The 72089-nt window shown below is 44.0% G+C and overlaps 1 protein-coding gene and 1 long non-coding RNA gene across 3 annotated transcripts; one reads left to right on the top strand and one right to left on the bottom strand.

The window, feature by feature from the left end:
* Positions 1–18811: 18811 nt before the first annotated feature.
* Positions 18812–20869, top strand: LOC136544783 (uncharacterized). Of its 2 annotated transcripts, none has more exons than XR_010780833.1 (3): positions 18812–19039; positions 19112–20128; positions 20304–20869. It is a non-coding gene; the product is annotated as an uncharacterized lncRNA (long non-coding RNA). The 2 variants fall into 2 exon arrangements; XR_010780832.1 differs by having other exon boundaries at positions 20316–20869.
* A 21833-nt stretch (positions 20870–42702) lies between these two features.
* On the bottom strand, positions 42703–44310 carry LOC136542982 (GDSL esterase/lipase At1g28600-like). The gene is made up of 5 exons (XM_066535578.1): positions 44028–44310; positions 43705–43920; positions 43444–43595; positions 43038–43332; positions 42703–42944 (listed from the first exon to the last, which is right to left on the bottom strand). The coding sequence occupies exons 1-5, from the start codon at positions 44308–44310 to the stop codon at positions 42703–42705; spliced, it is 1188 nt and encodes a 395-aa protein (XP_066391675.1).
* Between the last annotated feature and the right edge of the window lie 27779 nt (positions 44311–72089).

A 72089-nucleotide genomic window follows, 5' to 3' on the forward strand; every position in this document is an offset into this window, starting at 1 on the left:
GTCCATACAGTGAAACAAACGCATACGCCAAGCTGTTAGAAATGGCAGTCCCCTGTTATCGACTAGAACTCTAGGATTGAATGACAAATTAGTTTAACCGAACCATATATAATCTTCTGCTTAGGTACTCGCAGAGGTTGGGGTCGCAGTTGACATGATGGACGATTGTTATTTAGCAGGTGCTCTGCCTATTCATTTAGTAGAAAGCAAACGCTCAGTGCAACTTTGCTAGTAGATGATGAGCGCACCCAGCTGACAAGGTCCTATGCTCATCGTGCTGAGCTCCTGTGCTGGATGTGTTTTCCTTCAAGGCCAGCCAAGCACACTCAAGTGACTGTCGGGTGTGCAGGCAATACATGTTTCTCGCGTCAGCCAGAATCTCCTCATCCTGTGGGCGGCTGCTCCTCATGGCGTGGCGTTGGATCGGTATGCTCAACATCTGATGTGCATACTAGATGCACTTGATTCTTTTTTGCTCTGTTTTCGTGCCCTCTACTCTATGGAAGCAATTGGCACCGCTCGCGTTTCTACATAGCTCACCATGCCTAAAGTCCAAGTTTACATCCCATTCTCCGATGTTTCCCAAACGCCACCATTGTTGTCTACTTGCACGTTTTAATTTGTCTTCATAGAGCAATTGTCTACATGCACGCTAGCTCATGGCAAGGGACCTTTTGCCTCTTATATAATCCAGGAAATAGGACCAAGAGTCATTGGTATTGATTTAATTGCCATTAGTTGATGGGGCACCTACCTACCCTGAAGATAAAAGCAACTGATACTGATAGCAATATTATTCAGTTTTATCTTTCACTGATGCTAGGTTCAGTTAAGCCTTCGCCCAGCAAAGTTAGGTGTGTTGGATCATGTGAACGAACTTGACATGCACCTCCTCATCTCTCCTACCAGGGATTCAATGCAACTCAAGTCAACATATATAGCAGCAACACTACACAACTGAACGGTCTGGTGCATGTTGCTTCGGTAGAGAAATATGCTTTTAACTTGCAACCGCACTGCACAACCATTCCACCATGTTCTGAACATTGCATGTTGTGCACTTGAAGCCCTGAGCAAATAATGATACCTCCCTTGATGCCCCCAATCCTTTTTGTTTTTTAAATAAGCAAGTATGTTATATTATTAGTTTAGAAGTAGAGCCCAATCGCCCAAACAGGAAAGGTTGAGCATCGATAGTTAATTACAAGCTAATTCAAAAAACACATAATTTCTTACCTTCACAATCACTAACTCCCATTTCCATACTTAATATTTATCTTTGCTAGTAGTCACATCACAGGATGCTCCTTGCTATCGAAAACTCGCTTATTCGGTTCATTTAACAATTCCGTTGCCATGAAGATGATGATCGACCAAAGTCACTTAGCTTCTTGTTCATAGTGGTACTCGCATCATTCCTCCCAAGATTGACTACCACAAAGTTATTGTGTCACAAGCCACCCAAGCTTGCCGCAAAAGTATAGGCAACAGGCTGGCCTAAATGGATTCTAAATCATTAATCTAGAAATTAAAAAATTATGAATTTTAAAATGATTAATCTTAAAACATAATTTCTGTACCCTAAATGGTCCTATATGTCATTAATGCTTTCTAAAAATTTTGACCATGTTCTAGTAAATTTATGCAAACACATCCCAAAAAGCATCAGCTACTGCATATGAATAAAATCCATTGTAAAGGGGGGCACGCTGATGACAGGTGTCATACTATAAAAAGAAATCTGTTTTATTCCTTTTGTGAAGGGCGAAGGGCGAAGCTTTATTGTGAATCCGACTATTGATGCAGTCCGGAACATGAGCGAAAGCGGACACAGCTCTGTCACACCCGAATTGCTAGATGTGCAAGTTCATGCACACAAGAATTCTGCGTGCTCTTCCCCTATCTTAACAAAAGCTTAACTTTTCAGGCTCTGTCCCACCATCGGAGCTTCTTGGACGATGATGAGTGCTCCTAGCTATCTGTTCCGTGCCCCATGCATAAAGCTTCATCAGGATAGAGGCACGACCAGTTTCTGAGATCATGTCCCTGTCAAATTGGGGTCGCACTTGAGGCAGCGAACGAAGAGTGCACCAACAAAAAAGCTCCCATGAGCAGAGCTCCTGTGCGTGACACGTTCTCCTTCATGGCTAGCTAAGCACACTTGCCATCTGATTGTCTGGGTCTCGAGGAGTACAAGCGGTGTGCATCGACATCTCGTATGCAAAGCCGCCTATATTTGTACCGGATCCATCAGTGCGACGAGCTAACGCGCTGGTCAATGAGCGGCTCTGCCTGCACCATGTCTCCTAATCACGTGGCGTTAGATCCACTCGCTCTCCATGCAGCACCCACTACTACAGAATCGATTTTTAGGGGCGGCTCGTACCAGTGCGGCTTCGGTATGCACAACATCTGATTTGCATAGCAGATGCATGGGATTCCTTTTCATTCGTGTTGCACTGCTTGTGTTTCTAGATGCCTCACGTCGGTTAAACTCGTAGCTTACATTCCATTCTCTGATGTTTCCCAACCCCAGTGCCGGTACTCCTGTCTACATGTTTTTTTGCCTTGACTAGAGGAGCATTTGCCAACATCAATCGGCCTAGCTACTATATGTAATCTAGCACGCTAGCTCATGTGGAAGGGACCTTATGTCTGTTATATAATTGAGGATAGAATCGGCTGAGTTCGACCTCCTATATAATCTAAAAGGATAGGACCAACACATATGGGTCATTATTGGCATGGAGTTAATTGTTATTGTTGATGGGGCATCTACCTGCCATGAAGACAAAAATAATTGATATTGATACGGATATTATTCAGTATCTTCCACTGATGCTCGATTCAGTTTGTTTCATTCATTGATTCATGTCAGTCGAGTCTTCACACAAAGATTTGGATGGAAATTTTTAAAAGAAATGGAAAGAGGGAGAGCACTTCAGCTCTACCAACATCATGGAAACATGTAGGCCTTGTTTGGTTCGTAGGAATTGGAATGTTATCTAACAATGAAACGAGAAACACTTTCTAGATATTGGTTTGAATTATTGGGATTCAAACAGTCCTGTAGAGATACTCAACGGCCTTTCCAAAGGGATTATTGAATTCCCCCCTTCTCCTATTTCGCATAGCATCAAACCATCACCGTGAAACTATCGCCCCACGCTCTGCACAGATCAGAGGCTGCCGTTCAGGCTTCCATAAAGCCTCAGGACGCCCGTGTTCATATAGGATTCGCCAAGAATCAGTTGCCTTTGATGGCCCGAATAATATTTCCACTAGTGCATCTCATTACCAAACACTTGGTGATTCCATTGTTAAGCACCTCGTTCTGTTGCATTAGATAAACTCATCTAGTGGCAAGAATCTCGACTGATCTGGGCACAACCATCAATATTCTTTGTAGTCTATATTTAGGTGGAAACTGTACGAGAAGAAATGTGATATTCTGCCTTTGCAAGTATCGACATTTATATGCTTGTGGTTGTCATCCCACAAGATCTGTGCATTATATTATGGAGGATGCAGGACAGTGGACATAGTAAAGAAATGATGCTAGCTTGCATAGAAGGACACTTGTTTGGTTGACAAAGACAAATGAATGAAATGCTATGGTGATGTTGCAAGAATTATTGATGTCTAAGTGCATTAGTCAATTGACTAATATACCGTAGCACCCGGTTTTAAGAGCAAAACCAGGTACACACCATATGTGAGCCCAGAAAATCAAATCTCACATATAGCTATAAATAAGAGTAATATCATAAGACAATGCTTATTACATAGCGTATTAGTATAAAGAATACAACCTCAGAGTATAGACAGCGGAAAGACAACTCCGATCTTCAGGTGAAGACTCCACATTCCACATAGACAACTGATTGGTTGATCACAAGCCTAATTCCTCCAAACTCTAGCAACATGGTACCATCCGGGATTTTTATCCAAATAATTGAAAAATAAAGCAAGCGTAAGTACATGTTGTACTCAACAAATATAACATGGGGTTCATGAGGCTCAAAAGGCTGACACTGTTTAACTGCGATTAGCTTTTAATGAGTCATGATTTTAGCAATAGGGTGGCAACAAGTTTATTCACAAGCCCATATAAACACATGATCAGATAAACATGAATAATGAATAGCATAAATAGTTAACCATTAATGAGTATCTTCATCATCAGTATCATCAGTGCTCATCATCTATTACGTAAATGTTCTAAGGCCGCTCATGACCATGAGCACGGCTGATATACTAGTCACTACTACAGGAATCAATTGGAGCTGCCAACTATGCTGCCGTGATATACTATTACATGCACCCCAAAGAAGATATCAAAGATTTCAACCAAGACCAGATCCCTGCCAACTATGCTGCCGTGATACTTACATGGTATGCGACCCAATACGAAGAATTTGAAATAGAATATCCAACTGCACAAGGGGTAACGATCCTTGGAGCTGCCATTGGTTCCGAAGTCCTGTGGAACAAGGACGACATAGAGATCATTCTCTCGACGCTGACTTCTACGCCAATGGCGACACCAGCATCACAACCATCCGTTGCCGGATCTTGTCCCCCTGATGATCCGAATCACGGCGACGGTGATGATGAAGGCAATGGCGGGGATGACAAGGGAAGGAAGTCACCCTGAGGCACAAGCCCTCACCCTCGTTCTCCTCCTCCAACAACAAGTCCACCTCCACCTCCCGACAGTCCATCTAAGGGCACAAGCAAAGGACCGAGAGGCACGGAGGAACCAGGGGCAAAGACACCGCCTGCTTCCATTGCGAGCACAAGCCACTATCCTCCACCGCCGGCGAAGACTAAAGGCGACCAAGGGCATCTCACATACTCACTTGAGTTCAAAAGGTATGGTAGCGGCGAGCATAATTTGCTAATAACTTTTCTTTGCCATAATATGGTACTAACATTTCTATCCCAGGCCGAGATCACCTTTCCATCTATTTCCTGAATCGGATGACTGCCCCAGCCATTATGAGCATGGGAAGTTCATGATAACCAAGGCCCAGCTCGTCGACGAGGAAAGGTGGGAGACAAGGAGGTTTCATCTCTGGTACATGGAAGTGGCAAAAGCTGGCCTACATGGTTTTCTAGTCAAGGTTGTGGCGGAGTACTTCCACTTGCCCGGCAATGATGTAGAACTCCCCGTGGACTTCCATGACATGTACAGACTACTACGGGAACAAGACCTTGACATCGCCCAAGTCACCTTGTTCTCTATGTAAGTGATGAATTGCGAGTTTCACATATCACCTGCCTTTGAATCGGTCAAGACTACTTATATATGCCACAATGGCTTGTCCTTGCAGGTTGATGGCCTATATATCCAAGGAACTAAAACTTGATGTTATCTATCTATCTCCAATGCATATTGCTCAAAGAGTCATCATTGGTTACCACCTAGATGACAATCATCCAACCATGAAAGACTTGACCAAGCGACAGAGAGAGGCGCACAGGAAGAAACTGATGGACAATGAGAAGTTGAACATTTCAAGGTACATACTAGGAGCAATGAAGAAGATCAGGAGAAATGGGTGTATCGTAGCTGCCTACCACTTTGGGTAAGTCGAAGACATGCCTGTAGAGATAAGTGGGTAGCTAGCTAGTATTATTATTTCTCGTCGTAACCTGTATTTTGTTTCAATGGCGCAGCCAAGGCCTCGAGGGTCACTGGGTTGCATTTATCATCTACCCTTAGGATGGCAGGGCCTGCGTATTTGATTCGTTGAGAATGCCAAACTTAAAAGGGTACAAGGCCTTTGAAGATTGCCTCAGAGTGTAAGTGACTGAACTGTCTTCTCATATGCGTTCTAATGCCCTTCCTAATACTAGTACATTTCGTATAGCGCTTATAAGGAGTACGTGAAGGATCCTGAATGCTATGATCGAAGAACAGAGAATTTTAAGGCTAAGCATAAGAACCGCATCAAAATCAGACGCAACTTTCCGGTAAGTATTTAAAAGGTTTAATTGTGCTTTCTGTTCATAAGCGTTCTAATGCCTGTATTCTAATGCTTGTGTATCGATCATGCAGTGTGCCAAACAACTGGTAGGATCACAAACCTGTGGCTTCTACATCTGTGAGTACCTGAGGAAGTGCAAGCAGTACAGCAGCAGTTGGAGGGTGCTCAAGAATGGATTGAACTGGTGGAGAGACATGCAGAGCACCCAACACTCCTTCAAGCAGACAAAGGTGGATATATGTAAGTTTGTCTTAGACAAATGCGTGCTTGAAGGGAGCACGTTCTTCAATGAGAACAGCCAGCTAGCGATTTTACCGGAGTACGAGAGGCTGAGGAAATGGCCCACGATGATGCGTCCGCAGGATTACTCCTTAGGGCATGTATAACGACTTTAATATGTAAATGTAATGAATTAACGATGACAAGAACGACTAAGTGAATGTATATATATGTATATTATCTCATGTGTAATGCCTGCATACTTTTTAAGTTTAATCTGTGAAATCTGGATGTGATTTGAATTTGAATTTGAATTTGAATTTATATGCCTGCTGTATTTTTTTAATTCAGGAAATAATTTACCGAGGTGGGCAAATAATAATGCCCGCCACGGCTAAAGAACATAACCGCGGCGGGCCACGAAAGGTGTCCGCCGTGGTAAAATAATTTACCGCGGCGGGCACGTTACACCGCCCGCCGCGGTTAAGCCACGATTTACCGTGGCCTCTAGGCCGCGGCGGACGGCTTTGCCCGCCACGGAAAATAAAAAATGCCCGCCTCTAGTAAAGTTTGTGTAGTAGTGAGTTTTACACTCTGTATAGGTTGTACACTTTCACTGTGAGTCGTGATTTACCCTTTCGCCCGTGGTAACTAGCCTCTTGACCCACAACCTAGGAAGGTCGGCATAGTTCACTACAAAGCCTTTCAAAGGTTCGTCTAATAAGTTAGGGCCGCTAAGGTTTCTCCGTCAATAAGCATGAACCCCCCTCTAAGGAGTGACTAACAAAATACTAAGAAACCAAAGTGCACCCTCTTGGCAGGCTGAGATCATACCTATCGAAGCCCCTCTTGCGCCATAAAGGTAACCACTAACAAGCTAGAAAATATCCTCATACTGAACTAAAGCCAGAGCCATGTAGCCCTCACAGCTGTACTGTAAGTCCCGGATGATCACTTACAGATATGTCTTTAGGGAGAGGAATCTAGAGCACCTTAAAAATAGCACAATGCTCTAGCCCCCTGCTTCCATATTGCTAAAAAGCATCTTTTAGTGCTTACTGCATATACCATTAGTCAAGTTACATGATCATGGTTTTGGTTGAGCACTAGCAAAGCTACCCAATGCAATAACCCAAAGGTGTCAAGGAATCCAGATATCAATTAGCTAGAAAAATTACTATAGTCGCCAAGGTAGACACATGCACCATGAATTAAATGATTAAAGGTGTATAGGACAACAAGAAAGATCCCATGCTATATTTGCCTTAAACCTAGATCATTCTTCTATTGATTCGTAGCCTCCAAAGAACTGCTTCTTGATCACCACATAAAACTCACCGACTGGACAAGATTATTAAGCACCACACAAGCATCCGAACAAACATGCATAGCATTCAAACATAACTATATTAGAATAATACACCAATCAGTGAAAAAGAATTTGAAATCAAATCTACGTGTTGCTACGATCACATAGACGCGAAAAGCACGCTAATCGAAGCTACGGTTAACAAGATACATATACCGATAGATTTTCTTTTATTTGAGAATAAGGAAAACTACAAACTCTATTTATTTTAATTATAAAATATATATAATATACTCCAAAGAATTATCTAAATTATATTAAGTCAAATTTAGATTTAAATCTAAAAATCTGAGTAGTATAAATCATATTTTCTTTATAAATCTAGTTGCATAGTTATTAATCAAGTTAGGATTTAAACCACAAAATTCTAGAAGTCTTGATATGAAAAACATTAATACTAATGCCTAGTTTATGTCGTTACGAATCTAACGCAACTTGAATGGGTCAAATCGGAGTTAAAACGGAGAAGTTATGGCCTACAGAAGATAGTGACAAAACTGTAAATAGATGAAAACGTATTTTGAATCTACTAGAAAGAAACTACGCTTTCAGAATATGAAAACATATTCTGGAAGTGCGCCATAGACTGTGGGTTAATTTGCAGAAAATAGAGGGGCTCTTTAGCAAAAATTGTAGGGACGGCGGGTTCTATTACGTGAACTGCAGGGGCTCTTTTGAAATTCTACCGGCCGAAGGGGTATCTTCTAATCTAGGCCGTTGATCTGGATTTGGAGGGCTCAGATAGAAGGGGAAATTGGGTCACCGACGCACAGTGCCAAGACGGCGACGCCATGACTGGCCACGGTGGGACCTCACCGGCGTTCAGCGTTTTGCCGATTCCGGCCACCATAGGCCACGGGGAGAGCATGGGGGGAGAGAGAAGGGATCGGCGAACTCACCCAGGGCCTTCTTGCGGTTGATGGCGGGTCTACGACGTCGAGCAGCGCGGTGAGGCGGACGGCGAGCTCCGGTGAAGGTTCAGTGTTGGCTTGTGAGCAACAACGAATGAAAGGAGGCATAGAGCACTAGGGGGGCTTCTTCACCTTGATTCGGAGCTTGTCTGCTAGTTGGAGTCCAAGGGAAAGCAGCGAACCAAGAAAATAGCTACGGCGGGCGGAGATCGGCGATTCGACGAGATCGACCACGGCGACAGTGCGGCTTCATGAGCTCAGGAGCGCTGCTGTGCTAGGGTTGAGGGAGGCGGCGGGGAACTAGGGCTCGGCTATTTATGGGGCGGACGGCGTGGCTCGCACGCCAATAATCCACGGAGGATACTGCGACGGCGGGGGATTTTCACCGGGGCAGAGCCCGGCTCACATACGGGAGGAAGGAGACATCCGACAGGTGGAGTCACTTTGTCGGTGAGAGAGAGCACGGGGCCCGGCTGGTGGTGAGGTGGGGTGCGAGCGCGCTGTCTGGCTAGGCCGGCCTGGGATGGGCCTTTCGAGAGAGAAGGGGAAAGACCAAGCTGGTCCTGCTTCGCCACTCGAGCTACGCAAGAGAAAGAGGAGAGGCGGCCCAAGAGGAGAATGGGAAGGGAGGGCGGCCTGGACTGGCATGCTAGGCCATGTGAGAGGATGGGAAGGAGGCGGCCCGCGCGAGAGAACAATGAGGGGAGCGGGCCTGCAGCCAAAAACAGAGAGAGGGAGAAAGTGGGCTGCAGCCTGGGCGGCCCAAGAGCAAGGAAGGAGCCTCCCTTTTTCTTTTCTATATTTTCAAAGCATATTTTGAATTGGATTTTGAATTCTTTTTTTTTTGAAAAAACAAACCACTCATCACAAAATAAATATGCAGTTGCATGTATGCACAACATGTATGTAGACCTTATATTTGTTTTTAATTTAATATAATTTAATATTTTTCTACATTACATGCACACACGAATGCATAAATAAATCAATTTAGCTATTTTGAAAATATTGATTTTTTTGGGTGTTACAATTTTACCCACTTAAAATGAATCTCATCCTCGAGATTTGGAAGATGGTGATAAAAAAGATATGGGTGCTCTGACTTTATTTGATCTTCATTTTTCCCAAGTTACATCTTCCATTAAGAGTCATTCAAAGATCCTAGTTGGTAATCTACATAAGTGTGGCCGACTCTCAAATTGAGCTCCTCCAATGGTGTTTGTTCCTCTACCCTAACATCTGAAAACTCACAGTCCACTTTACTATCCTCAGTGTTCACACCTTCTAACGATCATTCTCACATTCCTCAGGTGCAGGTTTAATACCCTCATACTCAATTCTTTCTCCTGACAATGTGGTTAGAAGCACCGAACGTTGGGCATACTTTATCACTTCTTTACAAGCAGATAACCATCCCTTTCCAAGGATAATATCAATGTCCATTAACTCCAAAACTATAAGGTTTGCCTCGAAGTTCTTCCCTTTTATGTTAAGACTAACTTTTGGGCATATGCGGTTTGCCTTCTTTTCTCCTCCTAGAGAGTTAACTATTAGGGGTTTTCTCATCGAAAGCATAGTTATCTTATGTTCTTCCACATATTCCCTAGAGATGAATAAATGTGATGCACTAGGGCCAAACAACACCATAGTAGTGTCTGAGCTTACTACAATCAAACCATAAACGGCCCCCTTAGCTCCATGAGTGGTAATCAGATCCACATTGTTTAACATGTCTTGAACGTAGTTTCGCTTTAACTTATTGCCTTGCACCTGCTCCTTATAGACATTCTGTTCTGGCTCCTACTGCTGTTGATTCTGGCTTTGATTACTCTCAGCAAACTTCTCAAGACAACAGTTCTCATAGGGTTCAATCCCACCACAATCACAACCTTCCTTACTAATAGAAGTATTTGTCATTATCGAGGTGATAGTGGGAGATGACAGACATGGCTCTTGAGAGCTAAAATGCTGCACTTCATCATTAGGTTGATGATACAGATCTTGATCATTACTTCCAAGCAGATTCATAGGGTGTGACTGATACTCTAATTGTGTAGCAAAACAGAGATGAGTATTTCTTAACTGGCATTGAAGATCACGCTTTCTCTTCTTCTCTTCCATCTCTCGACTCTTGTTCTCAATTACAATTGCTCTGTCCACCAATGTTTGATAGTCGGCATACACCACGGTCATCAGCTGTAGTTGTAAACCATCATTCAGTCCTTTCAAAAGCATTTTTGCTTCTTAGCATCACTATCCACCTCCTTTGGAGCATAGCGTGACAATTGAGTGAACCGGTTACGATACTCACACACTGACATAGATCACTGCTTCAAGTTGAGGAACTCTTCTTGCTTAAGTTTTACCTCACATAACGGGATATGGTAGGACCTAAAATTCTCCTTGAATTCCTACTAGGTGATAGCAGGAGCATTGTTGGGACGCCCATACTCAAATGACTCCCACCAATCTTGGGCAGTTCCTTGCAGTTGACCGGAAGCATAAAGCACCCTTTCATGGTCGTCACACTGAGCAATGTCCAATTGTCGCTCCATAGCTCTAAGCCAGTCATTAGCTTCTAGTGGTTTTCTTGTATGAGAGAATGTCGGTTGGTGTCCCTTCATAAATTCACCATGCTTGTCAATAGGTGGTGCTTGATGTGGGTTGTTCAACACATTTTGAGCAATAGTCTGTAATAACTGAGTCTGTGTCATCAAAGCTTGCTCTATAGATGGGGAATTGGATGGCGGTGGATTAGAATTGGCAGGATTCCTTCCAGCACCTTGTGAAGCACTTCTCCTGGTAGCAACCATCTATTTTCAACATGTATGAATTAGGACTCAGTCATTCATAGCATTCTTAAATGTAGCTTCAAGAGATGGCAAGATATGATTGATAGTATGAGAGACAAGACAAGACCCCACCACAGAGATAATCGATGCTTCTAAATGAATAACTAGAATGTATGAGAATTCATCTTGCTAATTCTTCCACTTGGCTACCCCCCATAAGAAAATCAATTAGGGGACACAAAAGGGTAGCTTTCTCCTTCTTTCAGATGAGCTAACTAGTATTAAGACGTTCTGACACCCCAATAATACTCTCGTGTATGGGCAAGAACAAGAAATCTGAAATTCTTCGCGAGCAGAAAACAACAGCGCGGTAAAATAGCTATAACTCTTATTCTGTTAATCCAATGAAGTTGTAGCTTATACCGTTGGAAAGCTTATCAAATCCTCCACAACTTCCTTATAGCACACTTTTCCAAATTCTATAGTTAATGTAGTCGAAACCAGTGCACAACAAAAACTGCTCTAGGTTTTAGACAGAGCAGTTGCATCGTCTTGTGATTTTCATAACTCCCAAACCATAATGGCTATAAGGGCGGTGCTTCTGGTCAGAGAAATATATTGAAGTCTACTATTGTCCTGAATTTTGTCATGATTTTTGATCATCTAAAATCAGAGATATAAGCCGAAGAGTGCAGGCTGCTCTGAAAGGCAGGATAGGGAAAACAGAAGAAAATCATAACCCAACTATTTATTCCATTAATCCTTATGCCTTAGGCCTATAAAAAAATGAAATTGTAGAAAACCCCCACAATATCATTGCACTCATTACAAAGATTCAACTCAAGCATTATCATAAAGACAACCAACCAAACACTAAAGGTTCACAAAGCACAAAGACTCGACTTTTGCTAGTAGCGTTTTCATTACAAAGGGACATAAACTCCTATTCCTTAAACACGGTGTGGTTGCATGGGCATCTGGGGTAGCATCTCTTGCATGAGAGTGAGAGGGACACATCATCCACTTCATTAATTTCATCATGGGCTTCCTTCGTGTCGTGTGTCACTAACACTTGCTGGTGGCAGTCCGGTAGTGATCTGACTCTAGCTACTTCCATGGTGTAATTGTTGATTCTTCCATGGGAAAAATTTAGCGTAATGTCCTTCTTGGTGGCAACGATAACACAGGATCTTAGCTGAACCTCTTGTGATGTCATACTCCACAGAATTGTTGTTTAGTGTGTTGTCAGCTTGCTGACTCAGAAGGTTCATCTTGGTTTGACTGGGCCACTTTCTAGCTCACTTAATCTTTTGGGGTTGAAAGTCCTTATAAGTGATTGTCCACCCATCTATGCATACCTCATGTGAAGCAGTCTTAGCTTGAGAAGCCTCTAACTCTTTAAAGTCTTAATTTATCTGACCAAGGATTAGAGCTGGATGTGACAATGTAGTAGAACTCAAATGTTGGTCACTTCCCAACACTGGCTCCCTTCTTATCCACATTGGCCTCACAACTCGGGTTCACCTTGACTTCCTTCTTAGTTGGCTTATTTCAAAGGCAAGGAAAACCATAATGTTCACAACAATGACATTGATACTGACTTCCAAGAGTATTACCACCAGCACCTTCATTGGACTTCATTTTCTTCCAAGCTTCTGCCACTTGTCTCTTCACTGGTCCCTTTTGGTATATTGGTTTGACCCTGTGGCAAGCACTGTTGAGAACTCCCATGTTGAGTCATTCCTTCTAATACTTATTGTTGCATAGCTAAAAGCTTCTCCTTGTCGAATGCAATCAAGGACAACGTAGCCTAGTCCTCCTGACCTTTGATGTCGGTGGTCTCCTCATTACGACCCATCTATTTAGATGAAAAGAGAGGATTAAGAATAGAGACAATGTTTTTATAACCGAACAGAGACCGAAGTGAGCATATCTTTTAGAAAATAACAAGGTTGCAAAGAAAGCAGGAAGTAGGCAAGGTGAAAGCATGCTAAAACGTTCAATTCTAACTAGGCTTGCGTCCTACAGTCAGCATTGCCCTGATACCACTTTATAGCACTCAGTTTTAAGAGCAAAACCAGATACACACCATATGTGAGCCTAGGAAGTCAAATCTCCCATATAGCTACAAATAAGGATAGTATCATAAGACAATGCTTATTACATAGCGTATTAGTATAAAGAATACAACCTGAGAGTATAGACAGCGGAAAGACAACTCCGATCTTCAGGTGAAGACTCCACATTCCACATGGATCAACTGACTGGTTGATCACAAGCCTACTTCCTTCAAACTCTAGCAACCTAGTACCCATCCGGAATTTTTATCCAAATAATTAAAAAATAAAGCAAGTGTAAATACATGTTGTACTCAACAAATATAACATGGGGTTCATTAGGCTCAAAAGGCTGACACTGGTTAACTGCGATTATGTTTCAATGAGTCATGATTTTTGCAATAGGATGCCAACACGTTTATTCACAAGCCCATATAAACACATGATCAGATAAACATGTAACACCCTAAAAATTGCTCTTTTTGAAATAGGGTTAAAAAGATTTAATTTTGGATTTTTGTGCTCATTAAAACATAGGAAATAAAAATTTTCATGAAATTAAAATTTATTATAAGGTTTAGAAACATGATGGCGCATACATGCTGCTACATATTTATTTTTATGATGCTTGGGTTTGATCAAATTTTAAAAGAATTTGAATTTAAATTGAAATTGGGTTTGAAAATGTGTTTAAGAAAATAGAAAAGAAAAAATTATTTATTTGTTTCCTTCCCTAGGGCCGGCCCAGCAACCACGAGTCTGCGCCGTCCTCTCTCCGCTTGGTCTCGCTGGCCGGTGGGCCCCGCATGTCAGCGTTATATTCAACAACTTTGAATCGTACCCGGGTCGAACTCCGTCGCCGAGTCCGCAACTGCGGCTGCCACAACTCCGTGCCGCTCATGCCTCCTATTGCCTTGCCTCCCAAACCATTGGCTCTCTTAAATAGGAGCCACCGACCGGGCCGGTTCTCCCATCCCGTTCCAAGTCGCAGCACCATCGCCTTGCCGAGCCGCGTGCCGCCGCCGCAGCCCCGGTGGTCACCATTGTTTCATCTGCCGCACAATCGGCATCCAGCCTGCTTGTTTTGTCCTGCCGCTAAGCACCATGGCCAGCTTGGCCACCCTGCTTGTCGGGAAATCAACTCCTACATATATGATGTCGTGCTTGCTGTTCTGCGCGCCGGCCATCCACCTCTAAGCACCTGTACCTTGATTTCTAAGGGTTATTGCATTGGGTTGTATGATGCTAGTGCTCAACTACAATCATGATCTTGTAACTTTGACTAATGGAATATGCAATAAACATTAAAAGATGCTTTTTAGCAACATGAAATCAAGGGGCCTAGAGCATTGGATTGTTTTTATGACGCGCTAGATTCCTCTCCGTAAGGACTTATCTGTAAACGAATATCCGGGACTTACAGTACAACTGTGAAGGCTACATGGCTCTGGCTTTAGCTCAGTACGAGAACCTTTTCTAGCTTGTTAGTGGTAACCTGTATTGGCGTAAGAATGGCTTGCCGAATCGGGTATAGGACAACCTCTACTCTTATGTGTATAGCCTTGATGAAATTGTGCCATTCGACAGGGGTTCCTATATCTGTTTGTCGAGTGAATCTAATGGCCCTAACTTGTTAGGCGAACCTTTGAAAGGCTTCATAGTGAACCCTGTCGACCTTCCTTGTAGTGGGTCAAGAGGCTGATCACCTCGGGCGAAAGGGTAAATCGACTCACAGTGAAAGTGTACAACCTCTGCAGAGTGTAAAACTGGTATATCAGCCGTGCTCACGGTCACGAGCGGCTTTGGACCCTTACGAAATAGATGATGAACACTGATGATAACTGATAATGAAGACGCTCACTAATGATTACTATTTGTACTATTCATTATTCATGTTTATCTGATCATGTGTTTATATGGGCTTGTGGATAAACGTGTTGCCACCCTATTGCTAAAATTATGACTCATTAAAAACTAATCACAGTTAACCAGTGTCAGCCTTTTGAATCACATGAACCCTATGTTATATTTGTTGCGTACGGCATGTACTTACGCTTACTTTACTTTTTAAATCTTTCGGGAAAAAAAAATCTCGGATGGGTACCAGATTGCTAGAGTTTGGAGGAATTAGGCTTGTGATCAACCAATCAGTTGTCCCTGTGGAATTGGAGTCTTCCCCTGAAGATCGGAGTTGTCTTTCCACTGTTTATTGTCTAAGGTTATATCTTTTATACTAAGTGTGTTATATATTGAGCATTGTCTTATGATATTACCCTTATTTGTAGCTATATGTGAGATTTGACTTTCTGGGCTTGCACTACACATACAAAATCTGATCCATAGGCAGCAACCAGCAAAACCAGATAAAATCCCAATAGTGAGCAGTGAGAGACAAAAAGCAGCTACAGTACAGGAGCCTTCGAACGTCGCCAACTGATCTTCGCCTTGTTTTCTGCTTCCATGACAGCGTCTCTGTAAATCCAAGTACATAGAGTTTCAAAAAAAATCCAAGTAGATAGAGAATAAGGGGTAAATAAATAATTAATAATAGGTTGGTTTCTATTATTATTAGGGTCTGATCAAATTAGATAAATAAAGCAATTACTAATATACTAAGTACAAACTCATGCCCTGCCCCCAAACTATACCTCGCGGCTTGAGGTATTCGAGCTCTCTCTTCTTCTATAATTTTGGCCATCTCTTCATTTATCTCCATCCCAACATTCTTTAATTTCGCAAGGAATTGATCCACCTCCTTCTCCATCTGCCCAACAATTTCATTGTCATTGGTATGTCCTCCCTGCAAGGATTAATTTAATTTAATTAATTTTGACAAACGAAGTTAATTGAGAAATGTGGCAATGCGCGCACGTGCCTAAGTAAAAACTAGCTAGACATTATATATATTAAGGATAAATTGCCAATATGTAAGAGAGGCATGTTGCATGTTTAGCTTCGTTCTCGCGTGCGGCTTATTTCACCACTTGGGGTTTCAGTTTTGGTCTCAAATTGCAATATGGATGATGAATGAGAACATGCATGGCTTCAACTTGCTAGCAATTTTTGTATCCTATTTTTTCAACACTAAACATGTGCCTCGTCTATCAGTTAAGCAAACTGTTATTATATAGTCTCTCTCTCTCTCTCTCTCTCTCTCTCTCTCTCTCTCTCTCTCTCTCTCTCTCTCTCTCTCTCTCTCCGTTCTTTTTTATTTGTCCTTGTAGAATTACTATACTAGCTTGTGCTAAAAAAAACTTTCAACTAATAATATAAATATTAGCCTATGTAAACAAAAAACGCTTATATAGTAGCAGTATATATATATATATATATATATATATATATATATATATATATATATATATATATATATATATATATATATATATATGGATATAAAGTTAAGAAATACTGAGGTCAACATAAATTTACGTTTCTCTATCTAGGACGATAATAAGAGGGCAACGAGGACGAATAAAAAGAAACGATTTTGGCTAAGGCCTTGTTTAGTTGGCGAATTTTTTTGGGAAATGGTACTGTAGCACTTTCGTTGTTATTTGACAATTAGTGTCCAATCATAGTCTAATTAGGCTTAAATGATTCGTCTCGTGAATTTCGTCTAAACTGTTTAATTAGTTTTATTTTTAATTTATATTTAATGCTTCATGCATGTGTCCAAAGATTCGATATGACGGGGAATCTAAAAATTTTTGCAAAATTTTGGGAACTAAACAAGGGCTAGGGTAGGGTACTCCTTTACGGAGTAAATTAAACTACACCTACATTCAGTAAAATTAACAAAACCTTCAATATACTGATGGAAGGTTCTGGAATCTGGACTATGGTACTTTGCAAGTTGCAACAAAAAAGCTTTGAGGAGAGAAGTTCCTTGCAAGATGCATCTTACGGCGAGTTTCGTACTGCACTGTTTGTGCAGTGTGGTTTGGTGCTTGCCAACGTGATCCATCATCAAGAGCTAGCGATCGAACGGCCTACCTCAGAGTCAGAGGAGTCTGCTACCTCAGAGTCAGAGGTGTCTGCTAGAGGCGGCTCATCGTCATGGGGTTCCGGATCCGGAGCCCTGGGAGGAGCGCTGGACAGATTGCGCAGCGCCATGGCATGCAGGCAGGGGCGGCAAGGATGGATCTGAAGGAGGACGAGATACACTTTGCTGCCTCGATCGGGGTTCGATGATGATCTTTTAAAGCCCAGATTTGAAAGGGATTGCCGCCTCGGAGGATGATTGGATTGGATCCGGCCGCATGCCCTCGACTGCAAACACTGTTTAATACAAACGAAACGTGCTACAGTGTCTGGATTGTAAAAATTTGCAATCTAAACAAGGCCTAGTAGTACAAGAAAGACTTCACAGCAGGCAAACTTTTGATGTTGTTTGTATCGTCTAGTCCAATAACACGTCTTGGAATTGGACACTATGTCACTATATAGTACAGACGTGCCGTATTCTAACTCGCATAAAGTATGGATCAAGAGATTGGGTCATGGACTATATATGGGAGTGCTCGGCCGAACTGGATTATTACTGTTCATGCTGGGAAAAAAACTGTTTATGCTGGAATGTTGTGAGAGAAAAACACTGTTCCGGCTGAAAAAAAAACAGAACAAGCTGGCTGACCAGTCAGCCGAATATATAGCAAACTAATTCGGATTAGTATACGCTTCTATCCATATTCCTAGTAATGAAAAGGCAAAATTTCTAGCGTTTTTTTTTTTCGTCCAACCCATTCATCGTGGCCCAACAGTTGGCCCACTCGTTCGTGCCCGCTGGACTTACTGCCTTAGCCCAAGTTGAGTCGCTGCTGTCCTTAAAAAAAACGATAGAATTTTTCTCCACAATCCGTGCCGCCGCTCGCTCGTCTTCCCGCGCCGCCGCTGCATCGGCGAGCTCGCTCATCTCCCTACGCCGCAGCTTCTTTGTTCCGGCGCACAGCACCCCGGTGTTCTTCCTAGAAGCCGGCATCGCCGCGGTGGCCGTCGTTCATGCCGTCGGGCTCTGTCTCCCCGTGCCGCAGCGGTTGCCGACGTTCATGGCGTCGGGCTCGTCTCTCCGCGCGGCCGTTGCTTCGTTCCAGCGCACAGCGCCACCGCTGCATTGGTCCATCGTGCAAGGCCGCTGTCGCCGCGTTCTTCCGACAAGCCGGCGCGCCGCGGTGTCCGTCGTTAATGGCTTCGCCGACGCTTCACCGGATAGCCAAAAGGAATCAGGATCCAAGGCTACAAAGACACCAGCTCGGTTCGTGGAAAAAACGGAATTCAATCGAAGGAAAGGAAAAAGCGGTATCCAATTCCAATTGAACGAAGACACCGGCTCGGATCTGGGAAAAAAAAATCCATGGTAAGTTAGACATGAACTCCATGTTGAACACATAGTTCTTCAATTTTTCCTATTTATAAAAGGTTCCATTGGGATATGGTATACAGAGCTCTTATCCTAGAGCACTGGAAATTTTGGAGGTTGAAACGGAAGGGGAGAAAACGATGATGGCGACGGAGGTGCTCGAGGCGTCCCGGCGCGACGGGCGTGATTCACACGGAGGCGCCCCCACCCCTCGTACAGGGCACGGAGTGAAGATCGTAGGTACCAATCCGCTGCACCTGCAGTCCTTAGAGGTGACGGGCGCGAATCACACGGGAGACACCTGCAGTCCTTATCTAGGTCGCGGAGGGACAATCCCAGGTACCACTACCACCAATCCGTTGCACCCCATCGTTTTTCCAGTCTGACTATGTTTTATTTTGGATCTGACAGTGTTTCGGTTTGGATTAGAGTGCTGGTGTTTTGGGAGCATCGGGAATTGTTTCCTTTTGCAATTTCTTACAAGATACTCAATTTTTGGATCTCTTTTGGTAGCCCAAGGACAATCCCCAAAGTCAGAGATGTGTCAGGAGGCGTGAATCAAATTGGGCGCACTAATGAAGTCAAGATGAAGAATTTGTGGAGTTAGCAGACCATGATCACAAGCAGAAAAAAGATACTGAACAGGGAGATGATCCTCTGAACGCTGAGTCGAAGTCAGCAAGTGATGTATAGAATGGCCCTCCACCAGGGCTAAGAGATCATCTAGGGGAACCAAACGGTTTTGAGTGTTCATTCTTTTTCTTTTTCTTTTTTTGAGGTTCTATTATCTTTCAGGTTCTCTCTTTCAATTTTCAAATTGTTTCATATCTACAAATAGTGTGCTTTGACTATCACGCGTTGCTACAGAGATGTCATATTATATAGCTGAATTGCTGAACAAGTGCTGAACAGCAAGTATTTCACATTTGGTAACTGCACCGTTGCTGGATCCATCATCCATGGGTCAATATTTGCTGGTGGTTTGGACTGCAAACATCCTGGCCATGATAGCTCAGGTCACCCCTAAGTGTCTGCTCTGTCCGTTAAATAAAACCAACACCACGTTATGTACTGCAATTGTGTGGAGTAGTGTCTGATGACAAATGGTGCTTTTCATAGGAGACTGTTTTTTTTAAAAAATATAGTAGAGACTTGTTGGTTTTCAGTTTCATGTCTAGCCAATACCAACTTCCTTGGGATTAAAATGTTTTGTTGTTGTCTGAGTATTGTCAGGCTTTTGAATGATACTTGTTTCATAATCATACATCCGGGCATATCTAACTTATTGTTCTATCCTTACTAATTACCTTTTATTTTGTAAAATTGTAGCTTGCTGTATATGTCTCTAAAAGAGTTCCTGAAATTTTGTTGGGTGATCCTGGAAGATCTTGACAGAAAATTACAAATTTAGTGGGCAACTCAACTAAGGTAAGCGTGCATGACCTTTCCTTCCAAGCATGTCTGCAAACAACGAGGGCCATTTTATCTTCTCGACTAGGGATAGAACCACATAGTTTTAGCAAAATGTACTGCAGTGTTTAATTAGTACTCTGAAGTTTGTTGCTAGCTTAAGTTTATGATTTATATTTGCTTGCACTGACAGTTCACAGAACAGGGACATATTTTTTAACAAGTTCATATTGCATATCTCTCAAATCTTGCAACAAAAGCCGAAGTTGAGCCAGTGGCAAATGGGATTAATGCATACAAATATGAGAAAACTGCTGTAGCAACCAGTGTTTCTCTCAACACACTTAAGTGGTTTTGAAGCTGCTGATAGCTGAAATAGTTGGGAAAGCTTCAAGCTTTTGCTTATGAGAAAATGAAATGCCCTCTGATAGTCTGATGTCCACACCATTGGATGCCCAAGGCAAGGTGTTTACACTTCTCACGCAGGCGAGTGGTACTGAAATTGGATTGACCACCAGGAAATGTTTAATGGATGGTCAGATAAACTTTGTCAGCCAACCACATGCTGCGAGTACATTCACATTTACTACATTTTTCCAAAGATGTGACAGAAGCGCTATTAGTGAAAGTAAGCCTGTTATGTTGCACCCTCTTCCGTCCAGTTCCAAAGGTTTATCTGTAAAATTGGTTCATAGAAAACCAAAAAGAGCTACTGATCTAAGTATCACTTGCAAAGGCTGGCAGTTGCCTATGATGTTGTTGCTACCGTTGAACTATATCTTGGTGTATTTTCTAGGGAAAATTGGTTCTATAGCATTGAAAGAATCGCGTTTCCGGAAAATACCATTAAAAGATCTCAGACACGTGAAATAACATCGAAACAATCCCCGTTAATGGAAAGTACCATTCTGTAACCATTTCGAGCAAACACCGTGAATCCACCGTTTAGCTCCTCGCCTTCTCCTTTCCATCCCATGTTCTAAGCAGTGAGCACTAGTAAACAAGCCCCTCTCCTTCCTGAGCTCCGGCTTAGGCGTATCAGAGTCTGGGTGCGCAGCCTGGCCCAGCGTGCAGTGTGCCACCCGGTCGAGCGTCCTCCTTGCTGTGCTCTATGCCAGCGAGGCCGCGACTGCCACGCTCGCCGCCCCGCACGAGCTGTCTGCCCTCGAGCTAGTTGCCCCGCGCGAGCCGTACATGGCGCCATGGCGTTCGCACCTGTGCATATGTGTGTGGCATGTTCAGTAGAGCACTAGACCATGATATATATCATCACATGCTAGTTTGATGATGACCGGCCTCCATGCATGCGACTTAAGAAAGAAGAGGGAGAAACAAAACAAAATGATCTCAACCCAACCTGGGTTAACGTAGAGGGAAAGGAGCCATGGTGCTGGTGTCGGAGTGCTCGGTGATGACGACGACGAAGCTTCCCGTGTGTGGCCACCGGCCTATGGGGACGAGTGACGACGATGCGATAGAGAGGCCCCCACGCGCGGACGCTGGTTGGTGCTGGCGCCGAGGTGCGCGGCTACGCCGATGCCAAAGTCTTGCGCCAGTCGGTGCTGGAGGCCTGGAGCTCGATGGCAAATGCCGAGACGCAGCAGCACTTCGACGGCGTCGAGGTGAAGTTTTATTTGGTGTTCCTCAAGTAGCAGGTGGAAGTGGAACGCAACGACGTCGCCGTGGTGTGCCTGCAGGGTGTGCAGCCGCGGCCCGACATCGCCGTGCGCCGCCTACGTCTTGAACTTGATGTCCTACCTCGCTGCGCTGTGTGCCTGTTCGCCTTGGCGCTCGTCCGCCCGCCTGGCTGCCGGTGGTTCCATGCGGGCCGACGGAGCCACCCAGCCGAGGATCCATCTCGCCGTTTTCTGCGCTCGCGCATCCGTGCTCGCAACCGTGACCCGCCGCACTCGCTACCTTACGCGAGCTGCCTGCCCTCGCACAGGCTAGAGCTGTCGGCTACGAGGTGGAGCAAGAGCCACGCCGCATGAACTGTTCATCACCCGTCTGCCCGTGCGCATCATCTGGACCCTAGCGCGCATGGACTCCATCTAAGCCGAAGCTGACGCAGAAGGGAGAGGGGCTTGTCCACTGGTTCTCAGCGGAAGGGAAAAAGGGGAGATGAGCAGATGGGAAGAAGAAGGCGAGGACGGTGAATTCAAGGTGTTACCTCTAAACCGTGACAGAATGCTAGTTATGGGTAACGGAGGACTCTTTCGATGGCATTTCACGTGTTGGAGATCTTTCAATGGTATTTTTCAAAAACACGATTTTTTCGGTGCTATAGAACTAATTTTCCCTATTTTCTATGGTTGGACATTATTTTATTCCCGTTGCAACGCATAGGTATTTTTCCTAGTAATAATAAATAGGAGAGACTAGCGCTCGGACGTCCGGACGCGGCGTTCGTCCGGAATGCCTGCGCCTGCTGCCCGTCCATTTTCATGATGATACCCTTAGGGCGCCTATGGATGTAGCTTCGTGCTCCGCTTCATCTCGTGCTTCGTGCCTACTGCCGGCCCATGGATGCGCTTCATGCTCCGCTTCGCCTCCTGCTCCGCGCTTGCTACCTACCCATTGATGCAACTTCGTGCTCCACGCCTGCTCCACGCCTACAACTTTGTGCTCCGCGCCTGCTGCCGCACCCGTTGCGCCCGAGGGGACCACCTTCGCCTGCGCCCCGTTGCCACGCTACTCATAAAACACTTGCAACATAAAGCATTTGCTGCAACATATGTCTAAAATAGATGAAACATTTACAATATACGCTCGTAGCATATGTGTATTGGCACTGCAACATATGCAATATCTAGATAAAACACTTGCAACATACGTTTGAAATAGTTGAAGCATTTGAAACATATACTTGCAACATACGTGTATAGCCAGTACAACATATGCAACATCCAGATAAAACACTTGCAACATATATTTGAAACAACTAAAACATTTAAAACATATACTTGCAACATACGTGTATAGTCATTGCAACATATACAACACCAGATCTACTTTTGCAACATCCAGATAAAACATATGCATCATACATCTGAAACGCATGAAACATACGGTTGCAACATGTGCTCATCTACTTGTTGCCCCAAATGGACGCTCATTGAAGCGGAGCTTGACGCCGGCACGAAGCTCGATGCCACTGCGTGGAGGTTAGACCTTAGTTGTGCCCAATGTGAGTCCGGGCAGGAGGGGCCAGGTGCGGCAGAGCGTAGCGTGAGGCGTGAGGCGTAAGTGGCGCGCGGTGTGAGGCGCGGGTGACGCGAGGCGAGAGTAGCGCGCGCAAGGCACGAGGCGTGGGTGGGGGCGCGAGGCATGAGGCGTGAGTAGGGCACGCAAGGCGCGGGGACAGGCGGGTCTGTCCTGTCCAACCATACGGACGCTCGGTAGAGAGCATTATCGTTAATAAATTACTAAAAAATATTTATTCAAATATATTCATATTTACTTACTTTACTTGATGGCAAATAGCATTATGCTAACTTTTCATTTAATAGTGGTAGAAGTGTGAAATTTAGAAACATATATAGCTTACTTTATGGTTATTGAGTTATTTTCCATAATAGATTATATTGGTATGTTGACATATATTTGAGGGATACTTTAGTCTATCTTTATAAATGTAGGTGTGAATAATTTAGATAGAAATTCAAGGGGTTATATTGTATTTTTTTCATAATGCTCTACTACAAAAAGATTTTAGGATTACAAAAGAGGGCAAAAAGTGCTTGCATCCCAAAATACACAACAATTTTCAGATATATAAATAGGGCGAAGAGAACCCGAGCCTAAATAGTCCATCTCCCTTCGTCCCCTCCCTCCCTCTTCCACATCCTCTCCACCAACACCCTCTCTCCACTCCTCCGCTGCTGCTCGCCACCCCAACCCTATCCCCCTCCTCCTTCCTTCACCCTGCTTCCTATGGCAATGCCCGCTACAGTCGAGGCATGAGGCATAGCCAAGGGCAAGGGTGGTGGGTCATGAGGCTCAGATCCAATGGAGGCAACGCAGTCCAGTGGTAGCGGTAGTGTAGATTCTGGCAGTGGCATAGTGCCAGCCTTCTACCCAGTAGTGGTAATGCACGGCCCAGAGGGTATCCGGTGGTGGCGCAGGCCTAACCCTCCAATTGTCGGTGGCGCGTGGCCTACGAGCAGATCCAGTGTCACATTTTGGCCCTAGTCCACCAATAGGCGGAGTACATGGCTCTAGCCACCCATCACAACAATGAGGCCAAGACCAGCGCACGACTAGCCCAAGGTGACACATGACGAGGTTCCCAGATCTTCTCCATCAATGGTGAGGTTGTGTAGATCTTCATTTTGGACCGATGAGAACTCCATCACACTTCTTCATCCTTACTCTTCTACCTCTCTACTTCATGGGACCTAGCCGTCATCACATCTTCCCCCCCTCTCTCTCTAGAGGTGGGTAAGGAGTAGGAGGAGGGCAAGCACTATGTGGCCATTGCGGACAAGGAGTGGCTATGGAGAAACACTTGGTGGATAAGACTGTGCAGATCTTTGACACTTGTTGTGGCTCGCATGGAGCGTTGTGCTCAATGGCGATGGCCCGAGAATGATGCGATGGGCTCGCTGACAGGCTTAGATGGGCTGGGATGGACTCGATGTAGTGAGGCATGCCTGTGTGGTGGCTATTTTTTTAATTCTATTTTCATAGGCGAGAGCCCCATCTTTGTTAATGCTTCATTAACACGTACCTCATAGCGGAGTGTAGGGGGCTTGTCCGCCTCTGCAAACCATTTTTACTCACCGCTAAAAAGTGCAGTAATGATGGATAATTGGAATTCAAAAAGCAAATTCTGGGATTTACTTTGTATTGTCTTTCATAACTAAAGAGATAGATAATTGGAATGTAAATTTAAAGTCTACTAGATTAAAGAATAAATATTTTTTTATTTTTGTGAGAATTTTGAGGATTTATTTTTTTAACTAGCGCGTCTTTAACGATTAATGTGATACTAATATTACTTCCTGTGCACGCACACGCAACATTATATTTAATATTTGTGGTGTGTTTGCATTGGGTTGTAGTCTTGCAGATGATTCTAGGCATCATAGGTGGACATTTCGTTTGGATTGCATATCTTGTAATCCGTCACTCAATGGTGGCCATGTCGAGTACTCATATCCTAGTTTTCCGACTGAAAAACAGTTGATGATGTCCCCCATATCATGTTTGGGTCAGTTTGGTTGCAATGCCATTCACTACGTCAAATTTACACATCACTGCCGGCCTCATCACTGCCGGATTTGTGAGAACCGGCAGTGATGTACCTTCACTGCCAGTTATGAGCTTGAAAATGAAAAAATAATTGGAGCTGGGCTAAAACCAGCAGTGAAGGACCACATCACTGCTGGTTTGTGGCTTGAACTGGCAGTGTTTCGGCGGGCACTCATCACTATCGGTTTAAGCCAAGAGCCGACAATAATAGGGCTCTATCACTGTCGGTTCTAGCCAAGAACCGACGGTGATAAGCCTACAACACAAAAAGGCTACAGCCATCCTCTCCTTTCTCCTCTCTTCCATCCCGAGAATAGAGGCGCGCGTTTGCACCCTTCCCTCCATTGTTGCGGCTGCTCTTCACCATGAAGCTAGTGCTTGGATTTTAAAGAATGGCTTGATCTTTTTGCTTTAAGGTTAGTAACAAACATCGACTCCTTTGATTTTGTTGCTTAATTAGCTTTGTTTTGATGACTACATTGCTTGATTCTCATTCTAGTTCTTTCTCCATTCTAGAGAGCACTTTTTCAATTGGACATTTGTGCCAGGCTCAAATTATGGTGAATCCATCATCCAAAAGGTTGGTGTCTATGAACACATTTAAATTCCTAGCTAATTATTCCATGGTGGTCAAGATCATCATTGTTAGTATGTGATGCTATAATTAGTTCTTAGAAGTAGAGTAGAATAGTTGTTCTTCAATATTGTGCAATAATTGTTTTTTACTACGATTTTCAATTTACAGGGCCGGGGCTACCAATTTCAATTTTTCAATAATTAGTGTATAATAATGTTTTCCAAAAATGGTACTTTTGAGCTACAATTGTTGTTCATGAAGCTCGATTTCTTATTAATTCTTTGTAATTACTGTCTCAGTATTTTTTTGTGCAGAGATGGATCGAGAGTGGATACATCTGTCCCAAACGGACAAGCGGTACATGCATGGCGTCAGCCAGTTTATCACCGATGCCAAAGCCCATGCTGGGAATGGGAACCATGTCTTCTGCCATGCAAAGATTGTAAGAATCATAGGAACTTTCGTCAAATTGAGTCTATACGATCGCACTTGATTACCAGGGGGTTCATGCCAAACTATACGATATGGACTATGCATGGCGAGGTTGGTGTGAATGTTCTACGGGAAAACGATAATGATGTGGACATGCCTGACGTAGCCATCCACGATGCTGACGAGGAACCCGGTGTCAACACAGAACCTATGGCCACAGTTAGTAATGTGTTTAGGAATACGCTAGCTGACGACACCGAGGATAACGATGGCATTTCTTAGCTGCTACATAATGTAGAGACCGGATGTCTTAGTGAAAGACAGCTGAGAAAGCTAGAGAAAATAAGACAAGATGGCAAAACACCATTGTATAGGAATTGTCCAATGAGCAAACTGGAAGCCAACATCATGCTGTTAGAGTTCAAATCGATAAACGGATTGAGCGATAAAGGCTTTGATCAGTTGTTAGGTATAATAAGGAAAATGCTCCTAGAAAAAATGAGTTGCCAGAAAAGACATACTTGGCTAAGCAAATGATCTGTCCCATCGGCCTCGAGGTTGAAAAAATCCACGCATGTTCCAATGATTGCATATTGTACCGTGGAGAAAAATACAAAGACTTGGACAAGTGCCCCAATGTGAAGCTCCACGGTACAAGGAAGGGCCATCAGATGAGGGTACCAAGACTAGAGGAGGTCCCATAAATGTCGTTTGGTATTTCCATATAGCTCCCCAGGTGCATAGGCTGTTTGCATGTGCAAAGTTAACCAAGCTGTTGTGCTGGCATGGCGAAGAGCGTAAGAAAGATACAATGATGAGGCACCCCGCCGATGGGCATGACTGGAGGACTATCAATACTATGTTCTATAAGGACATCGGTGGAGAGGTAAAGCACCTTTGGTTTGCTTTGAGCACAGATGGGATGAATCCTTTCGACCAGGTTAGAAGCAATCATAGCACCTAGCCAGTGACGCTCTATATATACAACCTTCCACCTTGGGTCTATATGAAGCGGTCGTACATCCAGATGCCACTACTGATCCAAGGGCCAAGAAAGCCTGGGAATGACATCGACATGTTTCTGGAACCAGTGATCGATGAACTAGTGGAGATGTTTGAAAAGGGTGTGTCGGATGTTTGAGACGAGTACAAAAAGGAACATGTCATGATCAAGGGAGTACTTATCGCTAAAATCACCGACCTGCCAGGTCGAGGTTCGTTGTCAGGAGAGAAGACAAAAGGCTATACTAGATGTGTCGAGTGCTTGGACGACACCGATGCGTAAATCTGCCAAATAACTCAAAGATAGTTTATATGGGACACCGTAGGTTCCTACCTAAGGATCACCCTTACCGCAGGAACAGAAAAGATTTCAACTATACTATTGAGAAACGCTTAGCTCCAAAATATCGAGACGGGCCTGCGATACTTTGAGAACTCAACAAACTGGAGGTTGTCCGTAGGAAGGGGGACAATGCAGTAGGAGCGCCTGATGGGAGCGTTTGGAAGAAAAAATTGGTTTTCTAGAAACTACCTTACTGGCCATTTCTAAGTGTACGCCACTGTCTTGATCCCATGCACATCACTAAAAACATGTGCGCTAACACTCTTAACACCTTGATGGACACTAGGGGGACATCGAAGGATTCACTAGCCACATGCCTAGACATACAACACTTGGGAACCAGGAAGAAGCTGCATCCCGTGGAGCTAGAGAATGGCCAGTTCGAACTTCTGGTTGCGTCATGGACATTGAAGAAGGAAGAAAAGCGTGCACTTATTTCTTTCTTTAATGAACTCAAAGTCTCGACGGGCTACTATGCGAACCCAAAGAGGCTAGTGAACATGAGAGAACTCAAGTTCAACTATGGCCCTATGAAGGCCCATGACTGTCATGTCATTATGACTTAGCTGCTCCCTGTTGCCCTGTGTGGTATCCTCCCCCCAAAGGTCCGTGCCCCAATCATAAAGCTTTGCTCGTTCTTCAACGCGATCTCAAAAAAGGTCATTGATGTGTCCACGCTAGAGCAGCTACAGCGAGACATAGCCAAAACTCTCATTAGGCTTGAAATGCATTTCCCGCCGACTTACTTTGATATCTCATTGCATCTGCTCATTCATCTTGTTGACCAAATTAGAGCCCTTGGCCCAATGTACCTGCATCAGATGTTTCCTTTCGAAAGATTGATGAAAGTTTTCAGAAGGTATGTTAGGAACAGATTCAGGTTGGAAGGGGGCATGGTTGAAGAATGGTCAATAGAGGAGGCCATTGAGTTTTGCACATATTATCTAGAAATCAAAAGGGTCAAAGTTCCAGAATCTCGTCATGATGGAAGACTACGCGGCAAAGGAATGATCAGGGAGAAATCCGTTATAGTAGATGACCCTATTTCTTTCAGACAGGAACAGTTCGCTGTTGTCCAGCAAGCCGAGGGTGTGATGCCATACATTGATGAGCACAGGCAATCGCTGCAAACTCTATATCCGAGCAGGTCACAGGCTTGGCTGGATAAAAAGCATAAGGAGGAATTTGTCAGCTGGTTGCGACGTCGCTTGCTTGGAATAAAGTTGGGTAATCAACTGGATGCCTTAGCCAAGGGACCTTCGAGTACATATCTTAAGTACCAAGGGTATGAGATCAATGGATTCACATTTTACACAAAAAAGCAAGATGGAAAGTACACATACCAAAATTGTGGTGTTCGTTTTGATGCTCACGACAAGAACGTCAACGTGCAGGCGACATACTATGGTTTCATAGAGGAGATATGGGAGCTAGCCTACGGTTTGTTGAAGGCAGCTCTTTTTCGCTGCCAGTGGGTCCGGCTCGAGGAAATCAACACTACAGCGAAGGGTTCACTACCGTTGATCTTACTAAGACCGCATATAGAGACGACCCCTTCGTCCTTGCAAGAGATGTTATGCAAGTCTTCTATGCAAGGGACAACAAGACAAAAGGAAGGCTAAAAGTAGTCCTAGAAGGAAAAAGGAAGATTGTCGGTGTCGATGGAGTGACGGACGAAGAAGACTACAGGGGCTATCAGGAAATGCCTCCATTCGGGGCGAACGTACCTCTACCTATCCTTCAAGAGGGTGATGAACCTACTTACGTACGAATTGATCACAATGAGGCCCTCATTGTTGATGGACCTAAGGATAGTTAGATTATTGTTAACTATGTAATCATTATGCAGACGTTGTATCAGTAATTCGCACTGAATATTTAATTATTAACTATGTAATCAAATATTAAGATGATGTTCACAAACACTATTATTTGATAATTATAGACCATTAATTCATTATCATAGAATTAAATAATCAAGACACAAATTTTTGTGTTATTTTAGAATATAAACTAACTGTATTATTTCTATTAATAAATAAAGAAAGAAAAGCAAAATAAGTGAACTCCCTATTCTAGCTCAGCGGTTAAGGCCGCGCACTCTGTACTCTGAAACCCACGCTCGAATCCTAGGTGGGCCAAACTTTTTTGATTTTGCATTTATTATTTAGTAATGCATTACAATGGGATAAAAGAAAAAATACAACCATCCTAACCGAACTCCCTATCCTAACTCAGCGGTTAAGGTCGCGCACTCTCGACCTCGTGACCCACGCTCGAATCTCAGGCGGGCCAAACTTTTTTATATTTTTTACAAAAGGCTGCGATGGCAGGCTCCAAACCGACAATGTTTTTTTACCTAAAGTTGGCGGCAGGGCCCTTCACTGCCGGTTTTGGTTTTAAAACCAGCAGTGATAGCTTCTATCATAGTCGGTTGCTCAAACCGACACAGAAGGCCCCATTCACTGTCGGTTTTTAAACTAAAACCGACAATGATATATAGATGCTCCTGACATGCCAACAGTGTTCCATTGACCACAACCGTTGGAACACTGCTCCCACCTACCCCGACAACTTTAGTTCAGAAATAAAAATGTACCATGACTGCTAGCCCCTATAAAATGGCCCTTGGCCAGGAGCTAGTCTCTCCATGCATGTTGATTTCAGCCAGGCCTTATCAGCCATGATACAATGTTTTCCTCTCACAACAAACCATAGATATCGTTATGCATCGTAGTCCACCAAAATTGTGCACACATGAGGTACTAGAAGAATGCTACTGAAAATAGAGCAACGCTGAAGATTGGAGATGCCACGAGGTTCACAGAGCCATCCGCTGTGGTGCCGAGCTGAATCCGATGTGCTCTAGACTATATAGCAGAGACATGGATTCATCGATGCCACCTTATCATCTCCAACCGGTATAGCTCGTAAGCCACCTCGGTGCTGTTGTTTGACCCTAGTTGGTGCTAGAAGAATGCTACTGAGGTGGTTAAATTATAATATGTTGATACACATTGATAGTAACATTGACCTGTATGCAAATAGGTCTTTGTTATCGTATATGTAATTTTAGTGTAAGGTCTTTGTTATTGTATATGTAACTTATTTCTAATTTTTTGATGTAATTCATTACTATCTAAATAGATATATCGTTTTTGTTAAAACTTTTCCACTGTAGTATCTAAATAAATATATCATTCACATATATGCACCTTCACTGTCGGTTCTATTTAGAAACCGGCAGTGATAGTCACCTTCACTATCAGTTCTATTTAAAAACCGGCAGTGATGTCCATGCCCCCCTATATAAAACAAACTGCCGGCCACATACATCGATCCCACCCACCCACAAACTCTCTCAATCTTATTTCTCACATTTTACTCTCACTTCTCAAGACATCCAGTCTCTCTCTACATGATTTGGTCATGGCTCCTGCATTTTTCAATGGTATTGATATGTTGTCTTCTCCAATATTCTATCTATATTCATTTGATCTATATTTATATTCATGTTTCTTTGCATTCTACATTTATATATATTCTTATTCCTTGCATTCGATCTATATTTAATTATGTTGCCACATTTTACTTGGAAGAATTTTTTGTGCATATATTTTATGTTCATATTTTTTTTGCATTTTATCGATTAGGTGGTATGAACAATGGACCTCCCCCACCACAAGAACCCTGGCGATGAGCCATTCGCTCTTAATGTGGCCATTCCACGGTTCCCTGTTCCTACTATTGTATGAAATATTTTTCATTCTCTTTTGTTTTTTATGCTAACAAATAACTATAATTAGTTTAATATCATTGTTGCATGCATATATGTCGCAGACTATATCCCTAATAGATTGGCTACGAACAGCACTTAGCTGGTTCTTTATCTCGGACATCGTCGAGAACACGGCATCTAATGCAAGTGGTCGGCTATGGACGTGTGAACTCAGTTTTTTCATCCCTATGAGGGGTTCAAATCATCGGAACCATATCCACGGGACGGGAATACAGAGCCCGGACGTGATAAGTGCCCAATTAAGTACCGTGCGTATTTGTTTAGAAGCACTTCGACGTATTATCCATGATGTGCCTAATTTCTCGCACTTCAAGGCACTTGCTTTGAATGCTGGTGATATCCCCGTCCCGCAAGCAAGCGAATGGTTTGCGAGCTACAACCATGCGGATGTGGTAAAATGGTCACTTATACCTGAGTCGTGGTTATTTGTTGTTTATTATTGTAATAATATTCTCTAATTTTTTTTATTTTTCTCCATATGCAGATTGCGCTACAGGACCTTACCTATGCTGCATGTGGCTTGTGGGCCATTCTAGACCAAGCTACGGAGCAACTAGGGTACGATTGGGACTTCTGCAATAGAAACCTCGGCTAGCTCACTATAGAAGGACACCAGTACTGCATAAGGATTACTAATAGGGATAGTGGTCGTTCAGTAGGTTACATCTATGGCTGACCATTCTTTCGGTATTGTGAGGCACGAGAGAGTGTACTCATTAGGGCATTGGACTTCATCGATACAAGCAGATACATAATCCGTGACATCAATTACCATATATGGCTACAGAGGCATGTTAGTGTGCGTGGCTCGATCGATCCCGGCAGTGATTCCGATAGTAATTAATGTTTATTTAGCTAGGTTTTCAAGGTCGTAGTTTAATTGGGTTCTAATTTTAATATGTACGGCTTTGTGTGTTTAATTATTGTCATGCATGTAATTCGTGTAACATTCCAGTGTCGTATTTGTTTCAAAATTATTCTTAGGCTTGCACGTGCCACATGTGAAGGAAACACCAAGTTTGGGATTTTCCGGAGATAGTTTGCTACTTTCTGAGGTTTAATTGAATTTCTGCGCGACGAGACCGTTTAATTATAGGTTGAACTGAGTCTACCTACGAAAAGATCTAGAATGGTGCCAAACTTTTACACAGGCTCTAATGTGCCCTAGGGATAAGAATTTTGTGGAGGTGGATGAAAAAATCTATTGGGTCCAAGATGAAATTCACCCTCTTTTGTCTCATTTGAAACAGAGAAAAATATAATAAATAAAAAATGAACAGAAAAACCTAAGATCCTGTGTGGGGTCTTAATTTGGCTGTACATGCTTGCCAAAAAAATTTCAAGCCATTTCAACATAGGCGGAGTATACATGCTTCACAGAGGTACATGTGCCATTTCATCGAACCATGACTATACACATAGGTTATCAAGGTTTCTATGGTTCATAGGCATTTCGGTGTCATATTGGTCTCAAAGTTTTTCTTAGGCCTGCACGTGCCACGTGTGAAGGAAACACCAAGTTTGGGATTTTCCGGAGAAGGTTTGCTAATTTCTAAGGTTTAATTGAATTTTCGCGCGACAAGACCGTTTAATTATAGGTTGAACTGAGTCTACCTACGAAAAGATTCGGAATGGTGCCAAACTTTTACACAGGCTCTAATGTGCCCTAGGGATAAGAATTTTATGGAGGTGGATGAAAAAATCTATTGGGTCCAAGATGAAATTCACCATCTTTTGTCTCATTCAGCACACAGAAAAATATAATTAATAAAAAAATGATTAGAAAAACCTAAGATCCTGTGTGGGATCTTAATTTGGGTGTACATGCTTGTCAAAAAAAAATCAAGCCATTTCAACATAGGAATACATATGCTTCTATTCATTCAGTATATAAAAGAATTTTTTAATATATATAATCACTATCTATTTCAAGAAACCGACAGTGATGAGAAGAAACCGATAGTGATGTTTGTTATCACTGTCGGTTTATTTTGAAAACCGGCAGTGATATATAAAAAATTAAAAAAAAATTGTGCCAGCCCTCGGGTTCGAGCTCAGGTCTCGAGCTACAGAGTTCAGACACTTAACCGCTGCGCTAGTATAGGATATGTGCCATGGTTTATTTATTTTATCGTTTTGACCTTTAGACCGCTTAATAAATTATAAAATTAAACCAAAAAAATTGGGTCGCCCGGGATTCGAACACGGGTATCGGAGGCTAAATTGTGGGGTCTTAACCGTTGAGCCAGTAGGAGGTGTTCGAAAGATGTGGAAAAGATAATTTACTTATGTTGTAACCACACATGGAAATCACTGTCGGTTTAAAGAATAGCCCGGCAGTGATGTGACAGATGACAGACATGCTGCAACACGATATTATATAGAAGAGCAACAGTCCTGTTGGCCCCTCAATCTCCGGTACGTAGCATATCATATACTACGGTCTTCGTGACAACGAGGTAAGCAAAACGAGGTCATACAAAATGCAACATCCAATATGTAAGCAAATAAAACAAGAGGTCATATGCAATGCAAAGTATCAACCCAAGGTGATGATGATCAAACAAAGGATTTGACGACACGGTTTTTTTCAGCACCAGTAAATTAGTACATCGACCTAAGGCATTGATTAATCAGTAGTGCTACTAATTACTACCGATGCTGCCGCATGCGTCGTCCCCCTGCCGTCGGTCCTCTTCGCGCTTCTTTCACTTAGCCCTACGCCGGCACCGTTCCGTGTAAATCGCGAGACGCCGCTCGGTCTCCTCCTGGTGGTGGCACTCCTCCTCTTCACGGCGACGCTCCTCCTCCTCCTCACGGCGGTGCTCCTCCTCCTTGGAGATCTCAACAACACGCTTCAGGATGCAGTCGTTGGTCTCCTTCTGTGTGATGGCGTAGAGGTGCCGGTCCTCCTCCTCCTTCCGAGCCATCTCCAACGAGTTGAAGACGACCTCCTCCACTGGAAGAGGTTCCGATTCCTCCTCCGATGCGGTCTCACAGTCTGGATCATCCTCGAGGTTCACCTCGAGGTCTGATTCGGACGACAGCGTCGGTGGAGACGTCGGGGGGTGATGTGAGGACAACGGGTTCGGCCTCGCCCATGTTGTCTTCAAGCGGCGAGGCATTGTGCGTGGCGGCGGGTCGAGGGCTAGGGCGAGGTGTGCGTGGGAAGGGCGGTGCTTCGCTTTCTTGACGCGCGATGGTGTGGCGGTCGACTGTGTGCATGGGGGCCTATCTTCTATAGGCGCGTCAGTGGTGGAACTAATCACGGTGCAATAACTCGCACCCCTCGGAAGACGGAGCGCGCCTACATTGGGAACCGTAGTTGAACCGCCATTGCGCCTGCGTTGGGAAGACAGAGCGCGCCTGTGTTTGGGAACCGACGCGAGTAGTCGATGGACGGGTAAATGCGGTGTCTCTTCATGGGGAACTAAAGGGCTCTTCATGGGAACCACGCTTCATGGACCGGGTAATTAAAACAGCGGCTCTTCATATGGGAACCGCACGACCAACATGGACAGGGAGTTGAAGGGCCTACACGCAAAGCAGGACAGATAATCACTTAAAGGAATAAATTCCTTCAAACTTTTCAAAATCAGGTGATAGCTCAATGGTTTGTCCACTGCTCTAGAACTTGTAGGCTTCGGTTCGATTCAGGGATGCAACACATATATTTTATCTTTTTGACCTTTAGACCGCTTAATAAATTATAAAATTAAACAAAAAAATTGGGCTGCCTGGGACTCGAACACGGGTCTCGGGGGCTAAGTTGAGGGGTCTTAACCGTTGCGCCAGCAGGAGGAGTTTGAAAGAAAACGGAAACTTATCCTACTTAACACCTAAGTTAAACCTAACTGCTACACAACATCACTGTCGGTTTGGGGAATGACCCGACAGTGTGTAGACCATCACTGTCGTTTTGCAAGCAAAACCGGCAGTGATGAGCTATTTCCTGAAATAAATTAATAATTTATAAAATAGAACAAAAAAATTTGGGCCGCCTAGGACTCAAACATAGGTCTCGGGGGCTAAGTTGAGGGGTCTTAACCGTTGCGCCAGTAGGAGGAGTTCGAAAGAAAATGAAAACTTATCCTACTTAACACCTGACTTAACACCTAACTGCTATAACACATCACTACCAGTTTGGGGAGTGACCCGGCAGTGATGTGCCCCACCACTATCGGTTTACAAGCAGAACCGGTAGTGATGAGCTACTGCTATAAAAGTGGCGCGGGTTGAAATTATCCCAATTCATTTCAACCGTGCGCCAACCCCTCCCCCTGCGCCGTCGGAGCACCACCCCGTGCCGGAGCACCGCCCCATGCCGGAGCATCACCCCACGCCAGAGCACCGCCCCACATCGGAGTAGCGCCCACGCCGGAGCACCTCCCCACGCCAGAGCACCGCTCCACGCCGTCCACCACCACAAGCTGGAATACCGCGCCGTCCGTGCCAAGTCGGAGCACCGCACCGTCCGAAGCACCACGTCGTCCGTCCCACCGCCGAGGCCTTCAGGAGCACGCAGACAGCTGCTTCCCCCCCCCCCACGGTGAGTGCGTGGATCACTGCCCGCTACGTGTCTGATGAAATGTCCCACAGCTACTTACTTGAATCAGTTTGATCATGTAGTGTGTGTTGTCATACAGTTTGATCATGCAGCTGTGAATGCTGGAACCTAGGTTTGCCACACAGTGTGTGCTATCTATTTCTTTGTGTTTCTGGATGCATTGCAAGTAAGTTGTACATTGTTACTTAGTAGCACGTTGCTCAGCTCTATTCATCAGTATACTAATAAGAACAAAAGCGTAATTTTATTTTTGGTTACCAGGATAAACATAGCAGGGACTCGTAATACTTGACAGAAATTGCTCTCTGAACGTTAATGGTTGTTTGTTTTCAGAGTACTTGCATTTTCTCTGTGAAACAAACTTACGTTTTCTCTGTGAAACCATCTTGTGCATCATTGGAGCTTGGCCGGATACATATGTGAAACCAAAGGCTGGCCTCACCTCGTAGCTTGCAATTGCAACACGCTCTCATCAGGCAGGTACTCAATGTTTTTAGAACTGTGCCACCGATGCTCAATGTTTTTGGATGTGAGGATGGAGTATATATACTTTAGACCTATAGAACTAATATATGTCCAAACTTGTCATGGAATTCTCCATGCTATCAGCATAAAGATGCATAATTATTAACTTATGCAAGATTACAAGTAATACATAGTTATGTAGCCTTGTGCATTAAACTGAGAATATTTTCCAACAATCCTATCTTATTATGAGTTTTTGCATGTCACTTTCCTGGGATAGTATGTGATGCATATTTGCCCCTACCAACCATGTAAGTTTCAGATCAAAGTATCACTAATTTGGAAAGATGCTTACCTGCACTGATACTTGTGAAAGAACCTCGTGCCGATGGTTGGGGCATTTATAGTGAGGCTGAAGAATCTTAGACATCTCTAGGAGTATATCCAAAAGTCTTAAACTGGCTCTCTAAATCATCATTTGGTTTTTAACAAATAAAAAATATTCTTTATATCTTTCCTACATCTAACAACTATTACTAAGGCACGTGAATAGCTATTTTCCAAACACTCCTATCTATGCAATGGTCGTGTGTTATTCGTAAATATATTAAATTGTATAAGAATACATCATGTTTGAATGACAACCTAATTTACTTAAATGTATAGGCAACCATAGCATGGTATGTAGTGCATGTTGGTCACATGTCTGGGATTTATCGAACTTGGGAAGATTGCTATGCTCAAGTCAATCACTACCCTAGTAATTTGCACAAAAAATACAACACAGAAGCTGAAGCTTTTAGGGCCTACTATAGTCATCTGTCCTACCTTGCAAACCATGGGCAACTGGCCTACTATGGTCCAATGAATGCAAACCATGGCCATCCGTTGGCACTGGAGATCGAAGAGAAGCCACCCATCGGAGATGTGAAGATTAGGAGAATTGCTCCTTGGTCTTGGAAAGATGTCATGCTTTTATTTATGGATATGGTCATCGCTTTTCTTATTTGAAAGTTGATGTAGGCTTAGTTTTGTAGAAGAGTAGGTGGACTTTGTTGTATGTGGTCAATCAAACAATGAATTTGTTCTAGGTGAACATATGCTATTATTTGACTTTGTTGTATGTGGACTTATTATTAGACTTTGCATTAAACATATTATATATATATATATATGAACATATGCTATTAGTAGTTGTCTGCGGCTAAAACTAACCACGATCGTGTCACAGCCATGACTCATCGTCGCCTGTTACCCCGTCGCCGAAGAACTGATCGACAACAAGAAGCGGATGATATCGTTGGGACGGGAGAGCCGCATGATCCGACACACGGTGATGGTGTCAATTAGGTCGGTGAGAACGAGCAGCCATGGACCCCGTCCGGCCTGCTCGATCTGGGTCAAAATGACCAAGATGGACAGGTAACTTTGGTATCATGTCACTATGTAGCCACACACGCTAATCAATTGAGAGGGTCATAGCTTACTTAGTGTCTCTAGCAGGAGCCTCCGCCGGCCGAGGAGCAAGAGGGTTAGGGTAGCAGGAAGGCCAGATCCAAGCAAGGCGTGTCAAAGATTCCTATTGGTAGGAATGCACACTGGCACATTACTGAGTTCGATGAATTCAGGGATCCACTCTCACCACCTATAGCTTTGACCAAATACAAGACTATCCTCAGGTTACTTGTTAGGGACTTCATCCCGATTAAGTACAAGAAGTGGATTGGGAAAGATGATGACCGGTGGAGGGTTCCCGAAAGCGAGAAGGATTACATATGGGATGTCAAGATCCCAGAGTATTTCACTTTCCCAGCCGAGTATGACAGGGAGTTAGTCAAGAAAAAAGCAAAAGAAATCATGGGGACATGCTTCAAGAATTTCAAGGGGACATTGTACAAGAATTTTGTCCTCTAAAATAAAGAGCCAAATTTTGATGGTGGTCAGTTTAGCAAGTAGAAGGACTTCTGGCAGGATTTCAAGGAATATAGGTTATCCGAGGAGTAATTAGAACTGAGCAGGAAGAATAAGGAGAATTCACAGAAAGCGATGAATCCTCATCATCTCGGCTCTCGTGGCTACGCCAAAAAGATGCCAGAATTTGAAGCAGAACTTCAAAAGATGGATCGCCTTGCTGAGGAAGGTGTTCAGGTTGAGACCACCAATTGGGAGCCTAGATCGGTATTATACTATATGGGGAGAAATGTACGGCACATCAAGGACGGGAGCTTTAGCTCCTCAAATCAACCCATGAGCGAACTCATCCAGAGGATCTCCCAGGTAACTGAGGAGGTGAGGCAAGGGACTTGCACTTCTAATAGGGAGAAAGACGTGCTCACCCAAGCACTCGGAACCAAAGAGCACCCTGGTCGCACTAGAGGAACCGGTGTTGTTCCTTAGAAACTAGCATTCCCCCAAGAATCTAACACTTACCAGAGCCGCTCGAGGGGTAGAGCGGAATATGAGGCAGAGTATTTGAGGAGACTAAAAGAGATGGAAGACAGAATGGAAGCACGGATTGAGGCGACCGTTGAAGCGCGAGTCGAGCAAATTTTGCTGTCCAAGGGGTCAGTAGTACCACAAAACCCTACTCCTAGTGCCTTTATCCCACAGTTTAGGGGTCGCAGCAGCTGCGGATCGACCCCGCTCGACGAAGAAGAGGTGAATCTGCCTCATCCGATGGACGACATCACTGAACCCGTCAATGTTAGGTTGTACATCCGTCAGGAATGGACAAAGGACAAGGTGACGCTCAGCCAGGCCTGGCCTGTGGGAGATGGGACAATTAATGGCCGCCCAATTCCACTAGGGTACGCTCGTGTCACCATTGATAGAATACTTGATAAGAAGTTTAACAAGATACCCATTGAGTATCCCGTAGCGGAAGACAGGCCTAAACTTGGTCAAAACAAGGGCTCTCAAGTGGCCTGGCGCAAGCGCTTCATTAAGCTTGACCATCAATTGTCCTCTGATGATGAGGATGACTATGAGTCTTCGCCCACCCCTGATGATCACTCACCATCTCCCAACAGAGATCACTCCCCTCCTCATCCGGAGCCATCACCCCCGAGAAGATAGAGGTCTCCTTCTATTCCTCCTCATCCGACTCCATCTTCATCAGCCCCGAGAAAAGAGACTCCTCCTCCTCCTCCCCCTCCTCCTCCATCTTCATCAGCGCTAGGAAAATAGAATTCTCGTCGTCATCATCCTCCTCCACCTCAGCCCAAAACAAGATCAAGGACATCCTCGCAGTCGCAGAAAAGGTCCTTGGATTCGGTCGCTAATGCTCCCAAAGTGGACCAACAGAAAAGAAAAAGGCCATTCAGTGGCAGCGTTAACACCTTGATGAAAGAAAAATTTACAGCACACATCTTGAAGGAAGATTGTGTTAGTTTCTTCAATCTCTATGCCTCACTGCCTTCGTATATGTTGAAGTCTGAATTTAAAAGGCAAACACAGAATAAATACGCTACAACAAGAGACGAAGAAATACACAATAAAGATTTAAGGAACATACAGAAGTACGTCAAAGACAACCCAGGATTAACCATGGAAGAGGCCGCGAACATCTATTATGATGTACACGGGACGGGAACACCAGCAATGAAGTATGAAAGGGGCAATCTTTTGGTTCCCGATGACGAGTATAAAAATCTGACAACATATATGCGCCAGTTGCATGAATATTACATGGCTCAAGCAACAGAGATAGACGGCTTTGGTTTTGAGGTTATTATCCATTTGCCACATGTTTTCCATTATCCCGAAGAAGAGAAGTTCGATGTCGAGTGGGAGTGCTTGTTCCAGCTATACCAGAAATGCGATCTCGATGTTCAAATGTTGACGCTGTGGACTATGTAAGTACCCTACACGCGCGATATTACAATTAACTACTTTCTCGAGACAAATTGTTAACTTTTGAGCACTTCCCATGATTTTATGTGGGTGTATATCAAAATTTTGCATTGTAAAAACCAAATGGGATTACATAGGCTTCTTGGACCCCTTGCAAGTCAATGAGAGGACATGTCTAGGCCTCTATGGATGTGACGTGTAAGACCTGAAACAGAGATTGATTGTTGTTTTTGACGAATTCACGATGAAGAAGAAAACCCACATACTTCTAGTCTGCAACTGCGAGTATGTGTTTTTGGCTTCTAATTTTATGCTTCTTTTTTCGTTAAGATTATTCGATAATTAGGATTCTGTGATTGCAGCAACCATTTCGTCTTCATTTGTGTCAATCTTGCCAAAAATCTGATCGAGGTGTGGGACTCGAAGAAAAAACCATTTCATCATCTGGATGCACTGGTGGCAGTGCTGAATTAGTAAGCGATCCTAATAACTATTATTTTCTAATCACACATATCGCTTTCTAATGTTTCTCCTTTTAATGTTGCTCAGTGTCCGAAGAAGACATATCGGTGGGACGCCGGTCCCATTCAAGGTTGTCGAAATGGAGGGGAAGTACCTATCACAGCCGGCGGGAAACAATGAATGCGGGTTTTATGTAATATGGGCAATGCTTCGCTACATCGGCGGGAAATCGGAAGAAGCCGATAAGTTGGTGTGTATAATCTCCATTTCATTTATGTTTGTTAATAATTCAACAAAATATTTTACTGTTCCTCTTTGGATATCATCTTTTTTGAACGACAACGTAAGAAATTTAAGCACGGAAGGCTGCTAGACATGGAGATCGTCGCACTACAATTGGAGCTGGCAAAATTCATCTTAGCTGAGGAATTGGAAAAAGATGGAGTATTTTCCATTGCACAATTCGTGAGGTACAAGGACCAGTATGGCCCAGAGCGGCTCGCCAGATTATTGTAGGAAGTCCGAGAAGTATGTGTGAAGTCCAAGAATATTTCTTTTTTATTTTGAGGGATCGAGATGTGAGATGTGGATAAGAACATTTGAATTGTAATCGTAACATTTGTAATGTTTAATATTGATGGACCTGTCGTCTACGTAGCGTATATAAAGCGAAACCCGATTCCACGAAAAAATATAAATTAAAATAAATTATAAAACAATAAAATACGAACAGGCCATCACCGCTGGTTAGCAACAAACCGGCAGTGTTGTCGTAACCATCACTGCCGGTTAGAAGGAAACTGACAGTGTTGGCTTGCTCAACACAGTCGGCTTGAACCATGAACCGACACTGATAGTTACGAGAACACTGCCGGTTTGATTCATGAACCGACACTGATATTTACTACAACACTGCCGGTTTGAACCATGAACTGACAGTGTTGGCTTGCTCAACACTGCCGGCTTGAACCATGAACCGACACTGATAGTTACGAGAACACTGCCGGTTTGATCCATGAACCGACACTGATATTTACTACAACACTGCCGGTTTGAACCATGAACCGACAGTGTTGGCTTGCTCAATACTGCTGGCTTGAACCATGAACCGACACTGATAGTTACGAGAACACTGCCGGTTTGATCCATGAACCGACACTGATATTTATTACAACACTGTCGGTTTGATCCATGAACCGACAGTGTAGGCTTGCTCAACACTGCTGGCTTGAGCCAAGAACCGACACTCTTGAAGCAACCGTCACTGTCGGTTGGCACTACAAAACGACAGTGTTGTTCAACTGGACACTGCCGGGTGGAGCCAGGAACCGACACTATTTCCCGTAGATCAGTGTCGGTTTTTAAGGACCGGCGGTGATGTCAACCCCCATCACTGCCGATATGCCACTGTCGGTTTAAAATCCAGCAGTAAAGTGGGTTTTTAAACCGGCAGTGATGTCTAGATCTGGGGCAGTGATTTCCTTACTAGTTAGAGTAAACCTTACCTTACCATGTTGAGTGAGCAAAATTGTGGCTCACCTGAGTTAACAAAGATTTTCCTTACCAGGAGAGGCTCCAAGATGAACTTTGCTCAAGGATCCAAACAATTACTCTACAAAGGTATATTTTATTTCGACAAGACCTTATTAGCTAACAATCCATTTATTCATGTATGAAACAACGAATAACAGTGAATAATGCCGTCCATCCATATGATTATTTGTTACAAGGCCTATATATTTCGATTGAACATGACCTTAATAAAAAACTATACTCCCCAGTAATTAACAATTCATTTATGCGATTAAAAAAGCTGGTTTATTTGTTGACACCACACCAGCTAGTCGCGGTCGCACCCGATCCTACAGCGCCCAGCCTGCGTCGTGAGTCGCAGCCTCCCGAGCACGGAGCAGGCGATGCGCCTGTTGGCGGCCTCCGTGAAGTGCACCCCGTCCCAGGAGACGTACGCCGACGGGTCGGCGCACGCCTTCGTCCCCGGCGCGCCGCAGTTCGCTGCCATGTCGAAGTTGTAGGCGCCGCCACCGCGGCCGCAGCACACGACCAGCGGCCTGTCCCTGAAACCTGAAACAATGCACGGCGCGCCAGGACACCGGAAGAGGTCAACACAACGCAGGGGTTAGTTCGATCATCCACCACGAACGGGCGCGCACGTACCGTATCTGCCGGGCGACACGATGATGTCGGTGACGGCGCGGTAGAGGTCGGCGTAGACGATGGACGTCGTCGTCGTCCCGGACCCGAAGTGGGCGCGGCGGAGGTCCCCGAGCATGCGGCGCAGCTCGCGGTTGTGCAGCTCGGCGAAGTCGTTCAGAGAGGTGATGCAACCGGACTCCGGGTCGTAGCCTCCGGCGCCGACGCGTCCCTGGTAGAGTGTCAGCAGCTCCGGCTCGCAGCCGAGAGGTATGGCCCCGGGGACCACCACCGTGCATGCTCCGGCGGCGATCACGTCCTGAATGTGTGACCACGCAAGTATATGCAGGCGTGTGACGAACTGACAGACTATTGTGTTGCGTATAGCATCTGGAACTGGAAGGAGAGTAGGAGGGAGACGACGACTCACCGTCACGGCGGAGCGTATGGCACTGATGATCCGCGGGAGGAAGACGGTTTTCAGCTCGCTAAGGGTGCGGTTTCCGAGGAGTCCGATGAGGTAGTCGTTGACCCCGATCTCTCCGACGACGAAGAGGGAGGTCGCCGTGACGTTCCTCTGCTCTGAGGGCATATATAACAAGAGGGTAATAGGCTAAGTTGGCTTCTCGAGCGTTTCATGCATGTCTATACATGGAAACTCTAGCTAGCAGTATGAGACACGGCGAGTTACCGTGAACCGAGCCGAGAAGCTGCAAAGCATTCTTGAACCAGGCGGTCTGGTTCCTGAGAGAGACCGGCACGAAGATCTTGAGGCCTCTGCCCTCGAAGAAGCCGGGGTCGAGCGCCGTCCCTCCACCCACCGCGAAGTTCACTCCGCGCCGGAAGTCCGCCGCCGTCTTCCCGGCGAGGAGGTACGGTGTCGGCTGCGGTACCCCCATCGCCTCAGCTGCATGGTCAGCCGTCAGCATGGACGGACGATGCCATCATCAACCAACAGCCGTCGTTCGTCGGACCGATAGATGAAATGCCAAGCAATAATGCCATGGTGCTCACCGATGAAGTCGATCATGATCCGGCCGTCCGACGCGCGGCCGCTAGGGCGGCCGAAGAAGGTCTCGCCGTACGGCGGCCGGCTGATGATCGCCCGGTCGCCGAGGATGCGTAGCGCGTTCCCCGTGTCGGTGAGCGAGTCGCCGAAGCTGAAGATGCGGGCGTGGCGCGTTTGGTGGCTTCGGTGGCCACCGTCGTCGTCGGTGCTGCTGTCTGCCCCGGCGCCGGCGGATACGAGAAGCGCTAAGAGTATCACGAGGATACGTGACAGCGGCGGCGGCGCCATTGCTGATTTTAGTGTAGTGCGGCTACCCGTGGTGGTGGTGACAGGCGAGCTCTGGATGGGTCGGAGCCGTTAGATGGAGGCATGCATGTGAGTATGTGTGACAAGGCTATTTATAGTGCCGCCGACCATGAGGACGAAGACGGAGCCATTGCCGTTTGACTATGCATGACCTCAGTTGGGACGTGTCAGGATTCATTAGGTTTAATTTACTACTCCGTGTATATATATATGCACTCTCTTGCTTATTGAGCATTCATAAAAGGATGGATATCTCTTCTCTCTATATTTTCTAGCATAAAAAACCTGAGACCGTTTTTGACTTTTTGTCACCGTGCAGTGGGCACAGACAAGTCGTGGCAGATGTCCATGCCAGCTTATGAAAGTGACACCAGGGTCAGGGACTCAGGGGCATGCGCTGGCATGCGACTGGATTTGGGACGCTGACGTACGTGGTGAGCGAAGGTGGCTGGCTAGCAGTACAAGCATATACTTCCACCCGCCACCCCGGCGAGAAGTGGATGCGTGGTCAAGAGCCAAGACTCAAGAGATATGTTCTGCCACTTGACCCAGCACATCATGTGTTACGTTTTTTTTTTTTTGAAGAAAACTGGAGCAGCACAAGCGCTTAATTAAAGGAACAGGTTCACAAAACAAGAAAAAGAAAAGGAAGGGCAAAACAAAAAACTAAAACTGGAGGGGTACGTAAAAACTGCTGCTGAATGCTTTTGCGAATTGTGATACTTTCACTTTTAGCAGTTTCTACAGTGAAAAAATAAAAGGGGTTGTCCACTGCCTATTCAGTTATTTTGTGGGCACCTAAAAGCAACTCAAGCATATTTGAGTTCTCAAAACCAAATTTAAAGACCAGAGAAAAAAAACAAGCTCCAACAAAATCCCTACTAAAACTTAAAAAATGATAAGCCCCTCAAATCTCCTTCCCACCCCTTATTTTTAAAGATCCTGCTTGATAGTTGTGGTCATTCCCCTATAAACGTACGCACACATCCTACCCCTATGAGTACCTCCGAGAGACTGAGCTAGACCGAAAAATCTCGAGATTAATGAAATCACTATATGTGTCTCGCTATCACTGAGCTCATAGACTACTAGTGTTCGCCTAAACGGATTAAACGGTCAGTAAACGGTAAACGGTGGTAAACTATTTTGTTTAGGGGGTAAACGGAAATTAAACGGTTGACTGTTTAAACGGTCAAAAAACGAAAAAAACGGCCTAAACGGAACGGAGATAAACAGCATTAAACGGGCTAAACAGCTATTTAAACGGCCGTTTAGGCGAACACGAGGTAAATCTAGTTCAGTTTTGTATCGATAAATTTGTATACTTAAGTTTATTATATTTATAAATGTGTACACTTGATATATAACATGCATAAATATCTATATTTGGTTCTTTTTACATGCATAAATATATATACATACCAAAATAATTGATTTTTACTCGGATAAATATGTATAAATGCTAGAATACTTGATTTTTTACATGCACATATATAATTATATGTATTTTTTTAAAGTATAAAACCGTTTAGACCGTTTAACTTCGTTTAAATACTGTGTAAACAGCCTAAACGCTAAACGAAGGGCGACCGTGTAAAGACCATTTACCGTTTAGGAAAACATTGTAGACTACCAATGAAAAAATAGTGCTGTTAAATTCTAAAATAAACCTAGGAGAATACGAGCACTCGTGTTAGAACTTCGCTTGAAACCAGATGGACAGGTTTCACCCTAAGAAAATGGACAGGTTTCACCCCAAGAAATCTAACTCAGTCCATGTTGGATGGCAGCACACCACATTGATTGGTGCGGCAATCTAACACGCTTTCATGATGGCTGGGTGATTCGGCAATATCGTCTTGCCACACAAAGGGAGAGCGTGACAAATCGTCCTGTCGCACCGTTCGTGTTAGCGCGACAGGCCTAGATGCAGGTGGCAATAGTGAGTCAATAATATATTCTACCACACAAAATAAATTAGTGATTGGAATCTATCTCTACAAAACTTGACATGCAGATTGTATGTGGTCCAAATGATCCATTTTAACTATATTATCGGCACCAATTGTTGTACAACTAAATCTATTTAATTCATTACCGGAAACAGTGGCTTTGCCGTGTGCCACAGGCACTCGGCAAAGCCCACAAAACACTCGTCAAAGGATTTACTGAGTGTAACATTTGGCAAACAGTACACGTCATCTACAGTACCGGCAAACGTCTCTTTACCGAGTGTTTTCTATCGGCCACTCGGCAAATACTTTGCCGAGAACTAAAACCGACGCTCGATGAAAAAAAAGTAACGCGACGGTGCGGAGACGGTCACCGCGCCTTTGCCGAGTGTCCCGGACCTGACACTCGATAAACCTGCCATCTTTGCCGAGTGTCAAATCCCGGGCACACGGCAAACCTAAATTCTTTGTCGAGTGTCAAATACTGGACACTCGGCAAAGACTGCCCCAGAATGTACAGTTGTTGACTTCTTTTACGAGTGTCCAGTATCTAACACTCGGCACACATGCCTTCTTTACCGAGTGTCAAATCCCGGGCACTCGGCAAACCTATCATCTTTGCCGAGTGTCAAATATTAGACACTCGGGAAAGACTGGCCTAGTACGTACAAATGTTGGCTTCTTTGCCGAGTGTCACAGCGCAGACACTCGGCAAAGAAGCCATTTTAGTCCTAGAATGCATAGATTTTTGCCACGTGTCCTCTTTGGCAAGTGTTTTTACCCTAGCACTCGGCAAAATGCCTGGCAAAGCGACCATATATTCCCTATTTTTATTGTTCGGTCACATATAACGTACTCCACTCAAATAAACATTACAGGCATCACACATAGTTCACAATAAGCATCACAGGCAGTTCATATAGATATATTGACAACACTAAATGCAAATAAACTTCAGAATCACTAGTAGGTTCATTCACAACCACAAATAGTCACAAGTAGTCATAGGTAATCCACAAATGCAAATGCAAATAAAATCACAAGTAGTCACTTAGGCCACGAGTTCCACTGCGACCACGCTGGGTCATGAGGCTCATTCGATGCCGCCGATTGATTCTGCACAAAGGAGAAGAGATTGCATGTGTGAGACAAGATTGAACAACACGTATGGTCTCTCTGCTGCCTAACTAGTATAACCCTTGCAACTATCAGCAATATCTTCTCAGTTGCATTGTGCTCTAATATGATTGCTTAAGTACTAGTTGGTAACAAACATATAGCATTAGTCACTAAATTTCTAGTGTCTAATATGATTCGCAAAGTAGCTAAGTTCACTTCCCTCTTTAGATTCGCTGCATACCCATCAGGGAACATTAACGTTTAGAACAATTCTAGTACTTTCCTCCTTTGGGCCCTCGTCAGAATGAAATCGGCCTTAGGCTTTCTCCATGACTTCCCGCCTCCAGGAGGCGCCTTGTCTGGCTTTGGCCTATTGCATAACCTCGCTTGATCCACTCTAGCCTTAACATTATCCTTTGTCTTATCCGGAATGTTCATGATTATACCAAAAAATTGCCTCGGCGATATTCTTTTCAGTGTACATTACATCAATGTTATGTGGAAGTAGAAGGTCATCAAAATAGGGGAGGTTCCACAAGCACGACCTGTGTGTCCATGCATGTTGCTCACCATATCCTAGAAAACGATCTCCTTAGTCATTGACCTCGAGAGCGTCTAACTGAGCACGAACCGCGGCAACAATCATCATCTAGGGTGTAGGGCCTTCAACTACTACATCTTTCGTAAAGTTATTGATGTCTCATCTGAATGGATGGTCAAGAGGGAGCAATTGTTTATGTTTATCGAACGAAGAATACTTGCCACCCTAAAAGCATCTAGGCCCCTAGTTGGGTTTTGGTGATTAATGACAATACATGATTACTATGACTAACGTGTGTTTTACAGAGGCAATTAAGTTAGGTCATGGTAATGGCAATTGATTGGGCAATCATGGTTGTCATGCCCCTACGATGGAAATCGTTTTGGTTTTCAAAGAATGGATGACAAGGTTAAGGATGGACTAGTTCTGAGTGTCGTTTGGTGTTGAAGAGACACTTAGAGTAGTTTAGGACTTTGTTTTTTCTTTGGCCATACTATAAAGGGGGGTATGGACTAGTAGCTTGACCTAGGTGAGTCTAGTGGGTTATGTGTGGTGCACACTTGTCAAATCTAGCACTAGGTAGCTCCTAAGTAGCCCTAAGATCAAATGGAGAAAACTTCATTCACATATGTTTGTGAGTTGGAAGTGAATGGAGGGTCAAATGTTGACCGGACGCTGGTCCCGGTGTGACCGGACGCTGGAAGTAGAGTTCAGTCAGTTCATTTGATCAAGGTGAACCCATCTGGTTGCAACCAGATGCTGAGTGAAATGTGATCGGACGCTGGGTGCCAGAGTCCGGCCAACTCCAGTAAGATTCCAGAGAGGGAAAATCCTGATCGGACGCGTCCGGTCAGTGCTGACCGGACGCTGGTCAGGTTCCGATCAACATCAATAAGGTCATAGAGGGGAGTTTTCATGACCAAATGCGTTCGGTCAGTGTTGACCAGACGCAGGTCAGAGTCCAGTGACCACTTAATGGCTCCTTGGCGGGGGGAACTGACCGGAGCGTCTGGTCACCCCGTAGAATGGTGTTTCAACTCTGTAACGGTTCGTTTTGAATGAGGGGGTATAAATACTTCCTCTATTCATCCAAGGGAGTACTCTTGCCCATTTCAACAGCTAAGAAACACCCTTGAGAGTGCCAAGGAGAGCAAGAGCCTAGTGAGGTGATTGAGATTTGAGAATCCAACATTAAGGCCTCATTAGCAAAAAGAGAGTAGCAAGTGTGCATCCACCCTTCTCATTAGGCTTGTTGTGGTCAAGTGAGAGTTCTTGCTTGTTACTCTTGGTGATCGCCATCACCTAGACGGCTTGGTGGTGATTGGGAGTTTGGTGATCATCCGGTGGAGCTTGTGGATGACCCAACTCAAGTTGTGAGCAGTTGTGGGTGATTCACCGCGATAGAGTGTCGAAGAATCAATCCATAGAGAGCACTTGATCCTTGCGTGGATCAAGGGGGAGCTACACACTTGCGCGGGTGCTCCAACAAGGACTAGTGGGGAGTGGCAACTCTCCGGTACCTCAGGAAAACATCGTCGCATTCCTCCTTCTCTCTTTACTTTGAGCAATTCAATTCTTGCCTTTACATTCATAGAATTGCCATGCTAGAGTAGGATTGGAACTTAGGTTGCAAAACTTTTGTGCGGAGAACATTAGAAACACATTCTAGGCACAAGGGGTGAAGTGGGCTAAGTGTAGGGTTTAATTATTGCAAAGAATTTTAGAATTAAACCAATTGACCCCCCCTCTTGGCCATCTTGATCCTTTCACACCCTTCGTCAACCAAATGAACATCTGAGACGCCTTACATACTGGGCATGAGAACTTACTATGAACACACCAGCCGTAGAATATCCCATACACCGGAAAGTCATGTAGGGAGTACTAGTACCAAACATGCATTTTGAAGTTTGTCTTTATAGTTCGATCGTATGTCCATACCCCTTCCTCCCAAGCATGGACCAAATTATCAATCAGAGGCTCCATGTACACACTCATATTATTCCTTGGGTGTTCAGGAATTATCAACAACAAAAATATGTTCTATCATTGAAAGACGATGCTAGGGGGGAGATTGAAAGGGATAACGAACATGGGCCAACAAGTGTATGAGGTAGCCGCCATTCCATAAGGATTGAACCTATCTGTTGCTAGCGCAACACGTACATTACAAGCCTCTAGAGCTTTCTCACGATGAATCATATCAAACCTTGTCCATGCTTCACCATCGGATGGATGCACTAGCTTCTTAGGATTGTATCAACATCTGTATTTGTGCTATTTCATCTGTTTCGTGGATTCCTCAGTCATATAAAGCCATTGGATCCTCGGTATGAATGGAAGGTACCATAGGATCTTCAAGGGGATGGCGAGCTGCCTCTTCTGACCATCACCAGAGTCTACCTCTAGGAACCTAGATGATTTACACTTCACATAGTACTTTGCTTCCACATGTTCTTTCCTAAATAAGATGCATCCCTTCGAACAAGCATGTATCTACTCATAAGGCATCTTAAGTGCATGAAGGAGTTTCGCTGCCTCATACATGCTCTTTGGCAGGATGTGACCATCCGGGAGCAGGCTACCAACAACTATCAGCATAACATCGAAGGCTTCTCGAGGCAAGCTAAATTGGGACTTTACGGCCATTAGACGTGCAATGGCATCCAGTTGAGAAACCTTGGCATGCCCGTGAAGGGTTGCTATGCCGCAGACAACATATCATAATACGCCTTTGTGGTTGGCTCTGGCTCCTCCTCCCTACGTCCTTCATCGAAGTGTGCTTCATGATAGTCATTTAACATGTCTCCTACCCGGCATCAGCATCATAATCATCAATGCGTTGTCTCACGACCTCGTCTCTCACATGATCGGATTCACCATGGTAGATCCACCTAGTATAGTCCGTCATAAATTCATTCTTGCAAATATGTTTACCCATGACCACCTTTGTTTGTCGACACGTGTTTGCACAAATGTTGTAGGGACACCAAGTGGCATGCGCTCCTTTAACCCTTACAAATGCTAGTTCCAAGAAAGCATCGGTCTTCTCAATCCATTCATCGGTGAACAAACCCTGACTAGAGCGGCCCATGTACATCCACTCACGGTCATCCATCATCTAACATATCAGCAAGTAATATAAAAATCAATTACATCTACAGGTTCATGTACTGTCTAATAGGTGAAGATAGGTCCTAATCCCACCTGAGGATATGTAGATGGGTTAGTTTCCATGCTCTACTCCTATCCGAGACAGAATTTCAGTAGCACCTCCCCGTTGTTCTCCAAATACATGTCCTGGCATGGAGATTGTGTATCCAGAGAACAACAGGGAGATGCTACCGAAACTCTGTCTCGGATCATAGTAGAGCATGGAAACTAACCCCATCTACACATCCTCGGGCTATCCAAAAAACGTGGATAATTCGAAACAGATACGGTTATAGATATGCAAAGATCTGCATATTTCCAACTGTATCTCTTTCGAACGAGAGATGCCTAGCTAGGTTACGTGATATACAAACATCCTATGTTTCACATCATATGGAAAGAGGGGTGTAGGATGCCTCACCTTGTTGTAGGGCAAAGTGACGAGTCGAGGACGGTGGGGAACGATCTTTGCAATGGCCTCTCCTGCAACAAAGGAACATAATAGTGTCAATTATAAATTTTGGCAGCGCCTCCCTGCATGGTGAGGTAACCACAACTTGCAACAAACCAACGGCACGATGGCCGACAACCACATACACAGCAAACCAACGGCACGATGGCCGACAGCCACATGCACAGCTTATACCTTACAAAACCACGGCAGGGAGAAGGTGGGGGCAGTGGGGGGGGGGGGGGGCGAGGCACGGAGCGGCGGACGGCGGCGGCAGGGAGCGGCAGCCGCGTAACCTGTGAATCTGCACTTTTTCAATATATTTTTTGTTGTGCACTTAGATATGCACTATGTCCAGATATATAGTAAAACCAATGTATATATATATTTAGAAAAGTCAAAACATCTTCTAATTAGAAACAGAGGTAGTAGTAAATTTTTAAATTAATTAGATCTATGTACAATCAAGACACCCTTAATTTTCAGCAAAAAAAGTTACAGTACTTCGACTTTCGATGTCATAATAATAATATATGTTTAATTTCAAGCATGACCCTCGAACAGATATGAAGCAGGGCAGGGCACTCCACTGGCTCATTCTTCAATTTGCATGCAGACCTCATGAAGGGCCTTTTTAAAGACCTCGAGCCGATCCAACACTGGGAATCCAAGGGCCTTAACAAGCAAGTGTCAAAAGCAATGCTACTGCACACACAGATACAGTACCGTGCGAATCAATCGATTTTCAGTGGCAGTTGACTTAAGTCAACCGTTGCTAAAAATAGTTTTCAAAAATTTTAAAAAATTATTTAGAGTCTAATAAAAATAAGAAAAAAATATTTCTAATGAAGACCGAAGGGCTGAGGACCGGCCACAACTCATAGGATTTATTTTTCACTTGTTTTGAATAAGTGCCAACACCCAGGATTCGAACCCACAACCTCTCCCTATCACCGCACCACACAGTCACTTATGTCTAGTTCTACGATGCTATCTATTAGTACTAATATATATGAATCTTGCAATCAATATTTTAACTCATAAACAATATTAAAGGAGAAAACTTTCAACTACAAAGTTTTAGATCTCATTGAGCACTACAACTTTGATATAGAACATTTCTCCATCCAAGGTCATTTAAAAAATTCAAAAATTTGAAATTCAAAATCTGAGACTTAATTTATATATTTGGAACCCTAAATGATCTCAAACAAAAATTTTATCAACTACGGAGTTTATATCTCGTCGAGATCTATAATTTTGATATAAAGTTTGTCTTCATCCGACTTCAATTAAAAAAGATATGAATTTATTTGTGCTGCAGCTATTTTTAAGGATGGTTAGTCAACCATCTCTAAAAATCAATTTTCAGAGGTGGTTGTCTTAAGAGAACTGCCTCTAAAAATCACTCATTTTTAAAGACGGTTGTCATAAGCAACCATCCTTGAAAATAGCATTTTCAGAGGCGGTTCTAGGCGGATTTCTTAATGGAACCGTCTCTAAAAATTGATTTCTAGCAACGGTTATATAGCTACAGTGCCTTCCCACAAAGGTTAGTGACGACGTGCTAAGACAACCGCTTCTGTTAGAAAAGGAAGATGCCTCTAAAAATCATTTCAGGACTAGTGTAGGAAAGAGCTGCAGGTTGGATGGGACAAAAGTATGGCTACACTACATGCACAGATATGTTAATAAGAAAACCACCAGCAATATTAATCACGTTCCTAGGATGGTCATAGCTGCAGCGGTTCTCGCCAGTGCTAAAAAGGATAATCTCTTGTTTGACTAGGTACAATGCTCACTCACGACAGCTATCGTCACTACTACAGGAATGGTTTCTAGGGAAGGCTGGTGAGGCTTTGTAGAGGTAGCTCGGCTAGCCGCCTCTACCATACCGTCTCTACAATCATGCATTTGTATGGGCGGTTCCCAGATCGTCCCTTACAAATCGATTTGTAGAGGTGGCTGGTGTTATCGGCCGTCCCTACAAATCGATTTGTAAGGGCGGCTGTAGTACCAGCAGCCCCTATAATACCTGTTTGTAGGGGCGATTCAGTCTAAAACTGTCCCTACAGTACATTTTTCCGCCAAAAAAATTCAAATTTATAATTCAAATTCGACCAGAACATATATATTTACATTTCGCACATGAACCATGAAATGTGGAAACAATAGTTATATTCATGTTTGCTGCGTATATAGTAAATCAATACTTGTAGGAACATAAAAATTTCAGAATGGTCTAGTTGTAGGGTGGTAACCATATCACCAGTGATGTAACAGGTATTGTGATTCAAAGGGCTAGTTAATTCTGGTGGTATGCCTATTTGAAAATTTTGACAAATGAGCTGCAAGTAAAGTACCAATATGATCCATACATGTTTTGGACATAAGGCTGCAATAATCAGATAATTGACCAAAGTAGACTGTACCTCAAGTGGCCTGTTTCTCAAGTGGCCTGCTAAAACAGTAACTAACAAGCATTCTAATGGTAACTAAAGCAGTTTATCACACACAGCAGTCCATACAATATCATCACACCCTACTAATTATGCAACAGCTAAAGTCTGAATTTTTTTATGAGAAGAACATCATCACAGTTATAGTGATGTAAGGCAAGATATCGGAGGAAAAACTTATTGGCTATTTAAAATGTCTATCGTTTAAGTGAGGTCTGGAAGGATATGGCAGCAGCCCCTAGACAAATCTGAGATCGACGATTTCTCATTAGAATATATGTTGAGATTTAGTTCTCTCCCAAAAAAATTAAAAATAATGTTGAGATCGATGATTGTGCAGATTTGTTTTCTAAGAATAATGTGACTAGCAACTACTTCGGAAGCACCAATACCACTACTGCTCAATACAGGATCTATAACTTTGAAGGCAAAAACCAGTTCTGTAGGCAGAAAAAAATGGCAACAATAGAGAACTAGATCAATTTACCTCTTAGAAATTTACAGCTCATGTCACATCAGAGTCTGCACTCTGCAGCACATGATAAAAAAATATTGGTATCCAACTTTGCGGCAAGATATATGAGATAAAAACATCAGAGTCGAGAGAAAAATGGTCTGTGGTAGTGATAGCATGAGCATGAGATCCTATAGAAGTCAACTACAAGGAAGTGTGCAAGGTAACTTACCAAAAATGAATAGTAGTGCATACTTAATTAAAACTGTACACCAGATCTATTTTATAAAAGAATTCACCCATATTAGTATGATATTAGAAATGAGTATAATAGTATATTCACCCATAGTCATCAGCTTTAACAGTGAGTCTTGGCACGATCGATTTGAGGGTAGAGACTACAGAGTGAATGATCTTATAATTTTATTAACTACTAAGAAGCTTATCTCATTTTGGAATTTTCCCTGGTTTGATTGGCAAGTTTTGAATATGTTGAATATTAGTAATTACCAAGAAGCTTAACTCATTTTAGAAATTTTCCTATCCAATTATTGTAAATAACACATAGAGAGTTGCATTAGAGAAAAATAATCTGTGCACCATACAGCAGAACCAAGCACAACCAGGGATCTCACTATCGTGTTGCAAAGATGGGGAAGGCCTAGGACATACGGTGTTGGATGGCACTATGCAGAAGCTCCATGTTTGTAATAAGGCACAGCTTAGTGAGGACAAATAAACTGCACATCAGGATACACATCAATAGGAGAATGCCTTTACATCTATATTTCTATCAGACAAAATAAATGTGTAATGAATCATCATCGTGCATAGTAAATTAAAAGAATTAGGAACTGACCAAGGTGACATTGTTAAAGCACTCATGTCCATCGACATGCCCATTCTGCGCCGGCATCATTGCTTCATGTTCTTCTGCCTCACCCCAATCGCTTGCAGCTCTCTCAGAACACAGGACTTGCTTCCACACCTCAACATATAAGAAACTCTTAGTGCTTCCTAACAGGTTCTTGGATGGCAATATGCAGATGCTAATACCAGCACACATGCTTTGAGTAGGCTACTCACCACACAATACAAGGCTACTAAATGACCATCATCGTTGTCCAAGTTGGTTGGCATGAGCATCTCCAACCCCTCCCTACATCTGAAACAAGACAAAAAAGGAACCATTCATGATTCATTTACTTCAAACCAAAACTAAAAAATTTGTCATACAAGAAAGAATAAATTGCGCCAAGAAAGAGCACAACTACACATTACCGTCAATGTTGGAGAAGCTTCAGCTGGTGTACAGAGCAGAAACAAATTTCCAGTCGCTCACACCAAAATCTAGGCACCAATACCCTACACACTAATGGGTATGCTCAGATCTGAAGCCCTCTTAGGGGATGAGTTCAAAGGGAGAGGATAAACGGAAAAGGATGACCGCTCGCCGCTCACCGCCCAGTGCCCGACCGCTGAGCTCCCCGGTCCCCGGTTGGCGGTGCCCCGACGTAGATCCGCTCGGCCCCGGCGCAGATTCGCTCGGCCCGTCGGCACCGGAGTGGCACCCTGCCGCCCCGGCCGTCGGAGGTTCGCGGCACCACTGGACCACGCATCCAGCGCTGGCCGGCGGTTTTGGGCCGCCCGCAACGACACCGGGCATTGGTGGCGGCGGCGCAGGTGGCAGGGGTGGCAGCGGCCGATGGGTACGGTGCGGCATGGCGGTGAATGTCTATGATGCGGAGAGGAGCAGCCGAGTAGGAGAGGGGATGGGGACGCCCCATGGCTGCAGCGTGGTGAGGGGAAGGCGTTGCGGGCACCGGATGGCTTCGAGCGATGAGGGGAAGGAGAGGGTTGGGGGCAGCGAATGGTTGTAGCTCGGTGGAAGAGAAAAGTTTGGGGAAAGTGAAGTCATGGAAGAAGGTGGCTGCTATATATACAGCGGGCATTTGTAGGGGCGGCTGGTGATTCAGCCGCCCCTACAAATGGACACAGCAGGGCACGGCTGGTAATAGCCGCCTCTACATACCAGCCGCCCCTACATATCGACGTATTTGTAGGGGCGGCTCGTATTACCAGCCGTCCCTACTGTGCCATTTGTAGGGGCGGCTGCTGTGTTGGAGCCCGAGCACTGCCACTGTTGGGGCTGCTACAATGCCAGCCGCCCCTAAAAAAGTCCCATTGCTACAAACTATTTTTCACGTAGTGCGTGCAAGTTCAAATTCATGCATTTTGCTGATGCTTCCCGATCCATGAATTTTACTGTCGTTGTTGCACTGTATGAATGTTTAGTGGCCTTGACTAGCTATAAGATTGTTTGAAAGATTGGTGGACCTAGGTAGATATATAAGGGCCGTTTGGTTGTCACCCAACTCTTCTCGCCTCGCTCGCCTGGTTAAGCTAGCAAGCAAAACCTTGCCTGCAGGTTACCCTGACTCGACTATTAAATGGGCTACCCTACTTCCCATCTTATTACTTGGCAAAAGGTAACACAGTGCCGAACAAAGGAGCTGAAGTGTCCTATATATCTAGCAACCTCAAGGTCAAATAAAAGACCAATGGCCCTCTTCTACCCGGCGCAAAACTGCCTCGGGAGGGAAGGGGAGAGGGAGGGAGAAACGGAGGTGAGAGGCAGGTGAGGGAGGACGGAGGAGGAGGACGAGGAGGGTGGCCACAGCTGCCGCGCCAGTCATCGCCACCCTGTCCGCGTCGGGATAGAGAGGGAGAGAGAGACCGATAGAGAGAGAGGGGAGGGGCAGAAGAAGAATCTAGAAAGGGAATAAGGAGCCACTGTGTATATTTGGTTATCCGGATTCGGACGCGAAGTCGGAAAAGCAGAGGAGAAGCCAGAGAAGCCCACGAGAAGCGTGAGAAGCCGTTTCTGGCGGAATCAGCTTCAAGAAATCTGGGCCCTCCAATGTGAGATCTAACGGCCGGGAAGATTTGGGGATACGTGGGCAGTGGTTTCTTGGAGGAGCTGCACGGGTATTCTAGGGGTTAGTGTGGCTAAAGAAATAGTGTGATGACTGACGACACTTTGCCTCTGTATATGTACCAAAGTTTTTATGCCTCCTCTCTTGTTGGCATATACACATATACATATGTGCACTACTAGTTAGTCTGTTGTGCGCATCTAGATACTTTTGTGTAGATAAGCACTTATCTCTCCGGTTGCTCATTACAACCCAGCACATATATAGCTATATCCTGAGTTTTATATGATATTTGGTTTGAGGAACGAAGTACTCTCTGTGTCATATAATATAGCACTAACAAGCATTCAAAAAATTATACTCAAATATAAGGGATTCTAGGGACATAAAATAATTTTGCATTTGCATAAATACTTTCTATTTATCAACCAATCACCCATTAATCATGTTGATGATAGTGTCTAATTAGGAAATAAAGTGATGACACATGCGTCTTTTATGTTCTCTATTACTCTGTCATAAAATTTCAAGAATGTACTAGTATGAGGAACATAATCATTCCACAAAATTTAAGAAATTGAATCATGATGCACTACCTCATCTAGAATGAGGTGGTTCTTAACCAAATACTATGTTAGAACTTTTATGAATGAATTTTCACTACATGATTCCCCAACAATCTTGCCGCCCTTTCACCTCAGGTACTACTAGGTACTGGAAAATATGTACATTGGGGATGACACTGTGGAAAATTTGTACATGCATGACATTGATTCGTTGCAGTTCGCGGGAGGAGTTAGAGCTCCCATGGTCGCACTTGTGGATCTCGTTGTGACGCTAAGGAAGTAGCAGTGGCAAGTGACCAGCCAGGTGGCACTGCTACATTTGAAGCGATTAGTGGTTGCAAGAGGATGGTAAGGCACCAGAGGACGACGGGCAAGCGACCAAGGGGTGATTAAGCGCCTCGCACGACGCACGTGCTTGGTCCGCCGGTGCCACCAAACACATGTGCCATGCTGGCATGTGGGGAGGGAGCAAGGCAAGGAGAATGAACGGCAGGGAGGGGCGGTGAGCACCAGGAAGTGGGAATTCAGAAAGGCAAACTAGGTTTTGGGAGGGGGAGCTTTCGCCTTTTATATGCTTCGTAACAGGTGTTGATGAGGCGCCGTTTGTAGCGGCTGCTCCCTCAGCCTGTCACGACACTATATATGACTAGCTTAGGATCATACAGGTCCGAGCAGTATGTAGAGAGGTCGTGTCCTGACATATTTAGGACTAGGATAAAATTACGAGCCTCGAGCTTGTCCAATTGGCCGGCCCACATAGCCATCTATGCATATGGACCATCCTTTTATTTACAGAAACCATCACTATGGTACTCTGTAATGAATCTGAACCATCTATTTAGTTGGACCTAGATGGTTCTGATGATCTCTGTTATATCTTAAGAGATAATTAAGTAAGCACATATTTATATGTTTTAGAAAATTTTTAATAAATAAAATATCTTTCTATTAAGATAAATAGGGATGACTAGCACTAGTATAGAAAAACATTTTTAGAGACGGTCAAAAGAGATCTTCAGAGACAGGATTTAAAACCGCTACTATGCCAGCGATTGTAAAAATAAGTGATTTTCAGAGGCGGTTGACTTAAATCAGCCGTTGCTAAAAATAATTTTCAAAATTTTTTAAAAAATATTTAGAGTCTAATAAAAATAAGAAAAAAATATTTCTAATGAAGACCGAAGGGCTGAGGACAGGCCACAACTCACAGGATTCGAACCCACAACCACTCCTTCGTGTGATCCCTCCTTTACCACAGCACCACACAGTCACTTACGTCTAGTTCTATGATGCTATCTATTAATACTAATATGTGTGAATCTTGTAATCAATATTTTAACTCATAAACAATATTAAAGGAGAAAACTTTCAACTATAAAGTTTTAGATCTCGTTGAGCACTATAACTTTGATATAGAACATTTCTCCATCCAAGGTCATTTGAAAAATTCAAAAATTTGAAATTCAAAATCTGAGACTTAATTTATATATTTGGAACCCTAAATGATCTCAAACAAAAATTTTATCAACTACAAAGTTTATATCTCGTCGAGATCAACAATTTTGATATAAAGTTTGTCTTCATCCGACTTCAATTAAAAAAGATATGAATTTATTTGTGCTGTAGCTATTTTTAAGGATGGTTGACTTAGTCAACCGCCTCTAAAAATTGATTTTTAACTACGGTTATCTTAAGAGAACCACCTCTGAAAATCACACATTTTCAGAGACGATTGACATAAGCAACCGTCCTTGAAAATAGCATTTTCAGAGGCGGTTCTTGGTTCTCCTAACGGAACTGCCTCTGAAAATGGATACATTTTTAGAGGCAGATTTCTTAATGGAACCATCTCTAAAAATTGATTTCTAACAGTGGTTATATAGCTACAGTGCCTCTCACAAAGGTTAGTGACGACGTGCTAAGACAACCGCTTTTGTTAGAAAAGGGAGGCGCCTCTAAAAATCATTTCTGTACTACTGTAGGAAAGAGTTGCAGGTTAAATGGGACAAAAGTATGGCTACACTACATGCATAGAGATGTTAATAAGAAAGCCACCGGCAATATTAATCACGTTCGGCTATCTCCAACAACACCATCTAAAATACAAGACACATTCGTCCTTTAGGTAGTGCTACAGGCAAAAAGTTCAATACCTATTCGACATCTTCTCCAACAAGATCCAAAAGAGAATCCTTTCTGCAAATGGGTTTTCAGGAGAGAGGATGCCCATATTTGGGTTGTGCCTCTCAGGCAACCCAAAATAGGTCTCCCTTATAGGTACTCTGTTGGAGGCTGATTTTGGGTCTCTTGCTATCCATTTTGGGTTTGGATGCCCATATGGGTTCTTTGTTGGAGACAGTCTCATAGCTGCAGCGGTTCTCGCCGGTGCTAAAAAGGATAATCTCTTGCTTGACTAGGTACAATGCTCACTCACGACAGCTGTCGTGCAAGTTCAAATTCATGCATTTTGCTGATGCTTTCCGATCCATGAATTTTACTGTCATTGTTGCACTGTATGAATCACTACCAGAAACAGTATAATTGCCGAGTGCCTGAGTGTTTGCCGAGTGCATTCCATCGGGCACTTGGCAAATATCCTATTTACCGAGTGTTTTGAATGAAACACTCGGCAAACACGGACACTCGGCAAAGTATAGGCACGTGCGCTGGGCGTGCGATGGCCATGTGATGGCCATTGGGTGCGCTGCCCTGTTGTTAGAACTTTGTCGAGTGTCCGTTAGAGACACTCGGCAAAGACAAGGTGCCCGAGTGTTCTGCGCAGGCACTCGGTAAAGTGATAATGTTGTCGAGTGTTTTTTATTGGCACTTGATAAAATAATAATTTTTTCCTCTCCTGCCCTCCAATCTTTTTTTACTCTCCACATACAACATGTGGTACTACATGTTAAAATTTGGTATATTTCTCAATCTGTTTGCTATATTTAATTAATTTATTGTATTTAGAGGAATTTTTTGGTTTAAGTCAAACTTGAACTTCAAGTGATTCAAATAATGCAATAAATTGAGTGGAGAAATCATATTCATATTATTGAGTCTATTTTAGGGCCTTACTCGGGAAATGAAAAGAAATTTCAAACATTTTGTTCAGAAAACACGACCACGAACGTGTCGCCGAATGGTTTTTAAATTCTAAAAAAAGCAAACAAAGTCTGAAAATCACGAGATTTGTCAAGATCTCCTGATATCATACGTGGAGACTGTGGAAAAATTGAGAAGGTTTCGCACAATTTGTCACGCCCGACGCTTACAAACCGAAGCATCTCCGAAGAAGAATCAAGAAGTTGAGAAGGATCTGGTAAGATTTGGAGTCAAAGTGACGGTCGAATTGGGGTTTGTCTTCAAAACTTTTTATATAGGGAATAGACAACATAGATTGGTCCATGTCAAATTTTGGGAATTTTTTGGATCCGTTTGATAATTTTAATTTATTAACTGCAATTATATAATTTTAATTGATATAAATTGAATTTGACCTATAACTGCATGAAATAATAGAATAATATTCGTAGAAAAATCAAATATGCATTGTTAAGTAAATTTGACAAGGTACTTTCAAAGTCCATCATAACAAATTTAGTAGAATTCGCTATGAAGGAGGACGGTGCAGCATAAAATAAAAAAATTGCCCGAGTGTTTTCTACCTAACACTCGGTAAAAAGAATAGTTGCCGAGTGTCGTACAGGGGACAATCGGCAACTTTGTTGATCCGGCCCCACTACGCAGTACCGGACGGTTTGAAAATAAAAAAAACAATGCCGAGTGCCCCCGATCTGGACACTTGGCATATCTTTAGTTTGCCGAGTGCCCAGATCAAGGGTATTCGGCATACCTTTCATATGACCCCCGGCCGCACCCCCCTGACGCACATGACACTCACGTGCCCGCCAACACTCACGCACTCACACACGCCGCCGCCGCCGCCCTGTGCCACGGCCGCTGCCCTGAACCCCCGCCGGCCTCCCCTGGACCCCACCACCGCCCAGCCCATCGCCGCCCTATGCCCCGGCTGCCGCCGCCCTCCCCCCAGCGGCCGGCATGCCATGTGGAGCCCACCGCCACCCTCCCCCTAGCTACCGGCACCCCGACGGCCCCCTGTCCCCTGCACCGCCCCCGTGCGGAGCCCGCCGCCGCCCAGGAACCCCACCACCCTCCCCTCGGTACTATCACTGCGAGTAGATATTTGTTTTGTGAAAATAGGGTTATTGGCTAATCTGTGTAGAGTTTGGTTTTGATATTTCATCACTGTTTGTTGTAGTTCAGTGTTGTGCAAATAGTAGTCTATGTATCATTTTTTAGTTAAGTAATAACTATGCTTATATGATTATTTCTTGTAACTAGTCAATAATTATGAAATATTTGATGTTGAGACACGATGAAACTGAGACTCTTATTTCCAGAAAAAGCTATTTTTTAAACAGAAAAGAGTTGAAATTTATTCATAATTTCCACTAGTTACCAGCTACCTCTAGATACTTAGCAAGCGTAATTATTTTATAATTTGTTGGCATATGATTGATTACTAGAGAGTCATAGTAGTTATCCCAAAACCTATGTGGTTACCCAACGGTAATGATCTAGAGGAGAAGGGTTGACATACTGCCACTAGTAACCATTAGCTGTCACGCTACGTGTACAAATTTAAGCTTGTGTGATTTGAAATACACACACAAGCAGTAATCATTCACTCTCCAGCTTGAATCGAGTTGTACCAAATCATTCACCTCTGTTTTTTATTTAACAAGTTTGCGAATTTATTTCTTTATTCTAACGCTCAATTTTGTATAATTTCTAATCATTTTGCATTTGTACCGCAGTTGTCGTCACATGATGGCCAGCCTTGCTCCCAGTTCAAGGCATGGGTTCTGTCCAAAAAGGGCAAGGCGACGGCAAACATCGACTTCAACCCAGAGGACCCGCCCGAAGCGTACAGCGATCCCAGCATCCACATCCGCGTCACTGAGTACACAGCGATGGCAAGGGAGGTTCATGGGTCAGAGTTTGATCCGAGCACCCAGGATCTTGATAGAGAAATCATGATGAAGGTGGGAGGAGGCAAGAAACATGGACGGTACTGGATTGGCAACAGTACAATCGACACGGCCTCTATTCCCACTCTCTCCTAGATCCGAGCAAGGAGCACGAGCTCGAGCCCGGCGATACGCCCACGGCCAACCACTACACAGTTCCAGATGGAGGCTCTTCGGGTTATTTCTGTTTTATTCCTCGTTCGTTGATTGCTACGTACTTTAGCTTTGCATTGTAACATTGGGATGAAATATTATAGGCCCGGGTGGAAGCAAAAATGAAGCAATGGGAGGAGATGGAGGTGAGGATGGAGGACATGATTCAGCAGAGGGTGGAGGCCGAGCGGCATAACATGGAGGAAGAACAACGGCTGACGATGGAGCATATGATTCAACAGAGGATAGAGGCCGAGCGGTAGAGGATAGAGGAAGAAAATTGGTTGAGGATGAACCAAATGTTCCAATACATGTAGAATTTTGCATCGAGTATGGGTCAACCTTTGCCACCGCCACCGATGCTATTCCCTACACCTCAGCCACCCACAACTACTCATGTGAGTCACTTGACACCTTATACTGCAGATTGAATACTTTGACTTAGAGAACTTTAGATGTTAGCTCAAAATGACTTAGAGAATTTTAGATGTTAGCACAAAATGACTTAGAGAACTTTAGATTGAATACTTTGCATGTTTTTGTGACTAGGTAGAGATGTAGAGTCATGAGTAGTCTTGATGCTTTGTTTAGATAGGTTTTGGTCCACGAGTCGGCTAGATGATATTGGGCATGTGCATTTGCAATATTGCAACTAAACTCTTAAGATTAGCTTGGGCTCCATAGTTCTCTGTTTTGTGCAGAATTAAGTGCAATCTCCATGTGTCAAGGAACCTTATATATTAAATGCATCACATATAAATATCAATCTTGTCTCACACATGCAATCTCTTCTCTTTTGTGCAGAATCAATCGGCGGCATCAAATAATCAGCCTCAAGACCCGGATTTGTCACAGTGGTTCCAAGGGCCTCCACAGTGATTGCATTTGCATTTGTGGCTTACTGTGACTTATGATGATGGTTTATTATGCCTGTGATGATGGTTTATTGTGAATTGTGATGATGGTTTATTGTGAATTGTGATGATGGTTTATTATGCCTGTGACATATAATTATGCATGTGATGATGGTTTATTGTGAATTGTGATGGTTTATTGTGAATTGAGAGGGGTCTGTTATACGTGATAGATTAGTAAAAAGGGGGGTATTGGTCGCTTTGCCGAGTGTAACACTCGACAAAGAGAGGCGTTGCCGAGTGTCAAGCCAAAACACTTGGCGAAGAGGCCAATTTCTATTATTCTAGGAACCTTCTTTGCCGAGTGTTTTGGGTTTGCCGAGTGTATTCTAATGGACACACAGCAAAGTGACCATAAAATCTAGCCATTGTGCGCTTGTTTGCTGATTGTTTTGGGCGTGACACTCGGCAAAGTGTCTAAACTTTGCCGAGTGTTTTGGCCTTGACACTCGGCAAAGTTTAGAAACTTTTGCCGACTGTTTTGGGCTTGACACTCGGCAAAGTTCCGAGTGTTTTTCCATCGTGCACTCGGCAAGAGCGCCATTACCATGCCATCCCATTAACTTTTTTGCCGAGAGTTTATTTTTGCTGAGTGTTTATTGACACTCGCCAAAAGGCTTTGCCGAGTGCCCGATGATTGACACTCAGCAAAGAGCTCTTTGCCGTTAAAATGTACGATGTTTTGGCACTCGGCAAATCTACTGTATCCCGTAGTGAATGTTTAGTGGCCTTGACTAGCTATAAGATAGTTTGAAAGATTGGTGGACCTAGGTAGATATATAAGGGTTGTTTGGTTGTCACCCAACTCTTCTCGCCTCGCTCGCCTAGTTAAGCTAGCACGCAAAACCTTGCCTACAGGTAACCTTGACTCGACTATTAAATGGGCTACCCTACTTCCCATCTTATTACTTGGCAAAAGGTAACACAGTGCCAAACAAAGGAGCTGAAGTGTCCTATATATCTAGCAACCTCAAGGTCAAATAAAAGACCAATGGCCCTCTTCTACTCGGCACAAAACTACCATTGTAACGGCTCACACCTACCATGAGGATAAAATGTGATGCATACTTTATATAGTATATTCAGTTCCATCTTTCACTGATGTTTGGTTTTATTCAATGGTCCTTGAGTCTTCTTCAGAGGTAACAACATTGGGCATACATGCTAGCTTGTGTAACTCCACTTGCACACCTCCACATCTCCCCTACTATATACTATACCGGGATTCAATAATGCACATGATTCCACAGTCCACATAGAACCTACCCAAGCTACTCGGCTACCCCGGAAACGATCGGATCCGTGCCATCGACACGATGCCTAGCCCAACCCATGCCCCCTGTTGGCTGCTGGCCTCCTTGCTCTCTGCATGTATGGCAGCCCAATGATTGACAATTGTGATGAGCTCGTTACTATGATCGATCGGTGACTCCTATCGACCGGACTGGCCATGAAATGCATGCACGACCAGTGAGAGGTCAGTCGTCGTCGTCGTCGGTTGAGTGAGGAACGTTAACAGTTCTTTTCTAAGTATTCCTAGCTATTACTCGACATGTGCTATGTGTTTAGGCGGTTTGGTACACGCCACATAAGCTCACAAAAGCCACAGGTAAGTCCATGGTGTTAAAGTTTTTTTTTCTTTTTTTCTTTTAAAAAGCGTCGAAATAGTTGTGGGGTTTTGCAATGGGCATCAGAAGTTGGTGTTTTCTATAGAGTGCCTAAAATAGTTGTAGGTTTTAAAATTTACTTTAGATCCAAATTGTACATGTTGTTGTTGATAATATGCACAGAAAATATGTTTTTTGGAGGTTCTTTTATTTAACTTGGACGCCGCCCACTTGAACTACCAGCTTTACTTGCACAACTTCCACATGATGAAGAAAATGTATACTACCCACCATCATCCAAATTGATGGCATTGTACTGCAAGCGCAAACACATGGGAGGCAACCAAAATTCATTGCTGCAGGTTTCATTTCCATGACAGAAGTTTGGTGAACTTGCATTACCGAAGTTGGATTAACCATTTGTGTCATGTGAAAGCTACCTTTTGTGTCATGTGAAAAATATATATTGTAGGGTGTGTATGTCGATGTTTTACCACCGATAGCCTGCCACGGGGGTACCCGGGGCAGTTTGTTCAGGCTTCAGCGTATGCAGAACTCGATAGTTAACGCAAGAGATAGTCGATTTATCTTGGTTCAGACCCTCGATCGTGATCAAGTAATAGCCCTACGTCCAGTCGACATTAGCCTTTGCGTTGGATTGATTGTACAATGTTGTGTTGCATTATCTGTGGTCTCCAGGAACTCCGCCCTCCTTTATATAGTCAGGAGGCCAGAGTCCTAGTCGATTTACAATGAGGTTCCTAGTAGGATTACAGAATAATACTGTTACTAAGTTTACAAGGAAAGAAATCCTAGTTAGACTAGATCTTCTCCCTTCTTTATGGGGTATCCGGTGGGTCCCGTATCGACAAGCCCCCGAGCACTTCATGGTTGAGCTCTGGAAGCCTCATCTTGTTCCTTCAGGTCTTACCGAGCAGGAACAAGCGTTGTCTGAGTGCTATCCTGAGTAAAACCGTGTAGCACTTCTTGGGATCTTCAAGTGGTGTGTGCTTTTTTGAAGAAAAAATACATCTGTCTGGGTGTAGCCCCCGAGCCTCTTGCTATTTGGAACATGGAGCTAGAGGGTCTTGTCTTGAAATTGTTCTGATTCCTCGTTGAAGTTTTTTTATCAAAAAGAACTCGGATATTGCTCGGTCCGGGTTCTTTTTGACATGAGTCCTTGAAGTGGCTTGCCTTGAAGAAATATTCTTGGTGACATGTGCTTTTTTCAAGGAAAAAAAGTGCACTCACTGAGTGTAGCCCCCGAGCCTCTTGCTATTTGGAATAAGGAGCTGGAGGGTCTTGAATCTTATGGTGTTCAAAAGAGCTAAAAAACCTCTTCTGTTGCAACCCTCGAGCGTATATCCGGGTTCTTTTACTTAAAAAGAACTCAGGTGTAGGGTCTTGGCATATTCTCTTGTAGTCTGCTGTTGTCAGATGTGGTTGTATGGTAGTGGTTGAGTGTAAATGCCATTTGCTCACGAGTTGTACAGTGTTGGTATATCCTTTCGAATATGCTTGTCCTTGAGTACTGTTCCTTCATGCCTGAGTCCTCTTTCATTGAATTCTATCTTTTCATTGTGTCCTTTGTTAGGTTTGTTCTATTGGTGCTCCTGGTCCATGTGCACTGTTTCTTTGGTCTATAAATACCCTCCTGGTGTGCTGTTTTGATTCATTGAGCATTTTGTTGCGTGGTCTGAAATCTCCGTAGCCATGAATATGATAGTTTCTGAAGTAGAGCAGCCCCGGGCGTATCTCGTAGTTCTTGTATATCTTGTCATAGCTAGAGGGAGTCTTGTGATAGAGATTAAAGGTAGACTAATCTCGCTAGCTGGCATTGTACCAGGAGGTACGTTGCGGTAGTTGGAGGAAGTCTTGTGATGTGGGATATGTTCCTTCATCCAGCAGTTCTGGGTAGATCCCCCTTGCCTGCCCTATGACTGTCCGGCGCAGATCAACGCCTGATCTAGGTGTCACATCAGACTTGGGTAGACAGATGCCTGCTAGGCTTCCCTGTTCCATGTTGTCTCCGCCGTGCTGCTGACTTCCGCCTCGGATGTTCTGTATCCGTCCTTTGAAGAAAACAGTGTAGCCGAGTGTGGTTTGTTCTACCGAGTAGCAATTTGGAACACGTAGTCGTTCTAGAGCCTAGTTGTGTCCAGGTTCCTTTTTGCTACCTTGCTCGTCGTAGTACCGAGTTCATTGGGTCTTGTAAGATGTGAAATCTTGTAATTTTTAAAGCCATTTATAATGGAAAGAATCTTGTCTTCTAGGTTGTCATTCTTTTTTCTGCTGATGTCCTGGTTGTTTATGAGATACCCGAGTTCTTTCTATAAGAGTCGAGTTCTTGTGTTCCTTGTAAGGCAGCCCTTCGTTGCTTCATTGTTAATGAGTTCTTTTTATAGCAATATGATAACTCTGCCTTGGTGCTAGATGGATAAGTCTGAAATCTGCCCGTTGAACTGTACCTTTGTGTAGAAGTGTGTCATCCGTCATTTCAGCTTTGTCAGTTGTGTTGGGAAATGAACCGTTGCGTTCTCACACCGTGTTTAAATGGGCCTAGTGGGCCGCATTTTTATCGCTGTAAAAATCTATTTAAAGGCCTTCTTTCTTCTTTTTCTTTGGTGCCCTGCTTTTGCCTTGAAACCCTAGTCCTTACTCTGCCGTCGCCATTGTCGCCATCATCTGAGCGCCGCCGCCTGATCGTCATTGTTTCTTAGTGCCTTATTGCTTTCGCTAGTATATGGGTAGGAAGAAATCAGCGAGCAAGTCCCAGGCAACCTTTGTATACTAGGAGGCATCACTTTATGTGATTGAAATCAGGAATTCATGGCCATGAGGGCTGCTCAGAAGGTCTGGCCGGCTCCGACTTATGACTGAGGATCAGTTGCATGAGCTGGTCAGTGATTGCCTGATCCAGGACAAGGAGATTGCTGAGTGGAGAGCTCCAGGCCAGCATAGGGTCCCAACTCTAGGCTCTGGTGAGATTGTTCTTTTTGTCTCCTTTATCCGTGCTGGTCTTTGCCTTCATGCCTCTGCTTTTCTTCATCGCTTTCTCAATTATTTTGGGATTAGCTTGAACCATCTTACTCCCAATGTTGTCCTTCATCTTTCTGTTTTTGTTCATCTTTGTGAAACTTTTCTTGGAATTCCTCCTTCTCTTTCTCTCTTTCGTTACTTCTTTCGTCTGAAGCCCCAACCCTGCAGCGATGACACCCATGTTCTTGGTGGCTACGGGATTCAGTTTCGTCAGGGTCGTAAGGGTAGATTCTTTGATTATGACTTGGTTGATTCTATGAGGGATTGGTGTGCCGACTGGTTTTATGCCGCCAATATGATCCCTCCTCTTGCTGTCCATTCTTCTTCTAGTCCCGTGGTTAACAACCGATGGGAAAAGAATCCTATGACGATGGATGAGCTCCAGGCGATCAAGCCATTTTTGGAGAGGATATGTGCTCTGAAACAGCAAGGCTTGACCGGCTTTGGTATCGTTTCCAGTTTTCTTTGCCGCCATGTTCAACCTCTGAAGGAGCGAGAGAACTACGGTTTTGAATACTCTGGAGCAGAGGACTCTTCTCATATGGTCCCTGCCCTTGAGTTGACTGGTGAGGAGGTGCTTGAGCACCTTCAGAAGATGTTGAAGGGAGTGAGCGTCGTCCTGCATACTATCCCTGAGTACTATGCTAACAACCTGCCACCTACTGTGAGTTGTTTTTTCTTATGCTGGTACTTTTCGTATTTCCTTTGTTGTCTCCACTTTTCGCTTAATAGTTCTCATCTGGTTGTTTTACTCTTTTATAGGAATTGGGGCGTAACTTCGTTGACCCGATCCCCCTTGATGACTGCCCTGCCATTGTGGAGCTTGGGGAGAATCTTGCTGGGGCATCTTTAACCAGTAAGTTTCAAACCACCATGATGTTTCCTGGTGTTTCTTCTGCAGTTCTTGACACCTATGTTGAGTATGTTCCTCGTCTAGTTCCTCGAGCTCCCCACAGTGTCGGAAAAAGGGGGAGAGCGGATTGTTCTTCTTCTGGTTTTCCTGCCACCAAGAAGTCTCGCTAATCGAGTACTCGTCCAGGTACTCAAGTTATAGGTTGCGTGCTCTTAGGTGAGCATATTAATATGTTTTGTCTTTTTGTTGTTTGCTTTTGCCTGTAACCGAGTACTTTTCTTCTTTTTCAGATGGCGCTGTGGTTGCCATGCTTGAGAGTGAGGAAGAGGAGGATGATGATGCGGCCCTTGTTACGCGTCGATGAGTTGTTTTCCTATTTTTCTACTATTGAACACTTCTTTTTGTTCTGACTTTGACCTTGTTCTCTTGTAGTAAGCGGTCGTCGACCTCGAGTTCTTCTAGAGCTCCGGTTCCGACCACACCACTCCTGTTGCAAGGTGGCAGCGATATTTTTGCTTCTATAGTTCCCCCTCTAAGGTCTTCTGTTAGTCTTGGGGTTTTATGAAGAAGAAGATAGCTAAGTGAGTGAATCCTGGTTATGTTTCTCTGCTTCTATTTTCCCCTTCTCTGATTCATATTCTTATCGTTGATTTTCTTTATCATCTTGTAGGCCTTCACCTTCCCTCAACCCTCAGTCGACTTCTTGTCAGTTTTTTGGTGCGCCCCTACGTTCTGAGTCTCTAGACTTGGAATGTGCGGTTGGCGAGGTGGCTGTGAGGGGGACAGGGTTCTCTGGTGGTTCCATAGCTGCTGATTTGCTGGCTCTAGAGGTGACCGTGGACGTGGCGGTGGAGCCATCTGAGGAGGCAGCCAGGGCTTCCCAGGGTATGGCCCTGGTCTTGTCTTCTTTGCCTCGGCCGGCTTCTCCCTCTGCTCCTCTTCCTAGTGGCGTTCAGCATTTGGATGATGATGTGGTGCAACAATTCGATGCCACTCATCGGTTGTCAGAGCTGACCAGCTGCCTGGGGAACCTTCGCTGACTTCTTTTGGGGAAAAACTCCAGGTAAGTTTTTTTTCTGAAGTTCTTTCTTTGGATGTTCAGTTTTCTTCTGTTCTTATGTTTTGTTTTTCTCTTCTCTCTTTGCTCAGTCTTTTTCTCGGGATCATACCGGCTTCTTTTTCTCATCTGAAACCGAGAAAAAGTTATCTTCTGAGGTTAGTGCCCTGAAAATAGAGCTTGACCTCTGTCGGGCTGAGATGGAGACCGAGCATCAAACGCACCAAAAGGAGGAAAAGCTCTCCGTGCCTAGGTGGTTGAGGCAGGAAAGCAGAGGGATGCAGCTATGGAGGCCATGAAGAATGAGTGCAATGGTATTGTGGGTTCTTTTTGTTTCCTCTTGTATTCGAATTTTCCTTTCTGCTGACTTGTTTTTGGTGCCTGGTTTAGCTCTCCGAGTTGAAAAGCAGAAGCTCTCGGAGGGTATTGAGGAAATGAAGACACTTGCTCGCAATAGTCACAACAGGGCTGAAGAGGTAATTACTCGTGCTGAAGAAGAACTCACGCTTGCCAAGTTGATTAGGCAGTGGAGCTGACAGGGATCTTGTGCAGGTCCCAAAAATAGTTGAAGTCTTGACTGGTAAGTTGGCGACGGCTACTGAGAACTAGAATGCTTTGTGGAAATCATTTCGGTCAGTAGCCGATCTTCTCCTGGACTCCATCGGATGATGGTCAATCTTGGGCTCAGTTTATTCCCCAAGTTCCGACTCAGTTTCCAGGAGTTCGTGAAGAGGTGCGCCCAACTATGTACCAGAAATGTTCTTGCCCAGGTCAGGGTTCTTTCTCCGGAGATGCCCCTATCCAAGATTGCAGAGGAAGCCGAGAGTCAAGAATATCTTGATGCTTGTTGAAAAGATGGAGTCTGAGGTCGAAGATTTGGCTAGGAGGATTGTAGATAATCTTGATATTGATATTTCTTCTCTTGATGACGATGCTTGATGTATTTTGACTTTATTACTCCAGCCTCTGTAATAAGGATATTATACTTCTTTTTGAATGAAGATCCTTTATTTTTTGTTGATGTCTTCTTTGCCTAGATGTCTTTGATTTTGTCAAATGCTTGTCATGCTTTTGTCTGCGCTGTGTAAACAACTAGGTATTTGTAGATCGTTGTCTTGACAAACTTTCTTGATTTGTCGAGTGCTTGTCTGACTTTCATCTACGCCGTGTAAACAACTCGGGTTTTGTAGATCGTTGTCTTGACAAACTTTCTTGATTTGTCGAGTGCTTGTCTGGCTTTCATCTGTGCCGTGTAAACAACTCGATTTTTGTAGATCGTTGTCTTGACAAACTTTCTTGATTTGTTGAGTGTTGCGCCGTGTAAACAACTTGGTTTTTGTAGATCGTTGTCTTGACAAACTTTCTTGATTTGTTGAGTGCTTGTCTGGCTTTCGTCTGGTTGTAGAAACATCTTAGGATTGGTTTGGGTGTTAGCTTATTAGCTACCCTCATCGGCAGG

This window comes from Miscanthus floridulus, chromosome 3 (genome assembly GCF_019320115.1).
Source record: "Miscanthus floridulus cultivar M001 chromosome 3, ASM1932011v1, whole genome shotgun sequence".
Lineage (NCBI taxonomy): Eukaryota > Viridiplantae > Streptophyta > Magnoliopsida > Poales > Poaceae > Miscanthus > Miscanthus floridulus.

Bases quoted from the DNA above. Each gene is read 5' to 3' on its own strand.
- LOC136542982 (XM_066535578.1), bottom strand. From the start codon at position 44,310: ATGGCGCCGCCGCCGCTGTCACGTATCCTCGTGATACTCTTAGCGCTT. The intron at 43,333-43,443 runs GTGAGTCGTCGT...TCACACATTCAG, and splicing joins CCATACGCTCCGCCGTGACG to GACGTGATCGCCGCCGGAGC. The intron at 42,945-43,037 runs GTACGTGCGCGC...GCATTGTTTCAG, and splicing joins CGTGTCGCCCGGCAGATACG to GTTTCAGGGACAGGCCGCTG.